This window comes from Camellia sinensis, chromosome 11 (genome assembly GCF_055761805.1).
Source record: "Camellia sinensis isolate YWXY chromosome 11, ASM5576180v1, whole genome shotgun sequence".
NCBI lineage: Eukaryota > Viridiplantae > Streptophyta > Magnoliopsida > Ericales > Theaceae > Camellia > Camellia sinensis.
Window position 1 is genome coordinate 90541953 of NC_138971.1, and position 72089 is coordinate 90614041.

At 39.6% G+C, this 72089-nt stretch overlaps 2 protein-coding genes and 1 pseudogene across 16 annotated transcripts; 2 read left to right on the forward strand and 1 right to left on the reverse strand.

Annotated features, from left to right (window-relative positions):
• Positions 1 to 12117: 12117 nt before the first annotated feature.
• On the forward strand, positions 12118 to 15073 carry LOC145802470 (uncharacterized). The gene is made up of 3 exons (XM_082895191.1): positions 12118 to 12287; positions 12612 to 12891; positions 15011 to 15073. Exons 1-3 carry the CDS (start codon positions 12118 to 12120, stop codon positions 15071 to 15073), a joined length of 513 nt encoding a protein of 170 aa, XP_082751317.1.
• A 14305-nt stretch (positions 15074 to 29378) lies between these two features.
• Positions 29379 to 36819, reverse strand: LOC145802471 (NAC domain-containing protein 30 pseudogene; annotated as a pseudogene).
• Positions 36820 to 41132: 4313 nt separating this feature from the next.
• On the forward strand, positions 41133 to 66232 carry LOC114283532 (AT-rich interactive domain-containing protein 2-like). Of its 15 annotated transcripts, none has more exons than XR_014344236.1 (7): positions 41198 to 41354; positions 42640 to 42766; positions 45537 to 45655; positions 46108 to 46178; positions 46283 to 46469; positions 48752 to 48899; positions 63617 to 63924. XR_014344236.1 is itself a non-coding variant. In XM_082894301.1 (7 exons), the coding sequence occupies exon 7, from the start codon at positions 64760 to 64762 to the stop codon at positions 65471 to 65473; it is 714 nt and encodes a 237-aa protein (XP_082750427.1). In that variant the 5' UTR covers positions 41198 to 41354; positions 42631 to 42766; positions 45537 to 45655; positions 46108 to 46178; positions 46283 to 46469; positions 48752 to 48899; positions 64487 to 64759; the 3' UTR covers positions 65474 to 66232. The 15 variants fall into 15 exon arrangements, 9 of the variants coding, with proteins under 9 accessions (XP_082750425.1, XP_082750427.1, XP_082750428.1 ...); XR_014344237.1 differs by having other exon boundaries at positions 42643 to 42766; XM_082894301.1 differs by lacking the exon at positions 63617 to 63924 and adding an exon at positions 64487 to 66232 and having other exon boundaries at positions 42631 to 42766.
• Positions 66233 to 72089: the final 5857 nt, after the last annotated feature.

Here is a 72089-nt window from a genome sequence, read left to right on the forward strand (position 1 = left end):
GTATGGTTATGTAAGATGGAGTCAATCTCACTTTTGATTGCTTCTTTCCACAAAACACTTTCAGGTGAAGTCACAACTTCATGGAAAGTTCGAGGTTCTCCCTCTAACATATAAGTCAAGAAGTCCGGACCAAAAGGCTTTGCAGTCCTAGCCCTCTTACTCCTTCTTGGCTCATCTACATCTTCAGCTTGATCATTAACTTGATAATCTGCTTGATTAGCTATGTGATCATTATCACATTGAACCTCTTCCATGGAACTCTGAATCCCTTCTTGGAGACGTCGCGGAAATACATTTTCAAAGAAAGACGCATTTCTTGATTCCATGATAGTATTCTTGTGTATATCTGGAATAACAGACCTATACACAAGAAATCGATATGCACTGCTATTATGTGCATATCCAATGAATACACAATCCACTGACTTTGGTCCTATTCGAACCCGCTTAGGTGTAGGCACCGCCACTTTTGCAAGACACCGTCATATTCGTAAGAATTTATAAGAAAGCTTGATGTCTTTCCATAACTCATACGGGATCTTATCCACCTTCTTCTAAGGCACTTTATTCAGAATGTAATTCGCAAAGAGAATTGCTTCCCCCCATATGTTCTGTGGCAATCTAGAACTTATTAACATTTCATTCATCATCTCCTTTAGCGTCCTATTCTTCCGCTTAGCAGTCCCATTTGACTGAGGAGAATAAGGTGTCGTGATTTGGTGGATAATCCTAGATTGAGCAAAAATCTCAATAAACGGTGATTCATATTCGCCACCACGATCACTTCTTAAAGCCTTAATCTTGAGGCCTAATTGATTCTCAACTTCATTCTTATAAAGAACAAACTGGTCAATAGCCTTATCTTTGCTTTTGAACAAATACACATAACAATACTTAGTGCAATCATCGACAAAAGTGATGAAGTACTTATTACCACCACGTGATTGTATAAACTTTAAGTCACATATATCACTATGCACTAAGTCTAACGGTTGTGAACTTCTTTCAAAAGAATGAAACGAAGATCTTGTCAACTTTGCTTCAACACAAGTTTTACACTTGTGTTTTGGATTAATCTTAAAAGATGGTATGTGATCTAACTTGATTAATCTACGTAAAGATTCAAAGTTTTGCATGTTCTAGTCTACCATGCCACAAATTGGAAGACTCAAGCATGTAAGCAGAAGAAGATGCATCTTTATTCATCTTTAGGCTAACAGTCATTACATTGAGTTTAAACATATCCCCCAACATATAACCCTTAACCACTTACACTCCACTCTTGGTCAGAATGACCTTGTCAGACTCTGTAGAGGGTCAGAAATTAAAGTCCAAATTAAGTATGGACCTAAGTGCGGAGGTCACCTCTGTTAGGTGACTAGGAATAATTAAAGGAGCATGGGCTAAAGCCTAAGGGAAGTGGGCCAACAGTGGGCTGAAGCAGGTCTGACCCGCCAAGGGTCCAAGCAGACTCCACAAAGAAAAATGCCTAAGTCAAGTTGCAGAGGCAACACCTGCGGCGGTAAAGTTGCGGAGGGAACATGTGCAGCGGAAAAGTTGCTGATGCACTTTGCCTCAGCGCCGCCATTCCTAATATCTTCAGTTCCGCCGCCATCCGAAGTTGCTGAGGGAAAGAGAAAGCTGAAGCAACTAAGATGCCGAGGCAACACTTACAGCGACCAAGTTGCAGGGGCCAAGTTGCGGAGGCACTTTGACTCAGCACCGCCATTCCTAATATCTTCGGTTCTGCCACCATCCGAAGTTGCTGAGGGAAAAAGAAAGCCGAAGTAACTAAGTTGCCGAGGCAACACTTACAGCGACCAAGTTGCGGAGGCACTTTGACTTAGCGCCGCCATTCCTAATATCTTCAGTTCCGCCGCCATTTAAAGTTGCTGAGGGAAAGAGAAAGCCGAAGCAACTAAGTTGCAGAGGCAACACTTGCACCGACCAAGTTGCGGAGGCACTTCGTCTCAACGCCGCCATTTCAAGTAATGTCGGTGTCGCCACCATTCCAAGTAATGTCGGTACCACAGCCTTCTAGAGTTGCTGAGGAAAGGAGAAAACTGAAGCAACTAAGTTGCCGAGGCAGTACTTGCAGTGACCAAGTTACGGAGGCATTATGTCGGCGCTGCCATCTCTAATATTGTCAGTTCTGCCGTCTGAACTTGCCATAAGAAATGGTTACCTCAGCAACTACGACCGCAGCAACTAAGTTGTAGAGGGAATACCCAGCCAAGGTGATAGCAACCTTTGAGAGAGGCTTCCCTCTACAAGTAGCGGCTAATGCTTGGCGCCGATAGCAAGGCCCAAGGCATTACTAGCCTAGGGCTGATAGCAAGCCCCACAGTTTATTAACTTGGCATTGATAGCAGGCCCCAAAACTTACTGGTTGGAGCTGATAGTAGGCCCAGAAATACCAGTTTACCGTGGCAACCCTGCGAAGATAGAAACAGGGTAGCCCGAACATAAGGGACTCCCTTTCCATTACCCAGGTCATGGACCTACCTTAGTTGCACAGGCAGGACTAAGGAAGCCCCCTTTGGCTTAGTACTAAGGTACAGCATGGCTGATAGCAGGCTTGGTTGTGGCCTTCGCCCTGGGAAGTTGGGGAGTTTATGGTTAGGTGGCTAGGGGTGGAGGTTTCACTGAGGAGAGCACGAACATAGTCGATAGCAGACTAATGGAGTCCTGAGAATGCATGTATTGGCCAAATAGATTTGAGAAGGCAAGTGCAGCAGCAAGGTTCACTGTTGCAAGTGCACTTGCTGAGGTTCAAGTTGAGAAGGCAAGTACAGAGGCAAACACTCCAGTTGCAACTGCACTTGCTGAGGCTCAAAAGAGAGTTACAGCGCCAAGCACTCCCGTCGCAACTACACTTGCCGAGGCTCAAAAAAGTAGTTACGGAGGCAAACAGATAGTACATAGTACATACAGAGGGACACGTGGCACCTTCAGCCTGGTGGCTCAAGACAAAATATTCCATGTGATCCCCTAGGACACATGTCTTCTCTCCATTTGGCCACTTGGTGTTCTCTTGGCACCAAGGAAAAGCCTATAAATATGACCTATTTCCCAAGGTTCAGAAGAGGAATTTTGGGGATTCGGGAGAAATGCTGCCCATTTTGGCACTACCATTGTCTTCTTCTTAAGCCACTTGTTTCACCCTCACCCAGTTACGTACTCTCCTACTCCCATACAGTTGCTACTGTTCATTCTCAAGCCACTCCCACCATCATTGGACCATTAGCATAGTTTTGCCTCTCTAATCACTCCGTTAATCTTGAAGCCCCCTACATTTCTGGCGACTCCACTAGGGCGGCTGCTTTGTTGATGGTTCATACCCGCAGTGGCTTACATACTTCACTAGAAAAGATGGCAGAGGAAAAAGTTGAACAACCCCTATGACAGCAAGGCTCTTCCAATGACGGAGCAGCACATGCGGAGGACCGTGACCACAGTGTCGTGGTTGAGGCAGTTCAATCACTCCAGGATATGCAGAGGGAGATCCTGGCAGCTTTGCAAACTCTCACTGAGGCTATTATGGACATGGCTTCTAAACCAGCTCTAGTGCAGGCACCCCCACCTATAGCAGTCCCAAACCTAGCGCCTAACTTGTTCTTTGAGGTTCGGGCTCTGATCCAAGTGCCTCTGGTGGTACCTCAGGCGAATGGTATAGCTGCCGATTCAGCTACCCAGTACCAGACTGGACCATTCCAACCCACTCACTTTGTTACTCTAGCCGATGTACAAACTATGCTCAAGCAAGAGCGCAGCAAGAAACAACTGTCATCTCTCCCAGACCTAGATATGAAGCCCCCATACTCTCAAGAGATATTGACCATGCCCTACCCAACTGGGTATACAGTGCCCAAGTTTGTTAAGTTTGATGGAAAACAAGGCAATGCCAGAGAACACGTGGTCAGGTTCATTGAAACTCTTGGTGTCCATGGCAGTGACCACTCTCTGTGCCTTCGGGAGTTCTCCAAATCACTTACTGAAAGAGCTTATAGTTGGTATGTGAACTTGGCTCCCAACTCGATCGAGAGTTAGGAAGAGATGGTAAACAAGTTCCACACGAAGTTCTTCCAAGTCCAGGAGAAAGTCACAACCCTCACACTTGGGCGAGACATCCAAAAAGAAGGCGAAGATATACTGGACTATGTTAAGTGGTTCCAAGACAAGGCGATTGACTGTCATGAACCAATGGATGAAGCTCACTTAGTCAGCATATGTGTGGAGGGTGCCATACGCGACTACAAGATTTTTTTGGTGAACCATAATCTACCTACCTTTTCGGCCTTGATTGAGGCAGCCAGAAATCTCAGTACCACTGGTCCTTTACACAGATCTCGTGACAGCCACCGCTACTCCCGCAGTAGTAGAGTTTCTACGGTAACCTCCACATGAGGGAGCCGCTCGCAAGCAGAGGCTTCGTCCTCTCGACAAAGGAAGAGTTATGAAGACAAGAATCCATATCCTTGCAACGTTGAGAATGTTAAGGCCTTGGTTAAAGAATGGGTCGCCGATGGTGAACTTACTTTACCTCCGGTTGATGTTACTCCAACCAAGAAGGACAAAGAAAACCCAGATTACTGTGTTTATCACAGAACCACCAGACACCCTACCAAGAACTGTTGGATGTTAAAAAATATCTTCAAAAAGAAAGTTGACGCAAATGAGCTGAAGTTCAAAGATGCTGGTAATCATGACATACGAAAGGACCCTTATCCTAATCACAAGGAGAAGGGGAAGAATGTACACATGATCAGCTACCATGGCCCTGTGCGCGATCAAGTGCACATGGTATCCTACTATGATGAGTTAGAAGAAATTACAACTGGCCAGCTCCCTGAAATAGCACCTGCAGAGACGAAATTCGCAGAGGATACTCATGCTTAAGCCTTGTAAAATTTTGTTAAGTTTCGCACCTTCTTTGACCAATTGGGGCTGAGCCAAGCCGCCAGGATGGAAGCAACAAAGGCTCTCATTAGCATCTCTGAAGTGCACCATGCTGAAGTTGCTGAGGCCAAGGAATATGTGCCTTGGCGCATCCAGGAAGATTATGGGGCCATTACCTTTTCTGAGGCAGACAGAGCATACACATTTCCCCATGACTGTCCTCTTTTTGTCACAGCTTATGTCAATGATGTGGAGTTCAAGCGTACTTTCCTCGATGGTGGGGCATCCATAAACATCATTACTGCTGACACCTTCGCAAAGGCTGGCATCCCGGAATCTAGAATGGTTCGCCAACCCATTGCTGTAACCGGTTTTGGTGGTGAGAAAAAGGTCACTAAGGGCCATGTCGTAGTGGACTTAGCAGTTGGCGAGATTCATTCTGTGACTAAATTCCATGTGATTAAAGTAGATACGAATTACCACATGATACTTGGCAGAGCTTGGATGCACCGATATGGGGCTATCCCGTCCAACTATCACTAATGTGTGAAGGAAAAGTTAGGAAAACGCACAGTTACCATAAATGCGTCTGAAAAACCATTCAGAGTGGAAGAGGCACATTATTCAGATGCGGTTTTCTTTACTAAGTTGTCAACGGATGAAACTCCAAGGACTGGTAAAATTGCAAGGGTAAAATTGTCGAAGTGGGAAAACATTCGAGATGCAGAGGTTGCTCCATAAAGTAGTGGACAAAAAATGAGCAGTGAATCTACAAGTCCTCCGCCTAAGATTGTCAAGGTGTGCGAGGGCGGCAAGACAGTTTACTACCTATGACGGTCTTGGGGGCTAGACTTCATACCTTGGGAGGAAGGCCCTTGTAGCACGCGCCCGGGAGGGGGCCCTCGCTACACGCTACAGTTCGGACTCGATTTTGTTTGTGGTTCTAAATCTGAACCAAAGAGTCCAAATCCGGCAAATCATTTTGAGAAACAGATTTTTTGAAAAGAAGTGCCAAACATGGACTGCTTTGCCAGATACAGAGTCGCCACCTAAATATTTTTTTTAAGGGGGAATTTAGGAAACCCTGACTCGGTGCCAAAGGCCACGTGTCCGTCATCACCAAAGTTGCCTTGGCTCGGGAACTTGGGTACGATCGGGGAAGGTCAGCTATGAGCACCCCCTCTCGCCCGATCCGAAGATCGGCCTTTACTAACCATGATATCCGTTTTTGAAAACGTTACGTGTTCTTATTCCGGTTATTAGCCTAGAATTACTATGTTATGCGCACAGCAAATAAGTATAGACCAAATCACCTAAATTGGAACAAAACATTTCATGTTTATTTTGAAAAATGGTTTGCTACTCGCAAGTAGGCTAAAATGCGGGTTTTGCCACCTTCGAGCGGGCTTTTAAAAAAACATGATTTTGCCACTATCTAGTGGGCTTAAAACTCACAGCTTTAATGCATTTTTCCAATTTAGGTAATTCAACCTCCATCCACAGGCATTCAAGTAGTTATATCACATAAGCAGCTAGCCTCATGGTAATCATGCTGTTATGGCAACACTCACACGCATGCGGTATGCTAAAGCATAAATACTTACCGAGTACTCCGAGCCAAAACAAAAACTAGTTAATAATCATATGCATGATCCTAGTTCATGTTAAGATGGCTAATGCAACACATGCAAGATGCAACTAAGATAGGCCCGGCTAATCTACAGTGACATGTGAAATGCTACAACTAACACGTATTCAATTTGGAATTGAAATACAAATGCAGTTAGAATGATGCGCCGAGCCCGGTGCATGCAAGGCAAATGTATGAATGCACGCATGCTAAGCATAGGGTATGCTAATTTAAATGTGCCCTAGTCTACCATCATAAGCGGGTAAATAAAAGGGAAGAAAGACGTGGGGTTGGAAGACATACACACACTCACGCACACTTATTACACAATTGCCCTCACTCGGAGGGTCCAAATAAATATTACAGTCCGAATAATAAACACATTAATTATTACAGAATTTCTAATTAATCAACAGAATGAATGCAAAAAGAAAGGTGGCCACAGCCCCTGCCTCGGGATGCGCGAATGATGCATGCTCGAACCCGTCTCGCCCGGAAAGTCTGTACCATACCACTGCCGCCTCGGTTTACATTGCCCTGCTTCTCTGAAAATTACCACAGTTCTGGGACAGGTCCTCTGAACACTGTGGAACACCATCGGCTGAAGGAAATGTCCACCGGCCATTGAAAATATCCATCGGCTGCTGATGAAGTAATTGGCCATTCACCAATGACCGGTCGGCACTCCATACTGCCAGTCGGCCAAAAATCCCTGCAGAATCTGGTTTTTGACAGCAACAAGGACAGACAGTGTATGGCATGGAATTTCAAGCAAGTGTATGCATGGCTATTCTCCCAATCATGTAACGGACTCAAGGGAGTATGGCCCTTGACCCTCGGGCTATCAATCGTGCATTTGAGGCATGATAGCCTAAGGAGCCAAGGTTGCAATTCAATGTAAAAATGCATGCAACATACAAATGAGGACCAAGATCCTATCATGCCAAAGTCAAGGGCCTCGGTGACCGAGGGTTGAGGTGTGTTTTTTCACTCGAAGTACAAACACCCCTCATCCCTCAAGTTTGGTTTGACACCCCAAACCAAACAATGTAATGCATGTATGCACTTGTGATTCAAGTTATGCAACATGAGGCCAAGTAAACAAACATGCCAAATGCACAGTGCTAGGCATGCAAGGTGTAATGCGATGCATTCAAACGTGTGACCTAAAACATGACATGCAACTTAGCCAATAATATGCAATCATGCAAATAAGATACCATAGGTAACATGAATCCTATGCACCATGATCATGCGATGGTGGATCCAAACCACAAGGGGGGGACCTCAGCCCACCCAAAACAGTGACCAAAAATGTCTAAAAAAGTGGACAAACACCCAATGCAAACAAGCATGCCAATAGGCCCAAGGACTAAGGCACAGAGTGGAGCACTTTGTTACCACTAACAAGGTCACTCATGGCATGAACTAAGCAACAAAAGAAAAGGTTTTTAACATGTGAAATGAGTCCCCGCGGCCCCATGATATGGCAGCCCAAATGCTTAAGCATGGTAGCATACACAATGACCACCCTTTAAGGCGCAAAACTACAACGCTTCAAGGCAATGAATGAGCCGCAAATGACAATGTAAGATCACATTATATGGACTGAAACATAATATTAAATGATGCCGAATGATGATAACAAGCTTATGCTAAGCATGTTGGTGACCCATACAACCAAGGCTTACAAGCCAAAATGCAAAGCAACTATATCAAGCATGCCAAACATGACAAAATCAGTGGCCAACAGACTTTAAGCATGACAAAACATGGCCAAATACTTCACAAGGTTAAGTCAAAACAAGAGGATAGGCTAGGCTAAACACATAGCACACTTCTAGGAAAGATGGAGAATTACAAAGCAAGTATAAAATGCATGCTAAGGGCCAATGAACCACCATTGGACAGAGATATAATATGACCCAAAACACCCAAAAAACTTCTGAAATGGGACCAAAAATAATCAAGCATGCATGTTACCCTTTTAAGCCAAAACAAAGGTAAAAGAAGGACAAAGGGGAGAGGGGTGTCCCTCCCCTACACAAGACTTCAAAATCACTCCATCACCACTGAAAATCCACTAGATTTCAGTGGTGAGAAGACCAACACAACAAAGTAAACAAAGCTTAAAGAAAAGGGCACCAAAATAGGCCAAAAGAGGCCTAAGGGGAGGAGTTCGACCCCCAATGCCAAAACACCCTTAATGAAAGATGTTAAGCACAAAAATACAAGACTTTTTCATGTTAAACACAAAGCCTAAATCAGCATGCAAGACAGGTAGAAAACTAGTGCAAGATTGGGGAAACTAAAGCAAGTGTCTCACCCTTGAAGAAGCCTTGAAGAACAGATGATCCAGCCACTCTCTACTGATCAAAATCAGTCCAAAACCTCAACAAACAACCTTCAATGCCTCTCAATCTCGGAGCAAGGTGTAATGGTGTGTGTTTTAGTGCAAAAATAAGGTCAAAATGCACTTTTAGGCTTCCAAACACACCCTAAGGATGAGAGAGAGGGAGATATAGAGAGAGAGGATAATATATCATATATATAGATATAAAAGCTCTGGTTTTTTGGTTCAAAAGCTCTAACCTTTAACAAAGGGAGAGGAGGAGTGCTTATATAGGCAAACGGCTAAGACTTAAGCTTCTCAAGGAAGCTAAATGAAAGGGGCAAAAGGTGCAAAGGAGTCTTGGCTTCTTGGAGAAGCTAAAATAGCTGGCCAAGCTTCCCCAAGAAGCTTGGCCAAAGGGTTCAAGCTTCTAGAAGAAAAGGGGGTTCAAAGGCTCACACCAGCCAAAAACTGCACGGGGAGGAGTGATGGTGCATTCCAGCTGGCATGCACTATGCCTCAAGGGTGCAAAGGAGTCACACCGGCCAGCAAAAGAGGTCACCGGCAAAATAAAGTGCCGGCCGGCCAAATATAGTGCCAACCGGCCATTGATTTTAAGAAACCATGGCCGGTGGCACCCCTAAACAGCCGGTGATGCTAAGGGAAGGCCGATGGAATGTGGGGATGGCCAACAAGCCATCCCCCTCCCTTCAAGGCAAAAACACAAGTGTTTGGTGCCAAAGCCAAACACGGAACAATCAGGTCGAGAGATCCTGAGGCAAGGTGCGCAGCCAAGACTTTCGGGAACTCAAGACGAAACACCAACAAGGAGGATCACCGAATGTTCCAACGGTGACGTCCAAGTCTTGAGGACGGTCAAAAAATGGGGTGTCTACAGCCCTGAGACAAATAAATGTGATAGTAATGAGTCTCGAGAGGGGTTGGTGGAAACGCCTGAGCCCGCCCCTAAATGCATACAAGATAGGCCTAAACCCCAGTAGGAAGAATTTGCTGAGGTCAACCTCAGTGACTCACCCGGGGCAGAGCAAGCCGGTGTTTGTCAGTAATACAATGGCTACAGCAGCTAAGACATAATTGATAACACTACTAAAGCAATACAATGATGTCTTTGCTTGGACATATGATGAGATGCCTGGTCTTGACCCATTCCTCGTCACTCATCGTCTAGACACTTTTCCCAACTCTAAACCGATCAAGCAGCACGCTCAAAAGTATCACCCTAATCTTGAAGCAAAGATTAAAGTAGAGGTAGAAAAGTTGCAGAGGGCCAAGTTCATTGAGCTTGTACAGTATCTAACTTTGCTAGCAAATATTGTCCCTGTGCAGAAGAAGAATGGTCAGATCAGGGTCTGCGTAGACTTTCGTGACCTGAATAAGGCTTGCCCGAAAGATGAGTTTCCATTACCCCATGTCGATACACTTGTTAATTCAGCTGCGGGCCATCAGATGTTCTCTTTCATGAATGGGTTCAGTGGTTATAACCAGATCAAAATGGCACCAGAAGATGCAAAAAAGACAGCTTTTAGAACGCCCTTTGGAATTTTTTTCTATACGGTGATGCCCTTCGGTTTGAAAAATGCGGGGGCAACCTACCAACGGGCTATGACTGCAGTGTTCCATGACCTGCTGCACCACGAAGTGGAAGTATATGTGGACGATCTGGTGGTCAAGTCTACTAAGGCAAACCGTCACCTTTGTGACTTGGAAAAGGTTTTTCAGTGTTGCCGCAAATTCTGCCTCAAGATAAACCCTCTCAAGTGTGCTTTTGGAGTTATCGTTGGCAAGTTCCTTGGCTTCCTTGTACACCAGCGAGGGATTGAAGTAGATGGGGATAAGATCAAGTCAATCATGGAGATGCCCCAGCCACATTCTCAAAAAGCTCTAAAAAAATTTCTAGGCAAAGTGTCATACCTCAGGAGGTTTATTCCAGCCCTTGCCGAGATAACCTTCCCCTTTAGGACACTGTTGAAAGGGAATCATAAGTTTGAATGGTTGCAAGAACATCAACAGGGGATTTGATATGGTGAAGCAAGCACTTACCTCATCATTTACAATGATTGCCCCATAGCCTGAAAAGCCCATGCTACTGTATCTGACCTCTACTCTGCGGTTTATTGGAGCCCTACTTGTCCAAGACATAGATAGCATTGAGAAGCCAGTCTATTACATTAGTCGCAAAGTCAATGGTGCCGAGTCGTGGTATACCCCAATTGAGAGGCGTTGCTTAGCCTTAATATTCACAGCATAGAAGTTGTGCCACTACTTTTTAGCACACCCGATCCAGGTTGTGACCCTGAGTGATCCCGTTCGCTACTTGCTGAGCAAGCTCGCTCTGACTGGGAGAATGGCAAGATGGCTCTTGGCTCTAGCAGAATATGATATCACTTGTGTTACTCCCAAGGCTATTAAGAGCCAAGCACTTGCAGACTTACTGGCCCAGTTCCCATCCGGTAAACATGAACTTGCAGAGGTGCCTCTACCAGGTGAGGTCCATGTCTCAGCAGCTGCAATTGAGACTTATTGGGACTTAAAGTTTGATGGAGCTTCCGAAGTTGGGAAAGGTGGAGCTGGTGTAACACTAACTAGTCAAGTAGGAGAGAAGTTTAATCTATCATATAAGCTTGAGTTTGAGTGTTCAAACAACGAGGCCGAATACGAAGCGTTGATACTGAACCTGATAGCTATCCAAAAGAAGGGCCTCCGCAAGTTGACAATCTGGGGCGACTCCAAGTTGGTTGTCACGTAAATGATGGGTGATTTTGCCTTGAAGGAGCCCCTGTTGGCCCCATATCGCACTGTAGTTCAAAGGTTGCTCACTCAGTTTGATGATGCCAAAATCCAACATATGCCTCGAACACATAACTGTTTCCTCAATACCTTGGCTACACTGAGGGCAAAGGTAGAGATACCAGATGATAGTATAGCCATCGTCATTGAGAAAAAAACACCAGCGGTGCTAGCCGAAGAACATGCAGAGCAAGATGCTGAGGGGTGAAAAGCAGATATAATCCAACAGTTGAAAACTGGCCAGCAAACAATCAGACCAGCAGAACTTGCATCATTTTTGCTCCTCAGAGAAAAGTTGTATTTTCACGGTCCTAACAACCTGCTGGCAAGCTGCGTCGGTAGACAAGAAATAACTTACAGACTTAAGCAGATCCATGCTAAGTCTTGTGGAGATGGAGATATTAGTCTATACCGATGAAGACAGAGGCAAGGGTACTACTGGCTAGAGATGGAAAAGGAAAGTATTGAGTTGCAGAGGCAATGTGCAAAGTGTCAATCCCATCCTAAGGAAGAGGAAGCCCATTTCTTAAGCAATGAAGAATGGAGGCAGCCATATATCGACTACCTTGGGAATGGCACACTACCTGAGAACAAAGCCGATGCAATCAGAGTCAAGAGGTGAGCCCTCCGCTTCTTCCTTGACCAAGGCAAGCTGTACCGAAGAAGCTTCGAGGGGGAACCTTTAGCGTGCTTATCGAAAGATGAGGCAAATGAGGTGCTGAGGGAAGCCCATAAGATAGAGCATCAATGAGGGCAGTGATTATATGGACACCTCATTCACCTCGGCTACTACTGGCCAATAATGGAAGAAGATGCTAAAAACTTTGTGAGGAGATGCTAATCCTGCCAAAAGTTTGGGAATTTGATACATGCACCGGCAGTTAAACTACACAACATCAAGACTCCTTATCCATTCCATACTTGGGCATTTGACTTGGTAAGTCCTATAGCGCAGCAATCCAAAGGCTACAGATGGATACTTGCAGCAACTCAAGTTAGCACCAAGTGGGTAGAGGCTATACCAATGAGGAAGGAAGATAGGGCAGGGGTAGCCAACTTCATCAGAGAGAACATAATCTATAGGTTTGGCATACCCAAAGTTATGGTGTCTAACAACGGAACTCCTTTTGTAAATCGCCATGTTGGAAGATTGTTGGATGCCTACCAGATCAAGCACCACAAGGCTAGTCCATACTACCCCCAAGAGAATGGACAAGATGAGGTGACCTGTCACGACCCAAACCCGCCCCTGTAGGTTTAGCATCGTAACCGGCCAGTAATCCGTGGATTACCAAAGGTCTCTTAACGGATAAGCATATAATAAGGGGCTGAGGAAGCAAATGTACAAAACATAAATGGTCCAATAAGCTGTGTCGATAAACATAGGACAGAATATTTCAAAACTTGTATATACATAAGCGTGTCGGTCAAAGGATATCATAATTACAAAACATTTACAAGAGTGTAATATCCAGGACCCAACTGAACAAAACAGACAGAGACTAACATAAGTACAAAAACAGCCATGCAACTAGACTTCAATCGGAACATCCTCGGGAGGCATAATGGTTGGCTGACAAAAACAAAAATGACAATGAAGGCCGTCAACTCTGGGCCTGATCATGCGTCGGCTCACCTACATACATAATATAAACTGTGAGCGAAAGCTCAGTGAACAATAACAGAGTAAAGGGGTTTCAATGAATGAGTCCGTACAGATTCAGAATTCACAATTCAGTTTCGTATCGAATTCATACTTTGTCCAGATCATATACAGAAATCGTGAGTCATGTATAAGTATATGTGATACATCCATAAGCACTAACAGAGCAGATACAGAACAGATACAGACACGTGAGGGTTACGAATAACCAATCCCATAAAGGAACCTCCGGATCTGGGTAACAGAGAATAAACACGCTGAGCCCCATAATGGAGCCTCTAGTACGGGTAACAGAGTGCAGACAGATCAAGTTCCATGATGGAACCTCCGATACCGGGTAACAGCCAACACATATCACATGATACTAAGGATGTCACGAATACATATCAGAAATTGGACAACCATTCATTGTACAGAACATAACATTTCAGAAAACAATTCTTATTTCATCGTACAGAAAATAAATAAGGTTGAACATAGCTTTACTATGTTATTACTCATAGTTGGCCTTGAGACAGATAGACGGAGCAGATTGGTCAAATAGTACACGGTACGTGACCTACATGACACATAACAGATACACACTTGAAACACACGATCGAATTGTACATAACTTATGTACTCAAAGTGCACGCTCGAGCTTGAAGTTCCCCGCTCGAGCGTGGATCAAATTTCTAGAAATTCCAGATTCGATCACCAAGCTCAAACTCAACTATCCAAAACTCATTTTCTGGGCCAAAACTTGAGGAAAACACTTAGAGACTCATGAAACAACATGTTTGAAGGATCATAACAAGAAATCATGGCCCAAAAGCTTGCCAATTGTGCAAAACCCAACTTTAAACTCAAGATTAAGTCATGAACATAACATGCATGTACATTTTTGAGTTAAGGCCCTCCAAAACATGATCAAATGCTACTAAATAACATGAAACCGATTGTGTTTCCAAAATTAAAGTGAACTCAACACATGCATGAGGAAATTCTTTGAAACCATGCTCAAATTGTGAAGAAATGCACATGCATGCATGGATTGATCTACCTCTATACTCCTTAAGCTTGATTCTCACGTCATATAACTCAATTTACATGAACTCATGCATGAACCAACACAACTTCAAGGCTAAAGGCTTGGTTCCATACCTTAGATGATCTATTGGGCTTTAGATGCTAGAATCTTGAACTAGATGAACAAAGCTTCCAATTTTCATCTTTTCTCCTAGCAATTCTCTTTATGTGAATTCAATTCTTGAACTAGGCCCCAAATCCCTCAATTCTCTCCCTCTCTCACGTTTTGCATCAAGTTGAGGAAGAGTGAATAAAGAAAACATAAGCTAGTGGAGTCAAAATGGCCTAGTAATAGTAAATGATCAAAAGTAAACAAATGATATTATTTTAATCAAATTTAATCGTTCCGAACCGAATTTTAATTAAACCTACCATAAATTTCTATAAATCCTTATTAACACATAAATCAAGTCAATTTCTGATTCAGACGCCAATAAGGCTTTCAATTCGCAAATCGAAGTTCAAACTAGAACAGATCTTTCTACACCAAACAAATAGAGACATAAAAATAACGCAATACATATGCAAATTATTTCCAAATCCCTCCTAAATTACTATTAGGCATAATTAAGTACGAATTAACATTAATCATGGGTCGGGGTTGTTACAGGTGACCAACCAAACCCTCATCCAAATACTGAGTAAAATGATGGATGAAGTAGGGGGCACATAGTCTGAACAACTCCCCATAGCACTCTGGACATATAGAACATCAAAGAGAAAGCCAACTCAGGCAACCCCATTTTCCCTAGTATATGGGTCTGAAGCTTTGTTACCAGTTGAGTTGGCAGTACCCTCAGCAAGAATGGCTATGTTAGCACATTTTGCTCTAGATAGCAAGAAGAATGACATAAAGGCAGCTAAAGAAAGAAGAGATCGGGCCTTGCGGACAATGAAAAAGTATCATCAATCCATAGCCCGTGCCCACAATCAATCTGTTCACAAAAAGTTCAAGGAAGGAGACTTAGTATGGAAAACAGTAGATGCAATCATGTAGGGGCAACCAATCCCCAAGTTCTCACCCAGATGGGAAGGGCCCTACAAAGTTGCTGGGGCAAGCAGCAGTGGGTACTACAAGTTGACGGTAGATGATGGGTTTAGAACTGGCCCTATCAACGCCAAGTATGTCAAAGAATATTTTCCTTAATTTCTTTTGTCCAGAAAAAGAGTTGTAAGTTTCTTTGTTAATATTTCCAAAGCAAAGTATAAAGAAAGTGTCATACACTTAGTAAACCTGTTACTCCTATAAACACTTAGTATAGGGAAAGTTTTCCATACTTAGTGAAATTTCGTCCATGTAAAAGCTTAGTCATGATGAAATTTTGCTCACTGTAAGAGCTTTGCTTATCTTTAGAAGCTATGTAAAAGAAATGTAAGGAGGGCGAAGAAATGAAACTCAAAAGTACTACCAAACATCCATACTTTTAATAAAAGTCAAACTTCTAGAACATGATTACAATGTTTGAATAGAAGTTGTGACAGAGAAAAGAAAAAGCGAAAAGAGAACTACATCATATCAAACCCTTCATCAAGGAGTCTGTCAAACCAACATCCTGAGGCAGCTGAGCAATAAGAGCATAATCTTTCTCCCTGAACCGAGCCAGGTTTTGTGGATGTTACTCTAAGGCGCTCTCTCAATCTCTAATAGTCTCCTCCAAAGAAGCATTCATGGCTAGCGTGCTCAAGGAACCCATCAACCACCTGGAGCCTTGCTTTCATCCAAGACAAGTTCAGGCCATTTCCCTCAAGCTCGCTGAGGTATGCCTCAACAACTTCCATAAGCAAGCCCAAAGTCTTTTTTAGCTCGACGCTGATAGCAAGCCCTGAAGCTCACTAGCTTGGCACTAATAGCAGGCCCCAAGGCTCACTGGTTGGAGTTAATAGCAGGCCTAAAGATACCAATATACTGCACAGAAGTTGCAAAGGCAATGGGATCAGAAGTTTCAACGGTCGCAGCAGCAGCCTCTAAGTTCATAGCCAACTCCACCAAGCTAGCCAAGCCTAGATTGGCAACACTAAACTCAGCTGCGATGTTTTCAACTTCTACAGCAATTTGGGTTCCAATAACCTCAGCATATGAAACTAGTGGAGACTGGGCAGGAGAAGAACCCATAGCAACCTCCACATTGAGCACTTCCAGTACAAGAGATATGTTCACCCTATGATCAGCTCTAGGGGTCCCAAGAACAAAGTCTCTACCACCACCTTCTACTACCTCTGCATCTTCATTAAGGAAGCTTCTTATAACCACTATTATGGCACCTTTAGTGCCAGAAATCATTATGCTTTGTGTTTTGGATGGACGAAACAGCAAGCCAAGGGGAACACCATCACCATCATTGAAGTCTGAAGAAAGTCCCTCAATATTGGATGAGCTACCTAAGCCTAAGGGAGTAATAGCAGAGACATTGTCCCTCTCTGAGATGAATAGACCCTAGACAAAGAAAGACACACTTATGCAACCAAAGTTAAAGGAGTACTAAGTGAAGAAACATTACTGGTGAGGTTCACTTAAAGCCTAACATTATGCACGCGCAGAAAAGCACATGTTCTCTACGCGCGCAGGGGGCTAATGTAGAGGGTCAGAAATTAAAGTCCAAATTAAGTATGGACCTAAGTGAGGAGGTCACCTCTATTAGGTGACTAGGAATGATTAAAAGAGCATGGGCTAAAGCCTAAGGGAAGTGGGCCAACAGTGGGCCGAAGCAGGTCTGACCCGCCAAGGGTCCAAGCAGACTCCACAAAGAAAAATGCCTAAGTCAAGTTGCAGAGGCAACACCTGCGGCGGTAAAGTTGCGGAGGGAACATGTGCAGTGGGAAAGTTGTTGAGGCACTTTACCTCAGCGCCGCCATTCCTAATATCTTCGGTTCCGCTGCCATCCGAAGTTGCTGAGGGAAAGAGAAAGCTGAAGCAACTAAGTTGCCAAGGCAACACTTACAGCGACCAAGTTGCAGAGGCCAAGTTATAGAGGCACTTTGACTTAGCGCCACCATTCCTAATATCTTCGGTTCTACCACCATCCAAAGTTGCTGAGGGAAAAAGAAAGCCGAAGCAACTAAGTTGCCAAGGCAACACTTATAGCGACCAAGTTGCGGAGGCCAATTTGCAAAGGCACTTTGATTCAGCGTCGCCATTCCTAATATCTTCGGTTCCGCCGCCATCCGAAGTTACTGAGGGAAAGAGAAAGTCGAAGCAACTAAGTTGCAGAGGCAACACTTGCACCGACCAAGTTGTGGAGGCACTTCGTCTCAGCGCCGCCATTTCAAGTAATGTCGATGTCACCACCATTCCAAGTAATGTCGGTACCACAGCCTTCTGGAGTTGCGGATGAAAGGAGAAAACCGAAGCAACTAAGTTGCCAGGAAGTATGTAACAACCCTCACTTCAACTTAGTCATACTTGCATACATTTATGTGTGATCTTGTCTTGTTATGTTACATTTGCAAATCTTGTCTTGTTTTGCTTGAAGTGTTGCCTATATGCTATGTTCTTGCCTGGTGTGTTGCCAAGGTCACCCTAAGCCTAGTCACCTTTGAACCTTTTACACTTAGAACTATCTTGGAACCACTTTGGTTGACCTCCACCATCACCTAGGCATATTGGCCGAGATGTCATCATCTAGGCCGAGATGTTATCATCTAGGCGTCCTAGATCCTTGATCCTTGCACTTAGTGATCTTGTTCCTGGAATGGTATGACCTAGACCGAGGTGTGGCATATCTAGGCCAAGGTGTGGCACAGCTTAGTCAAGTGCTGTCGTTCCAAGCCGATGTTGTTGCCACCCTACTTGCCGAAGCTTTACCCTTAGCCAAGATCATCACTTGCCGGAGTGCTCTTGCCGTCTAGCTTGTTGAATACACTTTGTCATGGTCTTGTCTTGTCAGTCAGTCACCTTTTTTAGTAAAGCCAATCAGCCGATGCCACGTGTCCCAGCAGAGGGTTAAGTCAGTGACTGTCGAGAAAACATATCATTTGGTATCAAATATTGTCCTTTAGAGGGAGAGACTCTAAGAAGAAGGAGGAGAAGCTTTTTGAGTGAGAGAGTGGACCTCCAAGCTTGACCGTGGGAGTTTGAACCGTTAGATTCAAGTTTTGAGGTTAGAATCTTAATCTACTCTTGTTGTTCTTATTAATCGTCCAGCTGCATTGCATGATCGAACCTGTTCTACATGCCTTGCATTGATTCAAAGCCGGTTTTAGTAAGAGAAAATGGTGTTCTTATGTTCTTGAAGAAAAGTCTTGTTTTGATCCGAAAGTTTGCATCAAGAACCATGTTTTTGTGTTTGTTCTCACAAGATCTTTGAGTATGGGTACCCAAGTCCATGTTTTCGAACTCATAGCACAAAATCTCAGACTTTGTAATAACAAGTTATGATTTTAGCATGCATTTTCTTCATCTTCTCCATCTTCATGATTTTCATGTTCTTCATGTTCCTTAAAGGGAAACCCAGATTTTCTCGACTTCGCTTTTGAATGTGGCTGTCGGAACCACACCTCGACGAGAAGGTGTGGGACCTCAGCCAAGACCTGGTTGGTGCCCAGCATGTTTTTCTCGAGATGAAAAACAGTGTTTTGTTTTGATTTAACTTAGTTTTGAAGAATGCCGAGATCAACCGTTTGCATGTGAATCTTGTTTGAAAGTACGTTCAATAGACTTTGCCATGTGTTTGTAGGACTTGGACTTTTGCCTTGACCTCGACGTTTGAAGAACTAAGTGAGTGGTATTTTTAATAAAGCTATGTTATCAATGTTTTGATGAGCTTTGCTTTGCTTGTTTTGAAAAGTGTTTGTCAAGCATGAATGATTGTCCCTATTTTGTATATCAAGTATTATATTTGTTTTGATGACATTCTCGGAAAGTCCTTAGTGCCAGGGGACTATAATGCAACTGCACCATCGTTTGAGATATCTCCCTTGTTTTTTCTTGTTTTGCCACTGACGGTTTACCGTGTGGGTTTGTTTGTCCAGAATGTCATCATTTGCAATATGTTGATGCTAGTAAGCATCCCTTGAGCTTTGAAGATTTGTTAGATGGACGAGGTCCATCCCTTGTTATATAAAGTTTTGATATGTATCGTTTGAAAAGACTTCAGCTATTATTCATGCAAACCCTTTATTATTTATATCATTCACTGAGTATCCAAGCTCACCCTCTCTCTCTCTCTATATATATATATATATATAGGTGATGAGCAAGAAGGCGGTGACGCCTAGATATGATTCGCGAGCTTGTTTGGATTTTTGTTATGTCGGAAATCTTGAAAATTATGCTTCTCAACTTGTAATACTTGCATTTTGCATACGTCGGCTTGAGAAGCCTTTTGATCAAGATGTAATATGTACTTTACTTCATTTGTAACTAAGTTGTAACCCATGTGAAGATGTATGCTGTTTCATTTGACTTACGCACAGCTCTTATGGACTAATTAGATTTGTATGTATTGCTTCCATACTTGTGAGCCCCATATATTTATACTCTGTTTGTGTATGAATTTTGAAAGTTGGCCTTTGGTAATCTCGAATTACTGGCCATCACGGCACCATCCTACTAAGGGCGGTTTGGGGTCGTGACAGAATGGTATCAGAGCACAAGTTCCTTAGTATACGTTATTCACACACTTTGAGTCCTAAAGAGCATAGGATTTCCCCTTAGAAGGATGTTAGGATTGCATCATATTGCTTGCTATTTGAACAAGGTGTGCATCGTCTCGGCATGCTTAATTGTTACTTGCCTACGTGTTTATTTGCTCATTTTGTTTAAAAGTCATACTTTGCATACTCATAGCATCATGAGGAGAGGTAGACCTCCCGTTGGCCGAGATCAATCCGAGAACAGATTAGACAGACTGGAAAGGTTAGTTGAAGGTTTGGCCCACGAGTTAAGGCAGACAAGACAGCAGTACGCTAGTGCTACTTCGACTTAGGCCGAGCAGACAAACGGCTGAAATGCATTTCCGCCTCCACCTCCACCTCCACCTCCACCTCCTCCAGTACCACAAGTGCTCCCGCAGCCAGCTTTATATGGGGACGGCACGATAGCTTTGATTAGAGAGTTCAAGAAAATGAAGCCACCGAGATTCCAGGGGGGTATAGAGTCGATGAAAGCCGAAGCGTGGGTTTTGGAAATGAAGAAGCTTTTCGAGATCTTTCCCAGCACCGACACCCAGAAGATGACATTAGCAGCCTTTACACTAGATGACGACGCTCGCAGGTGGTGGATGATGGTTCGAGAAGGCAATCCAGACTTGACCTGGACCCGATTTTTGGAGCTGTTTTACACCAAGCATTTTTCCCTAAGTGTTCGAGATCGTAAGACTACCGAATTTCAAACTTTGACGCAAGGCAGTAGAACAGTGGCTGAATATGACCGTGCCTTTACTGAGTTGGCGAGGTATGCACCCCACATGGTCAACGATGAATATATGAAGGCTAGAAAGTTTGAAAGTGGGCTTCGTGGACCGATACAAGACCGAGTTAACATGCTCAACATGCCGACTTACGCCGGAGTATTGGATAAAGCCATTTTGGCCGAAGCTAACTTGAACAGATACCAGAGTTCAGGAGAGAGCCAAAGGAAGAGACAGAATTATGACAATCGCCGAGCACAATTTGGTACCAAGAAGAAATCGAATGTTGGCAGTTCAAGCAACCCAAGGCAGGAAAGTGGTACTAAACCGACATGTTCAAGTTGTGGGAAGCCACATTTCGGGGTCTGTCGTCGGGCGTCTGGAGCTTGTTATGAATGTGGGGAAATAGGTCATTTTATGAGGGACTGTCCTAAAGCAAGGGCTGATGATAGTAAGAAAGATGAGAATACCTCGGGTTCCGTACAGAAAGGTAACGTTGGGAAAGGACAGATGAGGCAAGGCAGAGTTTTTGCACTAGTACCAGGAGACACTCAGAATGCTAAGACAGTGGTGTCAGGTATACTCCCAATTTGCTCTCAAAATGCATATATATTGATTGATTCGGGTTCTACGCATTCATTCGTTTCTGCTAAGTTTGCCGAGAAGATTAATAGGAAAATAGAACCCCTTGATTATGTGTTATCTGTATCTACTCCATCTGGGAGATCTATGACTGTTGCATCCATCTATCGAGCATGTGTTGTTGTGATTGGGAATGTTGAATTGTTAGCTGATTTAATGCCAGTGGACATAACTCATTTTGATGTTATATTGGGGATGGATTGGTTAGTGGCAAATCACGCATCCATAAATTGTGTTTCTAAAAGTGTCACGTTAAAACCCCCAAACCTAGCCGAGGTCACGTTTCAGGGTAAAGGAGTAGTATCCCCACCTTACTTAATCTCATCCATGAAAGCCTATAGGTTGATCCAAAAAGGGTGTCAAGGTTATTTGTGTAGTGTATTAAGTAATCTGAATGGAAGTGTTGAGTTAGCCGACGTCCCCGTTGTTAATGAATTCCCCGACGTCTTTCCAAATGATTTGCCAGGTCACTTAGTTGATAGAGAGGTAGAGTTTACTGTTGACGTCATGTCGGGAACCCAGCCTATCTCTAAGGCACCCTATAGGATGGCCCCCGCCGAGCTTAAGGAATTGAAACTCCAACTACAAGAGTTGCTAGATAAGGGTTTTGTTAAGCCGAGCACTTCACCTTGGGGAGCACCCGTCTTGTTTGTTAAGAAGAATGATGGTACACTTCGCTTTTGTATTGATTACCGGGAATTAAATAAGGTAACCATTAAGAATAAGTACCTGTTACCGAGGATAGATGATTTGTTTGATCAGTTGCAAGGAGCACGAGTCTTTTCCAAAATTGACCTTAGGTCGGGTTATCATCAGCTTAAGGTTAAAGCTGAGGATGTTGAGAAGACCGCTTTTCGGACGAGGTATGGCCACTACGAGTTTTTAGTAATGCCTTTTGGAGTGACCAATGCCCCTGCAGCATTTATGGATTTGATGAACAAAGTCTTTAAGCCATATCTAGATGAGTTTGTGGTTGTCTTCATTGATGATATATTGATCTACTCTAAGAGTAAAGCTGAACACGAGGATCATTTGACACTTACCTTACGGACCTTGAGGGATCGAAAATTGTATGGTAAGTTTAACAAGTGTCAGTTTTGGCTTTCCACTATTTCATTTTTGGGCCATGTAATTGATGAAAATGGTATTTCGATCGATCCTAGTAAAATTGAAGCCGTTGTGAATTGGCTGAGGCCGACTAATGTGTCCGAGGTTCGTAGTTTTCTGGGATTGGCAGGTTATTACAGAAAGTTCGTGAAGGATTTCTCAAGGATTGCGATTCTGTTGACACAACTGACTAAGAAGGGAGCGGCTTACGAATGAACTGAGGATAGGGAAGCAGTCTTCCAGGAGTTGAAGACGAGGTTAGTCGCAGCACCAGTTCTTATACTACCATCAGGTAATGAAGAGTTTCATGTTTATAGTGATGCTTTGCATAAGGGTCTGGGTTGTATATTAATGCAAGGGGGTAAGGTCATAGCATATGCCTCTCATCAATTGAAGCCACATGAAAAGAACTATCCCACCCACGATTTAGAACTAGCGGCAGTAGTGTTTGCTTTAAGATTTGGCGCCACTACTTGTATGGGGCTTCTTGTCAGGTTTTTACGGATCATAACAGTTTAAAGTACTTGTTCACTCAGAAAGAATTGAATATGAGACAGAGAAGATGGCTTGAGTTGTTGAAAGACTATGATATGCAAATTCAATATCACCCAGGTAAAGCTAACACAGTAGCCGACGCTTTGAGCAGAAAGGTGGTTGGGAATTTGGCATGCCTAACCATGATCTCAGTGGAGCCGACTATTGTTGAGGAAGTAAAGACAAGACAGATGGAGGATGAATTCTTCAAGAAGGTAGCCGATGAGGTTATCACAAAGCCGAGATCAGGGTACACCATAGAAAATCAAGTGCTCAAGTTTGAAGGGAGATTGTGTGTGCCTGATGTCCCAGAGTTGAAAAGAAAAATTTTACAGGAAGCTCATGGTTCCAAGTTTGCTGTTCATCCAAGGAACACCAAGATGTATCAGGATGTGAAGCAGACGTTTTGGTGGCCGAATATGAAAGGAGAAATAGCCGAGTTCGTGTCCCAGTGTTTGTATTGTCAACAAGTGAAAGCAGAACATCAAAGGCCAGCAGGACTTCTTTAACCATTGCCAATTCCTGAATGGAAATGGGAACACGTCTCCATGGACTTTGTGGTTGGGTTGCCGAAGACACAAAAGGGTATGGATTCGATTTGGGTTATCGTGGATAGACTAACTAAGTCAGCACACTTCTTGCTTGTTAAGACCACCTTCAACGCCGATAAACTTGCTTTGTTGTATATGAATGAGATTGTTAGACTTCATGGAGTGCCGATGTCAGTTGTGTCGGACCGAGATCCGAAGTTTGTTTCCAGATTTTGGCAGAGTCTACAAAGAGCTTTCGAAGCCGAGTTGAGGTTTAGCACAGCTTTTCATCCCCAGACTGATGGGCAAACAGAGAGAACGATTCAGACACTTGAAGATATGCTTAGGCTATGTGTATTGGACCTCCAAGGAAGTTGGGGAGTATATTTGCCATTGGTGGAATTTACCTACAACAACAGTTATCAAGCTAGCATTGGCATGGCGCCGTATGAAGCATTGTATGGAAGAAAGTGCAAGTCGCCGATATGTTGGACCGAGGTAGGAGACAAAGCTCTGCTTGGTCTCGAGTTGGTCCAAGTGACAACCGAGAAGATTAAGCTCATTCAGCAAAGAATCAAAACCGCTCAGAGTCGATAGAAGAGTTATGCCGACCAGAGAAGGAGAGAGTTAGAATTTGAAGTCGGAGATCATGTATTCCTAAAGATTTCGCCGATGAAAGGAGTTACAAGATTTGGGAAGAAGGGTAAGTTAGCACCCCGTTACATCGGGCCTTTTGAAGTTCTTGAGAAGGTTAACCTCGCTGCCTACAGACTTGCTTTGCTGCCAGAATTGAGCCAAGTCCATAATGTGTTTCATATTTCGATGTTGAGGAAGTATATTCGAGATCCACTACATGTGATCGACTATTTCGGAATTGTAGTTAATGAGGATTTAGGCTACGAAGAGAAGCCGATACGGATTATCGATAGGTAGGTGAAATAGTTGAGAAATAAGTCGATACCAATGGTGAAAGTTGAATGGAAGGAGCATTACGGTGAGGATGCTCCATGGGAAATGGAAGAGGAAATGAGAGTCCGACATCCAGAATTGTTTTTGGAACAAGGTAACTCAAGTTTGGGGACCAAACTTCTTTAAGGGGGGCAAGATGTAACAACCCTCACTTCAACCTAGTCATACTTGCATACATTTATGTGTGATCTTGTCTTGTTATGTTACATTTGCAAATCTTGTCTTGTTTTGCTTGAAGTGTTGCTTGCATGCTTTGTTCTTGCCTGGTGTGTTGCCAAGGTCACCTTAAGCCTAGTCACCTTTGAACCTTTTACACTTAGAACTATCTTAGAACCACTTTGGTTGACCTCCACCATCACCTAGGCATATTGGCCGAGGTGTGCGTCCCCTAGGCCGAGATGCGCATCATCTAGGCCGAGATGTTATCATCTAGGCATCCTAGATCCTTGATCCTTGCACTTAGTGATCTTGTTCCTGGACTGGTATGACCTAGACCGAGGTATGGCACATCTAGGCCAAGGTGTGGCACAGCTTAGTCAAGTGTTGTCCTTCGAAGCCGATGTTGTTGCCACCCTACTTGCCGAAGCTTTGCCCTTAGCCAAGATCATCACTTGCCGGAGTGCTCTTGCTGTCTAGCTTGTTGAATACACTTTGTCATGGTCTTGTCTTGTCAGTCAGTCACCTTTTTTAGTAAAGCCAATCAGCTGATGCCACGTGTCCCAGCAAAGGGTTAAGTCAGTGACTGTCGAGAAAACATATCATTTGGTATCAAATATTGTCCTTTAGAGATAGAGACTCTAAGAAGAAGGAGGAGAAGCTTTTTGAGTGAGAGAGTGGACCTCCAAGCTTGACCGTGGGAGTTTGAACCGTTAGATTCAAGTTTTGAGGTTAGAATCTTAATCTACTCTTGTTGTTCTTATTAATCGTCCAGCTGCATTGCATGATCGAACCTGTTCTGCATGCCTTGCATTGATTCAAAGTCGGTTTTAGTAAGAGAAAATAGTGTTTTTACGTTCTTGAAGAAAAGTCTTGTTTTGATCCGAAAGTTTGCATCAAGAACCATGTTTTTGTGTTTGTTCTCACAAGATTTTTGAGTATGGGTACCCAAGTCCATGTTTTCAAACTCATAGCACGAAATCTCAGACTTTGTAATAACAAGTTATGATTTTAGCATGAATGTTCTTCATCTTCTCCATCTTCATGATCTTCATGTTCTTCATGTTCCTCAAAGGGAAACCCAGATTTTCCCGACTTCGCTTTTGAATGTGGCCGTCGGAACCACACCTCAACGAGAAGGTGTGGGACCTCGGCCAAGACCTGGTTGGTGCCCAGCATGTTTTTCCCGAGATGAAAAATAGTGTTTTGTTTTGATTTAACTTAGTTTTGAAGAATGCTGAGATCAACCGTTTGCATGTGAATCTTGTTTGAAAGTACATTCAATAGACTTTGCCATGTGTTTGTAGGACTCAGACTTTTGCCTTGACCCCGACGTTTAAAGAACTAAGTGAGTGGCATTTTTAATAAAGCTATGTTATCAATGTTTTGATGAGCTTTGCTTTGCTTGTTTTGAAAAGTGTTTGTCAAGCATGAATGATTGTCCTTATTTTGTATATCAAGTATTATATTTGTTTTGATGACATTCTCGGAAAGTCCTTAGTGCCAGGGGACTATAATGCAACTACACCCTTGTTTGAAAGTCCTTAGTGCCAGGGGACTATAATGCAACTGCACCCTTGTTTGAAAGTCCTTAGTGCCAGGGGACTATAATGCAACTGCACCCTTGTTTTGAAAGTCCTTAGTGCCAGGGGACTATAATGCAACTGCACCATCGTTTGAGATATCTCCCTTGTTTTGTCTTGTTTTGCCACTGATGGTTTACCGCGTGGGTTTGTTTGTCCGAAATGTCATCATTTGCAATATGTTGATGCTAGTAAGCATCTCTTGAAGCTTTGAAGATTTGTTAGATGGACGAGGTCCATCCCTTATTATATAAAGTTTTGATATGTATCGTTTGAAAAGACTTCGGCTATTATTCATGCAAACCCTTTATTATTTATATTATTCACTGAGTATCCAAGCTCACCCTCTCTCTCTCTATATATATATATATATGTAGGTGATGAGCAAGAAGGCGGTGACGCCTAGATGTGATTCGCGAGCTTGTTTGGATTTTTGTTATGTCGGTAATCTTGAAAATTATGCTTCTCGACTTGTAATACTTGCATTTTGCATACGTCGGCTTGAAAAGCCTTTTGATCAAGATGTAATATGTACTTTATTTCATTTGTAACTAAGTTGTAACCCATGTGAAGATGTATGCCGTTTCATTTGACTTACGCACAGCTCTTATGGACTAATTAGATTTGTATGTATTGCTTCTGTACTTGTGAGCCCCATATATTTATACTTTGTTTGTGTGTGAATTTTGAAAGTTGGCCTTCGGTAATCTCGGATTACTGGCCATCACGGCACCATCCTACTAGGGGCGGTTTGGGGTCGTGACAAAGTACTTGCAGTGACCAAGTTGTGGAGGCATTATGTCGGCGCCGCCGTCTCTAATATTCTCGGTTCTGCTGCCTGAACTTGCCACAGAAAATGGTTACCTCAGCAACTATGACCGCAACAACTAAGTTGTAGAGGGAATACCCTGCCAAGGTGATAGCAGCCTTTGAGAAAGGCTTCCTTCTGTAAGTAGAGGCTAATGCTTGGCGCTGATAGCAGGTCCCAAGGCATTACTAGCCTAGGGCTAATAGCAGGCCCCACAGTTTATTAACTTGGCACTGATAGCAGGCCCCAAGACTTACTGGTTGGAGCTGATAGCAGGCCCAGAAATACCAGCTTACCGCGGCAACCCTGCGAAGATGAGAGCATGGTAGCTCGAACATAAGGGACTCCCTTTTCATTACCCAGGTCATGGACCTGCCTTAGTCGCACAGGCAGGATTAAAGAAGCCCCCTTAGGCTTGGTACTAAGGCACAACATGGCTGATAGCAGGCTTGGTTGTGACCTTCACCCTGGGAAGCTGGAGAGTTTGTGGTTAGGTGGCTAGGGGTGGAGGTTTCACTGAGGTGAGCACGAACATAGTCAATAGCAGACTAATGGAGTCCTAAGAATGCATGTACTGGCCAAATAAAACTGAGAAGGTAAGTGCAGCGGCAAGGTTCACCGCTGCAAGTGCACTTGCTGAGGTTCAAGCTGAGAAGGCAAGTGCAAAGGCAAACACTCTCGTTGCAAGTGCACTTGCTGAGGCTCAAAGGGAGTTGTAGCGCCAAACACTCCCGTCGCAACTACACTTGCCGAGGCTCAAAAAGGTAGTTGCGGAGGCAAACAGATAGTACATAGTACATGCAGAAGGACACGTGGCACCTTCAGCTTGGTGGCTCAAGGCAGAATATTTCATGTGATCCCCTAGGACACATGTCTTCTCTCTATTTGGCCACTTGGTGTTCTCTTGGCACCAGGGAAAAGCCTATAAATATGACCCATTTCCCAAGGTTCAGAAGAGGAATTTTGGGGATTTGGAAGAGATGCTGCCCATTTTGGCACTGTCATTGTCTTCTTCTTGAGCCACTTGTTTCACCCTCACCCAATTACGTACTCTCCAACTCCCATACAGTTGCTGTAGTTCATTCTCAAGCCACTCCCACTATCATTGGACCATTAGCATAGTTTTGCCTCTCTAATCACTCCTCTAATCTTGAACCCCCTACAGACTCAAAGACCATGCAAAAAATATGTTTGCTGAGAAGAGACCCCGAGACAAGATTCTTACAAATGTCCGGAACATACAGGACTTCGTTTAAGGTTAGCTCCTTTCCTGAGGTCAACTTCAGGACCACCTTTCCTTTCTCTTCAACAATTGAGGTTGCAGAATTTCCCATAAACAACTTCTCACCGTTTGTAACCGGCTCGAAAGTTGTAAACAACTTCTTCTCGGAGTAGATGTGGTGTGTAGCCATAGTATCAATCCACCATTCTCTTGGGTTTGACCCCACTAGATTCACCTCAGAGACAATGGCAGACAAGTGTATGTTATCTTCATCATGGGAGTGCTCTTGTATATCTGCCATGTGAGCACAAGGTTTGGTCTTGTATGGCTTTTTCTACTTGCGGTAGTCACTAGCCTAATGCCCCTCACTACTACAGTTGTAGCACTTCCCTAAGAACCGATAAATAGGTTCCTACGGCTTGTATGCCAGCTTCTTTACAACACCACCCTTTGGCCCTAGCTTGGAGCCCTTGTTCATAAGAGGCTTCTTCCTCACCCCAAAAGATTTTCCATGCTCAATGACATTGGCCTTCACAGAGGAGGTACTCCCTCCTTTCTTTCTATTATCCTCCTCAATTCGGAGTCGGACAACCAACTCTTCAACTGACATTTCCTTGTGCTTGTGCTTCAAGTAGTTCTTGAAGTCCTTCTAGCCATTGGAAAGTTTCTCAATGATCACAACAACTTGGAATGACTCATTCAACAACATCCCCTCAGCATGAATTTCAAGCAAGATCACTTGGAACTCCTAGACTTAGCTTATCACAGTTTTTGAATATACCATTTTAAAGTCCAAGAACCGGCCAATAACAAAATTCTTTACCCTGGCGTCCTCAGTCATGTATTTCTTGTCTAGAGATTCCCATAACTCCTTTGCTGAGCTCTTGGCACAAACACACTGTAGAATGAGTCTACCAAGCTGTTGAACACATAGTTCTGACAAAGATAGTCTGCCTGCTTCCATGTGTCAAGTGCCATGACTTTCTGCCTGTCTGGCTCATTCTTTGCCACGGCTAGAAGATCCTTACTCAAAACCTTTGCAAGGTTTAGTGTGGTCAAGTAGAACAGCATCTTTTGCTGCTATCTCTTGAAGTTCACCCCAGCAAATTTCTCTAGACGCTCATGGTGACTGAACAGTCCTCCCGGAACAGCCGGAGTAACACCAAGGTTGACCACAGAGGTCATAGTTGGGGCTGGCAAGTCAGTTGCCCCAGGGTTCAAATCCCCACCAACATTAGCAGTAGTAGCATCATTGGTGATAGTTGCCATTTCTAAAAATTACAACTGAATATCACTTTCTGTGTTTCTAGAATTTAAACTTAACACTAGAAAATCTCACAATTGGAAAGTTAATTCAAAACTAGCCTCACCAATAAATCTAGAATCGAACATGGTCAAGAATGTTCCCAGGAAGACTGGAGGGGTCACATCAATCCCACTTAAAGCCCAGTTAACCTTTTGACAAAACTTTCAAGAGCATGTTGACTCCCAATCCGTGATAAACAATTTTAACAATTAAATTTTCTAAGGGATGGACTAGGTTAAAACAAATCAGTTCCAAACTTACAAGCAATGTAAAAAGTGCTACAACAATACAAGCATATAAAATGCTTTAATATGCCAAGCAAACAACATTGCTTTAAAAAATTGGCAAATAACCACTACTAAACCTCAAGCAAAAAAAATGCTTAAATTATATAGTCCATAAATTTTGTTTGTACAACCCAAATCTATTCATTTGGTTTTGTTTTGTTTTTTTTTTCCCCATTCCCTTTCGCATAGGTATTTCTGTAAAAAATGCTAGCAGGAAACCACAACAAAATACAAACAAATAATCTAAGCCAAAAGTAAATATAATAAATTAATTGAAACCATCTAGCAAACTAATTAATAATAATATTAACTAATCAATTGACATGCTGGATGAGCTACCAAAACAAAATATAATTTGTAATTTCACAATTAATTTAAAACTTTAAAATAACATTTGTAACTCCAAAATTAAATTACAACTTTAAAATAAATAAATTAAAAAAAATTTAATAGTCATGAGTTATGAATGAAATTAATTTACAATAAACATTTAAACTTATAACTCCAAATAAATAAATTAAATTCAAAATTTAATTCACCCAATTAAATTACATAACATTCATGTACACAAATTTAGACAAGTTACAAACTTTTTATAAGTCTAAAACTTTAAATTAAAACTTAATAGGTTAGAGTTATATAGAATTTTAATTCACAATAATCATGCAAGTCATATTATACAACTAGAAGTATCGAAATCATGATAACGATCTAGAAATAAAACCATGAGGAATTTAATTTATTCACTTGAACAGTATATCATTCCTAATCACAAATAAACATGTAGTTTATATACTTAGACCAAGAAAAGAAACTAGAAGGAAGCAACATGAAAGAATGATTTAATACATTGAAGTGTAACAGTAGACCCCCCCCCCCCCCCCCCCCGGCGATTAGTCATGCGCCTTAATTATACTAACACAAATAAGTATGCAAATTTTACTTGACATCTAGAATAACAGTATTCTAATTAAACTAGGCAATTATAACATCACATCGCATATAATTTACAAATATGTATTTCCCGGAAAAAAAAAAAAAAAAAAAAACAGTGGACTTTATAAATATCAAATTGAATAGCTTATAGGCATGCACCAAAACTAGGAAATTTGAACATGCAAACTATATTATCAAAATATAGATTATGAGCATGCTAGTACACATATAATATACTGGAACAAATGAATACAAATATGTTAGTAATCAAAACAGCCTATAGAACTTTGCATAGATGAATCCATTTCCACAAAACATTAAATCTAATGATCAAAGCATAATCAAGACTTCTAGAAAACAAACAGTAGCTTATGCATAGATCTAATATATAAAACAATATTCTATATTCAATTATTGGTACCAAAAAAAAAAAAACTTGTCCAATTACATATGAATTCATTAGTTCAAATTTCATGAAAATATATAATCTGTTTTAAGTTTCTTGCACAATTCATGTGATAACACAAATCAAAAAATTCATATATTTAACAATCTGAATTTCAAAAAATAAAATTGCAGAAGAAAGCAAATCGAAGCCTGCACTTGACAGTGTCCTTAAAATAGATTCGCCTCCTCACCGGTTGGGTGCTTGAGGTTGTTCAACGTCTGTCTCTTAGGATACGACGGTTGGACTAGCTACGCAATGCACCGACTGAATAGTTTCGACAAACAAAATTTTGCAGCACTCTCTCACATGAAGAAAATAATAAAACTGGAAAACTTTTGAAGACTGGAATAACAACAATTTTCTAGTGTAGAAAGCTGAAGAAGAAGGCCTCATTTTATACACATAGAGGGAGAGAGGAAGAGGTTCCCCTGCAATAAATGTAGGAATTAATTCTACAAAATTGATGGGTTTAATTCCATCATCAATAGAGGAGACTAGGTTTTCCTGTAGCCCACACATCTAACTTGGCCCAAAAAGATTAAGATGGGTGAGCCAAGCCAACCCCCACACTTAATCCATTCCGACAAGCCCAAGCCCAAGTCCAAGATCCAAGATCCACGGATTACGGACCCGGACCCGGCCTAGTCCGATCTTGGTAGGCGAACGGCGCGCGCGTGTGGCAGTTTTTGGCATAACCAACTTGGACCATAGTCTTGGCCGAAGTCCATCCTTGAAGCATCCATAACTCCCTTTCTTCGGAAAATTTGAATGCCCCAAAGGGGCTTGCATCCTTATGCAAAAAATGGGTTTTAAATACCCATCAATGCTCTCCTCTACAATCAATGTGGGATAGAGGTTTTGCACCTTTCCCAACACCTCTTTCATGAGGCTAACTTAATGAGTCAATTTCTCATTCAAAACTTAATGGTTTTTGGTTATTTTTTTTTGTGGTGTAAAGATCTTACTACAAAGAATCTAAACTCACTTAACTCTACATCAATTGAGGATTGGCACCCACTTTAATATTGCATTAAAGTCACCAAAAAATCATTATTTTTCCAATAGAGACCACCAAGGTATCTTATTGTCTGTTCCGAGCAAGAAAGTATAAACTAAAAACTTCCCCACCATCAAAACAAGTTCCGCGTAAGTCAGAACTTGCACAACAGGAGAGCATTAAACCCATATAAAATGCTGTGATAACAACAATTTAAGACTTAATTTTCTAACTAAATGTACTACATATAAAAGATTAACTCAAAATTTTTTTAACTTAACACCTGGAGTCTTAAGCTTCGTTTGGCATTGGTTACGGTAGCTAACTTTTTTGTGTTAAGACTTTTTTCACTACAAGAAAATGAGCTATTTGAGTCCCATTATTTGTGACAGAAACATTTGCTGACTCAAAAATGTGTTATTAGCGTCGGCAAAGTAGGACCGTCTCAAAAAAAATTTACTTAGTGTTATTATTTGAGTCGGCAGGCTATGCCGTCACAAAAAATTTTTATTTGCGTTGGCCAAATTTTTACCGTCTCAAACAAAAATTATTTAATTTTTTTTTCCACTTTTTTGGCTCCAAAAATTGCATCGTGCGCCTTTTTTCGCGCCATTTTAGGTCACTTTTGCGTCTGTATTATGTGCCGTCACAAAATGTAGTTGAAAAAAATTAAAACGACATAGTTTTAGAACCTGATATATATACCCTTCCTCTTTATTTTTTTTTCTTTTCTCTTTTTGCCCTAAATTCAATCTTGGTTCATCACTAAAACCAAACTCTTCGTTGACACCACTGATTCTCCTCTCTACCGGTGTCACGACCCGAACCCGCCCCCGTGGGTTAAGGACGTAACCGGCCAGTAATCATGAGATTACCTACGGCCTCAAACTGTTGTAAACGTATTTTAACAGAGTTAATGGGGGCCAAACGGAAGCAAACCTAAAAACTTTGTCCATAGAGCCGTGCTTATATGCACATCAAACAAACCATACTCAGATACGTTAATAACTCACATCAAAAGTACGGTTTCACCAAATTCATTACAGACAGGATCGTCCAAAACGAGTCAGCCTATAACAGACTATGTACAGACATGCACTAGGTCCTTGCCAACAAGACAAAACATAGGTACATAGTAAAAGGGCAAGGATGGTCTCATGCGCGAGGCACAAGGCTGACTCTCCCAAAACTCCTGTTGTTTCTAGCAGACTTCACTGGGGCTGGGTTTGGACTTCTCTTGGCTCACCTACAAATACATGAATGAGCGTGAGCGATAGCCCAGTGAATAATATCAAATATAACAGTTACATAACAATATGTAAAACAACATGCTCCAAACGGCCTTGGGCCCAATTCATACTTCTGTTTAACAGCAAAATATATATATAACTATACAAAATGCAAGTCAAGTAACTGTAGTTCCAAACATTCTGGCCTTTGGCCCATCCGGGTTTCCATTCATGGCAAAACGGCCTTCGGCCCATTCATTCATGTCAAACGGCCTTTGGCCCATTTATTCATGTCAAACGGCCTTTGGCCCACTCATTCATTTCAAAACGGCCTTTGGCCCACTCATTCATGTCAAAACGGCCTTTGGCCCACTCATTCATGTCAAAACGGCCTTTGGCCCACTCATTCATTTCAAAACGGCCTTTGGCCCACTCATTCATGTCAAAACGGCCTTTGGCCCACTCATTCATTTCAAAACGGCCTTTGGCCCACTCATTCATGTCAAAACGGCCTTTGGCCCACTCATTCATGTCAAAACGGCCTTTGGCCCACTCATTCATTTCAAAACGGCCTTTGGCCCACTCATTCATTTATTCTTGTCAGACTTTTGTCCACAATCCCAATTAACAACTCATAATATTTATAGGGGAATAACAATTGGACATTGACGAGTTTTCAAATATTGATATTACTCACAGTGATCGGCTTGTGGATGCGCCCTGGAGCTTGACCCTACACATTTCATGAATACAAAAGGGTCACTAACAGTTCAATCCGTTCTTTAATTCACATATTCCTCTTTAGGCTTTGTTCTTATCTCATTAACTCATTTATAATGCTTAACATATGCCTAAGAGTGCTTACAAGTGAAAGGGAACGGAAAACGAATCACAGAATGCAATGAACAAAATTCCAGGAAACAGGGTCCCCGCTCGAGCGTAAACTTCTCCGCTCGAGCGGACCCTTGAGGCCTGCAGAAGTACTGGTTGCACGAAAGATGCGCTCGAGCGTGGAATAGAGCGCTCGAGCTGAAGGCCTGTCTACGAAAATCCACGCTCGAGCGTGGAGTGTCCCGCTCGAGCGGACATCCAACTCTGCAAAAATGCTGGGAGCACGATTTTCCCGCTCGAGCGGCCATTACCCCGCTCGAGCGGACCTCAAAAATCTGGGTTTCCCAGATCGTGTTCTTGAGCTCCAAACCGGTTTTCCATCTACATTTCTTGCATGCAATGGTTCAAATTACACCTTTACACATGCTAACATGCTACTAATGCAAGATTACAACATTAGGAAGCTCAATTACATGAATTATCTACACGCATGTCCCAAAATATCTCAAACCCATCATCAACATGCTCAAATTCAAACATTCAAGACTTATACTCCCATGATTTGTACATGCATGTGGGAGATGCTCATCATTCTCAACTTAGATGGTACAAATGGTGGTTACAACATGAGCTTTAACCAAAACTCTACATGAATCATGTGTTTCAAGCTCAAACATGCAGATTCAAAGTAATTTCTTACATGCATGAGTTCTAAGACTTCAAACTCAACAAAAATCAACTCATTACATGTTCTTGATCACAAACAACCTTTGAACTTACAAATTACAAGTAAGAGTCCAAGAATTCACTTACCTAAGAGCTTCAACACTCAAGCTCTAGCCAAATCTTGAGCTAGATCTTCAAATTCCCAAGTCTTGAGCCCAAATTACACAAATCTCTCCCTTTTTCTCTCCATGGCCGGCCTCTCTCTCACTCTCAATTGTCTAACTCAGATTTTGAGTTTTAAGAGAGCTAAAGGAGAGTGCAATACAAATATACAACAAGCCCCACTAACAAATATTTTAATATAAAATAATGGGGTACTTAATTTATCAATTTAATCAGTTTAAATTGACCAGAATCAAATTTCAATTAAATTTCACCGTAGGCCCTAAAAATTATGCCAACCACAATGGCGTAATCAATTTCGGGTTCCGTGGCCGATAAGGCCCTCCATTAAATTTCCAAAGCAGACTACTCAAACAGATATTCCTACGATGAACAGATAAAATTTCAAACCACATATTTTCACATAGTGGAACACAAAATCATATCAAAATACATAATCACATCATGTTAAGGACCAATTAACATACTACGGAACAGGGGTGTCACAACCGGCACCGCTGATTCTCCTCTCTACCGGCACCACTGATTCTCCTCTCTACCGGTACCACCGATTCTCCATCTCCACCGGCACCACCGACTCTCCTCCCCTCCACCAACACCGCCGACTATCCTCTTGCGGGTAAGTGCTCTCTCTCTCTCTCTATATATATATATGTATATATATATATATATATATATATATCAGTCTCTCTAAGAATTGAAATAGTAGATGATTTGAGTGTTCGATTTGTGTTCTTTCACCCCTCGTTAATTCTGAACTTTCCCTGGAATCAAACTGGGGAAAAATGGTGTATGCATTTGTAATCTTTCGGCCCTGTTCTTTCACCGAATGGGTTTGGCTTGATATGTACCCAAAAAATGTTCTCTGTTTTTGAGCTTTCTATATATGAGGGATTAATGGTGTATACTTTTGTAATCTATTAGCAGAATTTTAATTGGGTAATATTGTGTTGTCCTCACTAAGAAATTATAGAAGTTAGTTTTCCATTTATGTTCTTGACATTGTTTCCCATTTAGTTTAGAAGTAATTTTTATCAACAAAAAAAAAAAAAACTTGAAAACATTTGTTGTAGTTGCAAGTCATTGATTGAACTTGCCTGAGGAGGTGCATGTTCAGATGTTTGGAGTCGATATTCATGCATGATCCAATCAGATTTCCTTCCATTGGGTGCACGTCCCTTGTAGAACACTAGGGTCTTTCTCATCCCTATTATTTTGTTCTTTGAAAGCACAGCCTTGTCTCTCCCTGTTGCCTTCCAGAATCCAGCAGCAGTGGCTCTGTTAGTCCTCGTTCCCATTGGATACTTCTTGTCCTTGTGACTGAAGAAATACCACTCACTTTGTTCTTCATATCCCAATCTACACCTATCTGTATTTCACATCATCATAATTTAATCAAACCTAAGTACTACATGGTAATTTTGGTTGGTCAATTGGTCTAAGTAATAGGAAAAAATTTGAAAAGAAAGCCAATTTACCTTGGATGTCCCATGGTTCAATTCTGTAGAGATCAATGTCGACAATGACATCTAAATCAATTTTCAATGAGTTAATCTTTTGCTTGAGATAATATCCCACGAGTTCTTCCTCTGTTGGGTGAAATCTAAAGCCAGGAGGGACACATGATTCCATCTCCATTGATTTTTCTACTAAAATATAAAGACAAATATATTAGTGAGAGAGAGAGAGAGAGAGAGAATATATATATATATATATATATATATATATATGTTACACATACAGAAGAAAATATATATACATATGCAGTTAAATTTAAACTTGATCATTTTAAAATAAATGACTACTTTAATAATAAAACTATCACCATCATATATATGATATATCATTCTGGTGAAGAATTTATATAAAAAAATTGTAAGAACATAAGGTGAAGAATTTATATAAAAAAATTATAAAATGTGAATGCTTTACTTTTACAGAAGATTGCTAACCGTAATTCTAAAAATCGAGAGCTGCGTGGTCCAGTGCATAGGACTGGGAGAACACCCTTTGCCGATGTACGACATAAGGTAATGATTTGTATTAACAATTATATAAAAATTAACTAAATGCTAACTCTTATCTGTTTGGCAATTTTAGATGATGACTAATGGAGAGAGCACTAACAAAATGAGTGTCTTCATGAAGACACGCATGATAACTGATCTAGATGTGAAATTATTTTTGGTATGGGCCTTTGCATATTGGTTTAATATTTTTTTTAACTGTGCTATTTGTATACTAATATCTTTAAATTTTAGGATGAGTATAATGAGCAACTCTCAATGATAGACGAGCCCCTTAGGACAGAAGAGGTGCAAGATAAGATTTTCCATAACCTAGTAGGAAAGGCTGGACATGGATATTGCAAGACTTATGGGATAGGTGTGCCTCGAAGTGCAGTGTACAAAAAAGATGTCAGTCCATCACAAGTATCCTCGTCATCGACTGTTGAGGAGATCACTCAACAAGTACGCCAAACAGTTACTGAAGAGATCGAGCAAAGGCTGACGGTTGAGATTGAGCAAAGGGTCACTGAGAAGTTGAAGGTAGAGTTCGAGCAAGTTAGAGCTTGGATGGACTTCATAAGGTCCCAAGGTGGCCTAAGTGGTATACAGGTGGAGTAAAAATGACTAACTGAAAAACTTGGGCAATTTGTTTGTTTTTCTTTTCTTTTCTTTTCATTTCTTTTCTTTTATTTCTATGTATCATATTTAATAAAATGGTATTGGTGTTGGTTATATAGCTTCCAAATGCCTCTAGTGGACGTCAACAAGTTAGGAAGTCTGTAGGAGATCATGATAGTCAATATGATGAGTTGTTGGGTTCTCCCGTGCAGGTATCTCTATTACATAATGTAATATTCACAATCACACGCAATTGAGGTTAAGGGTTAGCCTACTGAAAACCCGATTTAGTGTTATTGTTGCTGTTGAACCTATTTTCCTGATGTTGAACCTAAAGTAAGACTGATTAGTGTTGAACCTATTTTGCATTTCTTAATAGTGTTGAACCTATTTTGCATTCCTTTTGAGCAGCCATCAACATTTAATTTCAGCTTTCCTACAGGTGGACAAAACCATTTGATTAGTCTAGGATGAGAGGGATTCGGGTGGAGGATAGATTGGAAGGCCTCATCAATCTCATGGACATAATTTCTCATCTTCTTAAGATTGATTTGAATAGGGGTAATTTGGCTTTCAAAAACAAATTTGTTTCAATCTTTTCATAATTGCCAAAGGATAACAATAAAAATAGTATATCATTTTTTACCAAAAAACTCAGTTTTATTTTTCAAATTCTCAGTAACCCATTCACAAAGTGGCTGATCACATCCATCCTCCCACCATTTAGTGTCCTTTATTTGAACCCAAATGTATTTAGAGGAGTTGCAATCTCTGAGGAGATGATTCATGTCTTTACTAGCTAATCCACATCTGGAGCACAAGTCAATTGAGGCCATATTCCTTATGAGTCTCATATGAGAAACCTTCCCTTAAGAATAAGCCAGATGAAATTCTAGATCCAATTCCAATCCCCACTGCTCATGTCCTGATTAGCAATTTATAGTTAGCAGCAGTGAACTTACAACTAGTGGAACCAACCTAAAAAGGAGCATTTGTAAAGGTCACAAATTTGGGCCTATTTTATTTTGAGAATTTCTAGTATGGTTCAAGAGCACACCTAGTTTTCCAGCACTTCAATGTCCCAATTGCCTTCACTGTCCAGCACTGAGCTAGGCAATTTGATTATATTCAGTGAGGCCTAATAGTACTAGCTAGGGAGTGTTCTGCTAAAATTGAGTTTATGACTTGGTGAAGCTATATATATATATATTATATAACCTAATATTTGATTTAATTTGTTTTTGTTTTGGTTTTTGTTTTCAGGTTTTGCATGAAGACTGATGGGTGAATTAATGGTGGCATGGAAGCTAATTTTATTTTTGGACATGTTATATTATGGTTTGAGATGTCAAGCTTTTTGTACTTAATATTTATAACATATTGCTACCATACTATTTGTATTGATGTAACAAATTTTTTGTTAATATTTTGATGTCAATGAAGCTAAGATGATGACTGAATTTGTATAAATATTTTTGGTTTTTGAATGAATGAATGAATGTCTATTGATTGAATGCATTTTTTTTTATTAGATTTCAACGAACATAATACAGGTATTAATTACAAAAAACAAATAATTTTGTATGAAAATATATATATATATATATATATATTTTTGGTGACGGCAACTAACAATCTCAAAAAACCCATGCAATGTACAGGTGAATTTTGTTAGAGTCGGCACATTGCAAATGCAAAAAAATCTATAGCGACGGTAATGTGCCGACATAAATAATAGTAGTGATTTTTTGGTCTTTTTTGCGACGGCAGGACACCGTCTCAATTAATACACTTTGCTGTCGCAAATATTCTGTGACGGCACAGTTGCCGACTCAAAAAGTTTTAGCAACCCCGTACTCTCGTCCCTCGCCTTGCCGTCGAAAGGCCGTCGCAAAAACTTTTTGCGACGGCAATTATGTTTTTTGCGACGGCAACCTGCCGACTCAAAAAGTATGTTCTCTTGTAGTGTTTAGTCTCATTTGGTTTTTGTTTTTGGATTTTGTTTTGACTTTTGTGAGAGAAAAAATGTAATGATTATAATTTGGATGTGATATTTTATCTTATTGGTTTATATAGCCTATTTTATCTTTTTGTATTTTTTTAACCCCAAAATGTTTCCAAACTTTACCAAGTGTGCTACTTGAGTTGCTCAAATGCCTTATGGTCTGCAACCCTCTTTTCTTCGTTTAAAAAAAAAAGAAAAAAAAAAGGTCGTTTTTTAAGAAAAATTTGGCTACGAACTCCTCTTACCTTCCTTTTATTATTAAAAGGGCCAAGAAAAAAATTATATTTTTAAAACTCCTTCATAATTATAAAGTCTTATATAAAGGACAAACTTTATTATTTAAATATTTTATCAGACTATTATACCCTTAACTAAATCTTCCCTAATCACCGTCTTAATCTCCCAAGTTTCGTTTGATACAACTATTGCTTATACATAGATGATGATGCCATGGCTAAGGTTTCAAAGGAGATTTAGTTGGAGTGACTAGATCTGGTAGCAAAACCAACTCCGACGACCTCGCAAGCCTCTCTACCACTGTGGCCGACGACTACGAGAGCAGCTGACCTTACCCACTGCCCTTGTGAAGAACCTATTCTCTCTCCTCCTCACCTCTGTTATTCGCCGTGGACCTAATGACATATTTTTTGAAGCTTCTCTTATATTCTTTTCCCACAGACAATGGACTCTCTCTCATACGACCACTCTCCCAAATAGAGAGAGAGAGAGACTGATTGTTGTTTCCAATTGGTTTTTTTTTTTTTTATTATTTGTTAATAGATCTAAGAGTAAAATTTAACTCTAGTTCATTTATTTAGTACATATTTTATTTTTTGTAACAATAAAATTTTATTCTAGTTAAAAACATGTTGATTTGCTTAACGATATAAAACTTTACTTTGATTCAGAGTAAACTTTACTCTGAAATACACTGTGATAATGACTTAATAGTAGAGCTGATAGATATGGGAGTAGTATAGTAAAAGAAATAAGTTTTAAAATATTAGGAAGTTTTAAAAATACCTATATAATTCTTGTGATTTTGAAAAATAAATTAGACAGTGAGGTCTCGTTTGGCAAGTGACTTTTTTAACTAAAAAGTCAAAAAATTACTAAAAAAGTCAAAAATTCAACAAACTATACTAAAAGGTTAAAAATTTTATTTTTTCTTTATTTTTTACACATCTTTTTATAAAAAATTATCTTAAATATAATAATTTTTTTATAATATATTTTAATTAAAAAATTAAAAATTATTAAAAAAATATGTTGTCAAACGAGGCATGAGTATCACCAAATCCCTTTTTTTAAAGCGTTGAGAAAATTCTGCGCCGTTTCGAAACGGTGCCGTCTTAATATAAAAGTGACCCCATTTTATATACTTGTCGCTCACAGCATTCTGCGCCATTTCTCTCCGTTCGAACACACGACGAACAGAGAACGAACGAGAAGCTCACGAACGAGAGATTTCGCTCAGATCCAGAAGATGTCGAACCGAAGTGGTTTTTGATGTCGTCTTGCTGGCTTCACTCGAGATCCAGGTTCGATTTCAATAGTTTTTCTTGGCATTCCATTTCGAAATTGATTGGATTTACATTTATTAGTTTCGGAATTCGTTCGGGTTTCAATTTTCATCGATTTAGGGTTCGTATCTTTAGCTGAGTTTGTTCTGGATTCGGATGACAAAAGCTGGATTCTATTTTAATCCTTTCTTCAGAAAAATTTGATTTGAAGTTTGTTGATTGAAATTTGTTTCTTGAGAAGCTCGAAGAAGGCAGTAATTCTCTGGCAAGATGTATTTTTTTAAAATTAATTTATTTTATGTTATTTTATTTTTGGGACTTTAGAAATAGGTAATGTGATAATTAACCGTATTTCATCAAACACTATTAAATAAAGGGGGTAAATTGCAAATACACTCCTGAGATTTATTTAAAATATAGATTCCCTCTATGATTTGGAAAATTACAAAGGGAAATGATTTGGAGCCCTAAAAACTTCCCCCCTAATCCCCCTAATTTCCAATTTTGGCAACTTTTTCCTTTTTTTTTTTTTTTTTTTACTTGATATGGAAATTAGGGGGATTAGGGGGGAAGTTTTTAGGGGGATGTAGCATGACCCAATTACAAATACCCCATTTTCAAAAAATTTTATTTAACAAAATTAATTCAAAAAAAATGAAATTCATAATTATTCTCATATACAATAATAAAATTACCTGAATTATTAATTGAAACATATTTCTAATATCATTAAAAATTGTTAATTGATTTCATGATTTATTAATAAAAAGGGCAATTTGTTATGAAATTAGAAACCTTAGGGTGGAATGTAAGTTTTAGAACCATATGGGTGATTTATATTTTAATCAAACCTCAGGTGTGTTTGTAATTTACTTTAAAAAAAGTTTTTAATTGTTAATTTTCAGCGACAGTTTAAAAAATTTATCACAAAAAACATCATTTAATTATAACTTTTAGCGGTAATTTAAAAAATTGTCAAAAAAAGTCCGTAATTTTCAACTTTTAACAACAATTTAAAAAATTCGTTGTATAAAAACGTTACTAACTGTATATTTTAGTGACGATTTATAATAATCATCACAAAAAAGTTACTAATTGTCAATTTTTAGTGACATACATAAAAAAACGTCACAAAAAATTATTTTTCGCAACGATTTTATTAGGATTAATTTTTAATAGGACTTAATGAGAATTAAATCCAACTTTTAGGACCGACCTATTAGTAGTTTATCTTTTTATTTATTTATTTATTTTTCCATGTATTTTATAGTTTCATATTCATATTTAATGACAGTCATTATAGCAGTGGCAGATGATTGAATGGAAGGAGAGGATGCCATTCTCCAAAGATTTAGAGGTTTAGAGGATCAGCTGTTAATGGACAGTTCAGCTTGACAAGATCAAGCAAGCCAAGCTGTTGGGTTCAAATGGTGAGAGATGTATTGCTCTCAAATTAAACAATTTTTATGTATTCAATTTCAATGTTAATTGTTGATTTTAGGCCTCGTTTGGGAACCCTCTATTTTAGTCAAAAAGTCAAAAAGTTACTAAATTAGTCAAAAAGCTAACAACCCATACAAAAAAGTCAAAGATTATTTTTTCTCTCTACTTTTTGCACATCTTTTCGTAAAAAGTCAAAAAGTCATCCCAAACATACTAGTTTTTTTTAGCTCATTTTACCTAAATAGCCAAAAAGTTACTAAATTAGCCTGTTCCCAAACGAGGCCTAGCATTTTGCCTAGAAAAACAAGCTACAAGAAAAAAGGGGTATTGTTGAATCTATAGCATAATTTAATGATACTAATGCATAAAGTTATCTTGATGGATAAGAACCTTTTCTTTTGGGTGATGTTCACTTGATTTAGGAATTTAAAAGGTTTTGGATGTGTGGAGTTGTGAATTTGGGTGTTTAATTGGTGGCTTAGGAAGTGTCACATTTCTAAGTAAATATTTAAATGTGTATATATACATTGTTTAGATGTAATAATGATGACTAAGAAAATGTCTTTTCTATTGATAGAGAGAAGCTTTTCATAGTTTGGTACTGTCTCATTGTAGTTTATTTTAGGGGGATTTGGTGATAGACCCCTCAATGTTTAACTTGTCCTTTAAAAGGACAAAAATTGTATAGATTCTTTTAAAACCCCCTAATATTTTAAAACTTATTTATTTTACTATAATATCCTCATATACATATGTGTGTGTGTATCAGATTGCAATCACTGTCTTTCATCTCAGTCTCTCTTCTCTCTGTCTCGCTTTTATCACTGTTGCTCTTCATCGGCGTCATCGCCCACGCTCTCTATTGGGCACTACCGACGTTCACTATGGAACTCTTTCTCTACCGTCTTCATCGCCACCATCACTTGTGCATCCATAACTTCAGATTTGAGATCATTCACAGTCGTCGTTGTCGGAAAATGACGATTTGCGACGGCTTGCAAACCTCAAATCTGAGATCCTTCACTCTCTCTCTCTCTCTCTGGTTCTAATGGTTCATGCTCTCTCTTTCTCTGTGTGTGTGTGTGTGTCATTCACCATTTATACTCTCTCTCTCCCTCCATTTTTCTATCTTTTCTTCTTCTTCTTCTTCTTTTTTTCTTGATCCTCTGTTTTCGAACTCTATCTCTCTATCTCTCCATCTCTCTTTCTTCTTCTCATGATTGTCTGTTCTTCCAACAGTAAAATTTTACTCTAATTTATAACACAACACTCTCCTATAAAGCCATCCTTGCAGCTTATTTCAGAGTAAAATTTTACTTTATGATAAAAAAAAAAGAACAAAATTTTACTCTGAATCAGAAAGTAAAGTTTTACTGTCGTTAAGCAGATCAACATGTTGTTAACTAGAGTAAAATTTTACAATTACAAAAATAGAGTAGTACATACTAAATGAACGAACTAGAGTCAAATTTTACATTTAGATTTATGAACAAACAAACGAAAACTCTTGATTTTTCATTGTAATATCTCGATTTCTCATTTTTCTTTCAAATCTAGGTTTTTTTTTAATATTTTATTTTATTTTATTTTTTTATTTTTATGTGAGATCTGAAGTTATTGATTTCAAATATGAGTTAGTAGATATCAAATCTGAGATGGTGGTGGTTTGACGGTAAAAAAAATGGTTGCCAGCTGACGGTGAGGATGAGCGACGCTGATAGACGATGAAGATGGTAGAGACGATGAACAACATCAAGTTGGTGAAGAGAGAGAGAGAGAGAGAGAGAGAGAGAGAGAGAGAGAGAGAGAGAGAGAGCTGTAAAAGAAAGAGAAGAAAGAGGGGTATAATGGTCAAATAAAATATTCAAATAACAAATTTTGCCCTTCATACAGGACTTTATAATTATGAGGGGGGTTTTGAGAAAGTACTAAATCTTTTTTTTGCCCTTTTAATAAGAAAAGGAAGCTAAGAGGGGTTTATGGCCAAATTTCCCTTTATTTTATGCTGCTGTTGTTATCAAAATTTTGGCAAAACCCAACCCCATTTTAAAAATTCTAATTCATGTGGAAAAAATAAAAAATTCTGCTTGAGAATGTTTCTTTGGCTTTCCCTTCTTTTCCTGTAGTTTCTTGGAAACGCTGCAAGAAAAGTTGCCTATTAGGAGTTTTAATATAGATGTTTCTAAAAAACGCCGTTATAGTTATCTAAAAAGTATTTATCAAAACGCCGTATCAGCCAAGGTGCTACGACACTGTTTTGATATAAAAACCTGCAATGAAAGTTGCGTGTCGGTTCAATGCCCCATATAGCAATAATAGTCTCTTGTTTCTAGATCAATGTTCGAATTTGGCTCATGATTGCGTCTTTGAGGCACCCGAATTGCTTTGAGATTGTTTACAATACTGGAGCTGTGTATCTTTTCACAGAGCCAATTCCTGCTGCTTGTTTGAACCATGAAATCACAATCTGCATTTGATGGTGGTATTGTCTGTACCTTTGCTCCATCTTCAAACCCAAAATTGAAACAAAAACATGATTGAAATTAGATGTTGATTATCGGACAATAGAATAAACTTTGGACAATTAAGCAGCCCTGTAAGAGTTCAATCATAAAGATGAGTTTTCATTTGAAGCAAATCATTTGAGAATTTTTTTAAAAAGATTACTACTTAAGCTTATGAATGAATGAATCTTCTGTCTCTATTGTTTCTAGATGAGATTTTGTTTATCAATTAATGAATGTCTCTTATTTGTAGAATATATTGCTTGTCACCTACCAACCTTCTTTGAATATTGAAGGAAGCAAATATACATTAAATTTTCTAATGAGATACTATGCTACTTGAGGCAGAGATGGTGGTTTTTATTGGCATAGGCAAGCATTTATTCTCTTGACCATTTTCTTTAATGTTTTCTTATATTTGTGCTCTGTTACTATCAAGTATTTAGCATCTCAATTCTACAAATATTTTCTCGAGATGAATTGGACTATCTGCTTTTTGGCTGTAGAGAGTTGTGGGAGGTAATTTTTCTACTGTGTGGTCACATAAAATTTGCATTTGCATGGTTGTAGGACCTGTATTTGTTTTTGCATTTGCGTGGTTAATGTTCAATTTTTTTCTTTCTCACTTATAGATCACATAAAATTTGATCATGGGATACTTATCAAAAAAAAAAAAAAAAAAATTTGATCATGGGATACACTGCCAAGATCCCTACAATTATGTAAAATTTCCCCCCATCCCAGTCTAGATTTAGGTCATTGTCATTGATAAAGTTTCATCCAGTTCACATGCTAATATATGGCTGTTGTGGTTATGTTTTTAGTTGCTTGAGATTATGGGAGAATACACTGCAACGAAACAGTGCTGGACCCAAAATTGACAATTGTGAGAAAGGTACGGAACTAGACAATTGCCATCTAGGACCTTCATGATTCTGCTTTGCTTTAATTTCATTCTAGCATCGTACATAGTGTTTACATTTGAATGTTTGGATACAGCATTCTTCAACTGCTGGTAATACAATATCCATTGGGACCGGGTTATCAGAAGCTGCAGATGATGAATTGCCAACTGATGGAATGCCAGAACTAAAAAGAAAATAATACACCAGCCATGAGAACAAAAACCAGCTAGCTAACACCTCTCTCTTTCTCTCTTACTTTGTTTCTATCACTCGATCAAAGGGTAATCATATGCATTTCATCTCCAATTGTTCTGTTATTAGCAATCTGATCAATTGATTGATTTCTTTTCTTTCCCTTTGATGTAATGGTGATTTCATTTCTATTATCTTCCAACCTATTCCTAAGTTTGCTATGGTTGGAGGTCCATAAAGAAGTGGAGATAAAACAAGTGTCAAGTTCTCTTGTTTTTTCTTTTGAATGTTTACATTTCTATTTATTTATTTATTTATTTATTTTTACTCTATAATTTATAATGGGCCAAATTTGTACTAATTTTTTCATATCCTTTTCTTTGTTAAAATGAGACTTGTGAGTTTTGGTCTAAGGGTTGTTTCGGCAATGACCTAAAATATCCAAAAAGTCAAAAAGTCACTATCAAAAAGTCAACTCCTCTCTCTACTTTTTTGCATATCTTTTCGTAACAAGTCAAAAAGCCAACTAAAATAGGCACTTCCCAAAACAATTCTAAATTTTAGTTTTGATATAAGTGGTTGAATAAAGTATTGGAAATTTTTTTGGTTATATACATTTTGGTTATGAGGAAAGGTAAAATATTAATGCAAGATAAGAAAAATATTATGGTCTTGAATGTGAATAATGTGAGACAAGGAAAAACAGAACAGGGAATAGCAGGCAACAAAAAATAGGGAAATAGAGTAGGAGCAGTGAAGGAGACAAGTAGTGGTGTTTTGAGAAAAACACCGCCAAAAGTCAGTATGATGTCATATGGCCGTTGGAGTTTTGCTCCGGCAAGGAAAAACTGGCGTTTTAATAATGCGTTGATAAAAAGTTTAAGTGGAGTTTATTAAATGGTGCTGACATAAGACGGCGACCATATCATTGGCGTGTTCATAAAAAAGTCACCATAGGGTTTCTCAACATTTTTGCGTGTCTTAGCGGCGTTTATAAAACGCCGGTAGAGAATGAATTTCTTGTAGTGGGTGGTCTTGTTACCAAACTCATTTTGCATGTATTTATAGCCCTCTTAATCATGTTTTACATATTTAGATCTTTTAAGTCCTTTCAAGGCTCATTTCCATATATATGAGTTTCTAATAAATGCTTTTGTTATTTTGGCCAAAATTTTTTTGGTCTTATTCATATAGAGGCTTAGTGTTTTTGAAACGTCAGACGTTTCTATTTCTACAATGCAATGGGTACTTGGGTTTGTTTTTATTTTTATATTTCTGTTGTATTTTTATTTTGAATTGGTGAGTGTGAAGTATAATCTTAATGCCACTAGAATTTTGCCTTATTTGTCCAAAGCTCTAATTTTTGCACTAAAAAGCAGTGATTCTTTTGCCATGATAATTTTTTTTAATCCAATTGTTCATTCTTGGAAAAAGAAAGAAGCAGATAGAGCAAAGGTCTCTTCTTACTGTCCACTCTTCCCAAAGTGAGCGACATGTAGAGATCCATTGTGAATTATAGTTTAATTGGTTGCAACATACTGCTCATAATGGTTATATTGTAGTTTCAAGCCCTACTAAGCCTACCACCCCCTGCTTTTCACCTGATACAAAGCAGTTGAAGTCCCCGCCACCCTGCAAAACTCAATTTTTTAATTGTCCGGCTATAAATTCTGCAAGAATATTAGGGTTTTCATAATGTTTTGTATTCTTGTGATAGCAATGTTGAGTTTTCGGTTTAGACAATTAAATTCTGTTTCCTTCTTTTAAGGCAAAATCTTTAGCATGTGGATGCTTCTTCCATCTTAAAATTTTTCATGTGGAACTATTGTGGAGGAGTATTTGACATTCGTTCTTTTTAACTTTATGAAAGTGGCTATAGCTATTAATATTTTTCTAAAAAGTACAACATTGACAAGAGTGCTTCACGATTTTGTCACGAAATTATTGATACTCAAACCTCGTTTGGGGACTAAGTATTTTAGTTAAAAATCTAAAAAGTCACTATAAGTTGTCACATCACTTTCTATTTTTCTACATATCTTTTCGTAAAAAGCCAAAAAGTTATTAAAATAGCCTGTTCCCAAACGTTATATATTATTGTTTGTGAATGTATGTTGCATGTTAGCATACTTAAAATATGGATATGATTTTTGATTTGGTATATTTTCAAACAAACATGTGAGGAGTTGTGTCCTTGTGTCTAGATTTTGGTTTGGCCATGTCAAACAGGAAACTCACATCTTTGGACACTAATGATAGAAAATACTTTGTATATGAGGCTAAAACACAGAAGTTTTGCTGGCTTTCTATGCTAGTATGTTTGTACTTTTCTCATTGGATTTGTTTTCACCCTTAATTGTTCATCATGCAGGTCAAGATGGGATTCAAACGGCCTTTTGATGAGGAGTTTCAGGAGTTTCCTCTTAGGCACCCAAAACAAGTTGATTGTGGCAATAAGCTAACCTCGTTCACTGAAATTTATTCTTGTTATGAACCTACTAAAAAAGCTGATATTCCAGGTAAGAGATTCAATCTTTTCTGTTTCAACATTTTGATGCTTGGACTTCTGTCTTCATAATTTCTTCAAACTCTTTGTTGTGGATGAGGTTTTTAGTTGTTCACATGTAATCCATATTCAACCTTATAACTGTAACTGAAATCATTATTTTGAATGAATGATATAGTTATTTTTTTCGAGTGTTCAATCCAGTTCCATGGAGTATAAAAGAAAAATTAAAACCTTAATTAATTATCAATAAATTATTTTTTTGGGAAATTCTCTAATAAAATAATTAGAATTTCTTACCACACAAAACAGGGAGAATGTTTTTTACGTTCTAATTATATGTAGTGGTTACTCAAGGACATACCTATGTCATCTTACATTTTTAAGTTCCATGAAGATTGTGCTTGGGATTGGATAATGACCATCACATTATTATAAACGTAACATTTTATATAGAAGAAGAGTTTATTATTTTATCATGTGCCATACTTAACTAGGAATTTCCAAGGGTGAATATGATAAGAAGTGCCCGCAAGTTTTTACACCACCTTTAATGCACAAGCTTCTATCTGTTCCCTGTTCCCTGACCAATGGGTTGTTGAGATTTTCTCTTCATTGTTTATGCAAGATCTCTGCGATTTAATCCTCAGTTTACCCCTTCTTGTTGTTGCTTTGTTGCTTAGACCACCATGGCTTATGGAGGTGTGGACCTTTCAAGACAAAGCTTAGTGAATCTCTTGGGAAAATAGGGGGAAAATATTTGGTAAAATAGGAAATCAAAGTTTGAAAACTGTAATCTATATCAAAATCAAAGAAACAATTGAAAATTGTGGTTTCTATGTGACACTTTTTGGCACACGAGGAAAGGAGGCTGCTCCTGATAATCTCATCTTAGCAGTTGCCCCTTTGTGTGAGGGATTGTGTGGTTGCATGGAAAGCACTGAAATTTTGGAGAATTCATATATAAAGTTTTTGTTTGTTCTTTTAATTTTAAATTTGTTGAAACAATTCTAGTATCAGGGCTCAACTCAAGCTATTCCCAAATCAGATAGATTCCTTGGTTGAGCTGGCTATTCACTAGCTTTTAACCCATTAATTAACTAAAGAATCAGACATTAGAAGTTTTTGTTCTAGCGAATAGATGCACACTTGTGTAAAAGTTTGAAATATCCTTAAAAGATGTATAATGCTATTATGCTGTCCTTTTTTCCAAAGATGTTACCCATAACTTTTTTGGTTGGATCAAAAAATATGAGATAATCAATAATTCTATTAAGTAATATGAAAATTGACTGAGATCTCAATTGTTAATAATTTGTTATTCGGTGTCAAATTTGGTATCTGATCCATTACAAAAATGAAACTTCCAAGAAATTTGTAAGAAGTTAGATGTTGTTCCCAGTCTATGAAGCACCGATACTTCAAATAAGGTGACGTATCTGTAACGGATAGATACTTCTTGGATACTTGTTGATATGTATCGGATACTTATTAAAAGTATCGGATGCTTCTTGATTAATTTTTCATTAATTTTGGGGGTATCAAATACTTAAGTTTGGAGTATCAGATATTACAAGTCACATATTACTTGTTTTACGAAATTAGAATTGTATCATTTCTTGCATAGTATTATAATATAATATAATGTAGAAATTTAATGTATAAAGAGAAATAGAGAATTGTATTATTGATTGATTTATATTGATTGATATGTCTATTACAAATGGTTCCTTATATAGATGTAGGTGTAGTGGATGGTGGTAGTGGTGTAGTGGGTTAGGTTTAGTGGAGTAGGTGAGGTGGTAGTGGTGTAGTGGGTTAGGTTTAGTGGAGTAGGTGAGGTGGTAGTGGTGTAGTGGGTTAGGTTTAGTGGAGTAGGTGAGGTAAATTCTAACAGCCCCCCGCAAACTCAAGGAGGATAGAAACTAACCAACTTGAGTTTGAAGAGAGGAACAAAACAAGAAAATACATAAAAATAAAAAAGGATAGGAGACACTGTATGGTCGTGTCAGACCATTGGTGAAGACACTGTATGGTGGTGTCATAACGGGGTAGAGGACACTGTATGGGGGTGTCATAACCATGTAGAGGACAGTTTAGGGGGTCATGTCGGACCGTTGTAGCAGACACTATTGTGACAGTTGTGGTGACAGTTTACGGAGTCTTGCTGGACCCTTGTAGAAACTAACCGGAATCAATGTCGGGACAGTTTACAGAGTCTTGTCGGACCCGTGTAGAAACTAACCGGAATCTATGTCGGGACAGTTTACAGAGTCTTGTCGGACCCTTGTAGAAACTAACCGGAATCTATGTCGGGACAGTTTACAGAGTCTTGTCGGACCCTTGAAGGAGCTAACCGGAATCAATGTCGGGACAGTTTATAGAGTCTTGTCGGACCCTTAAAAAGTCGCACCCTCAAAAGGTGTGCCCAATCTTTCAAAAGGCGTGCCATCAAAAGGCGTGCCCAATTCATAAAAAGGCGTGCCATCAAAAGGCGTGCACAATCCATCAAAAGGCGTGCCATCAAAAGGCGTGCCCAATTCATCAAAAGGTGTGCCGGACATGATGGCGAGGCACGTGGGCGCCTTGGCTTGCGTGCCCGTTTGTCGGCTGGTGGCAAGAGGCGCGCGATGCGCGTGGCTGCCTCGGCTATAAGACAGAGGCTGAGGCTGAGGCAAAAAACCTGCGAGAGAAATTCTGAGAGAGATTTTGGAGAGAGATTCTGTAACACTCTGTTTTCTGAGAGAGAGTTCTGAGAGAGATACTGTGTAACACTCTGGTGCTTAGAAAATGGCTTCATCGTCTTCCCGCGGGCTGCTCACCCTCTTTCCCGACCTCAACGAGTCAACGAGAGAGAGAACTGGTGCGGTGGCACTGGAAACTCAACCAAGCGCCCCGGAGTTTGCTCCGTTGAACTTTCCGATGCGGGCTGTGGAGCAAAGAATGGCAGGGCAGTCAGATGTGGAGGCCAACCAGTATACTTTGAAGGCATGCGTGGAAAGCATGACGGCGGTCACAAATTTGTCGAACCGGCTGCAGAGTAGGACAAATGAGGTGCAGCATTTAAACTCCCAGCTGGCTCTGCTCCAACGCATGTATAAGGATGCGCGAGCAGAGATAAGCGTGCTAAGGGCGGAAAACAAGGAGCTGAAGCGGAAGGCCACCGTGATGTTCCGATTTGGAGGACCACCAGATGCGGGAGTGGAGGAGCAGGGAGGAGGCAACTGGCTTGGTGGTCGAGGAAGCACGGAGGCAGTACCGTCAAGGGCCGCCCAGGACGGAGGCAAAAAGAAGAGACCGGCGGCCGAGTAGAGAAGAAAAATCCCGCCTGTGGATGTGGGTTTTTTTTTTTTTTTTTTTTTTTTTTTTTTTTTTTTGTGGGATGTAAAAGTGTGATCGGGGTTGATCCCCTGATATGAATAAAATGACAAGATTGTGAAAAGTGGTTGGTGTTATTTTGTGGTGTTGTTTTGTTTAATAAGAAAAATAAAATAAAAGAAAACAATGGATAAAGAAAATAGAGAAAAATAGTTGTGGATGGGGGATAAGAAAAACAGCAGTGTGATTTTATTTTATTGTATTTGTTTTTTTTTTATTTTTATTTTTATTTTTATTTTTATTTATTTATTTTTATTTTTTTTTTAAAGATATATATATATATATATATTAAAATAAAGTGTGATAACGTGGGTGGTTGTGTTGTGTTTTTGTTTGATGATTATGTTTTCAAAAAGAAGATTATGATTCATTATTTTAAGAGATATATATATATATTAAAATAAAAGTGTGATAAATAAATAAGAAAAGAGAGGGACAGGGCAATTAAGTGTCATAGTAAACAAAAGAAAATTTTTGGGCGGTGGATGGGTATGATAATATTTTATAAGAGCATGGAAAGCTGTGTGGTCTGCTTCTTCTCGTGGTGGGCCTTCTTAAAGAACTCAAATGAAGTGGGGAATGTGTGCTTGTCTACAAGATGTTGCTGCCGACTTGCGCAACTTTTGCTTGAAAGAAAGAATCGTGTGCTTCAGACACATGTATGCTGAGAAGGCGAGGTTGCCGCCCGCCGGTGAAGCGAGAAATACTAAGGTTTTAACCTTGCTCTGATACCATGTAGAAATTTAATGTATAAAGAGAAATAGAGAATTGTATTATTGATTGATTTATATTGATTGATATGTCTATTACAAATGGTTCCTTATATAGATGTAGGTGTAGTGGATGGTGGTAGTGGTGTAGTGGGTTAGGTTTAGTGGAGTAGGTGAGGTGGTAGTGGTGTAGTGGGTTAGGTTTAGTGGAGTAGGTGAGGTGGTAGTGGTGTAGTGGGTTAGGTTTAGTGGAGTAGGTGAGGTAAATTCTAACATATAATTACAAGGATAAATATAAAAATATTTTTCTAGTACTTTGTTTAGTTCTTTGATAAGAATATAGTGAGTTAAATAATAGAATTTGTCAAATTAATGTATCCTAATTGTTTCATGTATGTCTTCTATACTACATAGAAAGTATGGATTAATAAGAGAATGTAACAATAGTAAAATTATATATCAATAAATAAAAAACCAATAACACTTGAATACAACATTTCACAGAGACAAGTTGTGGATTGTTCTCTTATTGTACTATAAACATAAATGAAATGTTTGCAAGACCTATTGAAAATTTAAAAGGTAAACAAGATACTAGCTTAAATTAATTTCTTATTTTTAAAGGTTAGTATTTTGCATTATAAATTACATTGTGGTTTCTCAATATTCTTTAGTGTGACGATCGGGTCTTTGTTTCCTCTTTTTTTTCCTTCTCCTTCACTCCGTTCTTTTGCTCTCGTTGAGTTTGAAAACGTCGGAAAATTCGTTTCAAATAAAGTTCTTATTCTTGTCTTCATTCGGTGTTGAAGTTTCCCTCTTCCGAGAAGTGCAGGGTCAGGTTCGGGGTGTCGGCGAAGCAGGAATTTTTCTAGGCTGCTACGCTAGGGCTGCACGTGCGGGGTTGGGCCGCATGTGCGGGAAGAGGGGAGTTTGGGTGAGTGCATTCTGCTTAAATTGCAGGTACGGAGCAAGGTGCGCGTGTGGAGGGTTGCACGTGCGGGGATGAGAGCCGCACGTGTGGGAGTGAGGCTCTGCACGTGCGGGACGGCTAGGCAGTCCGAGGCTCTGTTTTTCTTTCTCTTTTAGGGCTGTTTGTGTCACATTTTTACACACTTCTCTCTCTCTAAAAACACATTTTTCTCCTCCTCTCTAGAAAACATCCCCAAACATTAAAACTCCTCGATCCTTGCAATCCATTGGGTTTAGATCATCACTCTCACTCTCTAATCTTGAAGATCATGCGGCTTCCCTTGGTATAGAAGAGGTTGAAGATTCCTCCATCTCAAGGCTAGGGTTTTCATCTCTTTCATCATCAAAACATTGAGGTAGGGAAACCTCCTTGAGTTATATATATATATTTATGTTAAATTTGGTTGATTTAAAGGTTCCATTAATGGCTTTGAAGTGTTTGGTCTTGTCTCATAAATGCTAGGGTTTCAAAAGTGGGTTTGACTTCCCTCTCCTCCTAAACTATTTTCTTGAGGATTTTAAACTCACATAATAGGGGGTGTGTTATCTTGATAGAAAACTCTTTCAAATGAGGGGAGAGGTGTTTGTTTTGATTTTGACATAAAACCCTAGAAATTTTTGGGGATTTTTGAAAGATGTAGGCATGTTTAAAGGCATCTTGTTGTTTTATAATTAGAAAGTGAGCTCTCATCATATGTTCAGCAAAATGACAATTTACTTGATATACGGGAAATGAGTTTCTACTTTAACATTGTATTGAGCATTTCAAAGTGCATTGTGGTGAGATAACAAATGGTTGTGCACCTTGAATAGTGAAATTAATTAACTTTGGAGTTGATGTTTGAAAGGCATCACTTGTATCCTTGAAGGGACTAATTTGTTGTGAATTGGGCATGATGAGAAATTGTTATTTGCCTTAAATTGAAGGTAGGATCATTGGATAATAATATTGAGAAGAAGAAATGAATAAGGTAGTAAAATTGATATTGTTGTAGAGATGTTTGAAATGAAGAAATGTTACGGGATATTGTGTATTGTATCATGTTCTCATTTAATTTTATTATCTGTATTGCACATCTTGAAATGAATTGGAAAACATTTACTTTGAGAAAATTATAATAAAATGAGAACTATGGAAGTGTGCAAGGATTAAATACGTGGTAAGTCCAGATAGGGGGTGTAGTTGAACTTGACAAGTTGGCCTGAGTGTCCATGGTGAAAGACCAAAAAATCGCGCGGATAGGTGTCGAGCCTTCCGGTTGATACCGGTAAAAATGACATTTTGGGTAGTACTTGTATAGTCTACTTGGAGACACCAGCCTAGGGATTGCCAGTGTCGTATTTACCGGCCCTTTGATTAATAGAATTGGAATTTTGAAATTGATGAGATTGAAAAATGTTAATGCAAAGCATGGTGATTCTTTTAAGAAAGGCATGATATGAGATTATTTTGAAAAAGGCATTGCATCGCATTTTGCACTTGCATTTAATATTAGATGTCTTACATAAATGTATATACTTTGTTGGGAATTTTTCTACTGGGCTTTATGCTCACCTCTATGGGAATTTGGTGCAAGTAAGGACATGATAATCCCGCCGAGCTGAAGGCGCGGATATTTTTAGTGAAGAGTATATTGCTCTTTTTTTTTTGTTGTAAATTTTTGTAAGCCAAGGGCTAATTTGTTTGGGTCCGAGAGGCCATTTTGTGTAGCCGGGCTATTGCCTTGGAAGATGTAAGCCCTTCAGGGCATTTTATTGTTTTGAGACTAAGTGCTTCGCATGCTATAGATTCATGTGTCTTTATCATTGAATGTATATCCGCATGTGAAACTTTTGTATAAACTCTCTCCTATTAACTATGTAAAGATGGAAGGTTTATTGCCATGGTTTAGTATATGTTAATTAATGTGGGTAGTACATGTCAAATTATTTCAGGGCGTTACAACTTGGTATTAAAGCTACCGGGTTTGAATACTTTGGTCTCGCGGGAAGTGGTTGTCATACCACAATGGCTTCATTCCGCATGATTAGGAAAAATGTTTTGCTTATCTGTGATTGTGTGATAACATACTTATGTGACTATATGGGTATGTGATTGGACTTTTGGGATGTTATTTGCGCCTATTAGATTTCTTGGAGTCTTATTAGAAGGGTACTTGATCAATACGCCTTCTACTAAGAATTCTTGGTTTCTCATGGGACGAATCTCATCACTAAAAGATAATTCGTTTGTGTTTATGTGACTAAGTGCTTATGTGGAATGAATTAGATTGTTTATGTGATAGAATATGTGTAATAGTTAAAGTTTAATGTGTGAGGCAAGTTGCGAGCACATTTGGAATTATGTGCTAAGTTTGTTTATTTTGTTTCTCAATTAGGATGTCTGAAAGGATTCGAACTCGTGGTGGTAGAGATGGAAGGCGTGGTAGGGGTCACCGGGGTATAGATGAGGTACCGATCCAAGGGGTTCCGGTGCAAGAAGAGGGGTTTGGCGAAGCTAATGTGGCTGAACAAGTGGGGCAAGCGGAGGTGCCGGGGCAAGCCGGCCAAGCCGCAATTGGGGCTCTAGCCCGGGAGATGGCGGGGGCATTGAGGGAGTTCATGAACATACTTAGGGCGGAGACCCAAGCTAGGGAGAATGTTGCTGAGACAAGGGCGAGCTTCCTCACGAGGTAGTTCTTGCGGGCCAAGCCGGATGAGTTCCATGGCGGCCCCGAGCCAAAGAGAGCGGATGAATGGCTAGAACAAACCGTGAAGACTTCTGAAATGCTTCATATAAAAGATAGTGAGTTAAGGGTGACTCTTGCGAGTTACTACCTCAAAGGGGATGCAGGGCAATGGTGGAAGTACGCCAATGGTCGAATATCACCAACATGGGAGGCATTTGTGGTGGCCTTCCAAGACAAACATCTACCTCCTACTGCTAGGGAGAGGCTGAGACAGGAATTCAATGACCTTAAGCAACTAAACATGTCCGTGGCCAAGTTTGAAGCGGCATTTTCTAGTTTGTCTCGGTTTGCACCGGAATTAGTAGCAACGGAGGAACGTCGTTGCATTGAGTTCGAGCAGAGGTTGAGGACGAAGATTTTGTTCAAGGTTTCCGGGAACATGATCCGAAATTATGATCGCCTTGTGGAGGCAGCCGCATATGTGGAAATTATTATGGAGGCTGAGGAGGAGAGACTTCGGAATTCAAGGTCTAGGGGCCAAGGGTCACAGGGGGACTTTAGGCCCAACAAGAAGAGTAAGAGCACCTTTTCATCCAAGTCCCAACCGCAGCAGTCTAGGTCTACTTTCCCCTTGCCTAGTGCGGGCCTGGGAAAGAGTGCACCGGGTGGGTTTTCTTGCTTCAAGTGTGGCCAACCGGGTCACAAGGCCTTTGCATGTCTGTAGAAGGGAGGAGGACAGCAGGCGTTGCCACCACCACCATCTAACCGATCTCAAAGTCAGTCTCAGAGTAGGGGTCAGGGGCCTACTTGCTACCAGTGTGGTCAGTCAGGGCACATGAAGAGAGCTTGCCCTCAGTTGGGAGGCGCGTTTGGCGCTTCAGGGTCTAGGCAAGACACAGAACCACTAGTAGGCTCACTCAGCTTAGACTTCACGAGTTCATCAGGGAGCCGCTTCGGCTCAGTCAGTACAGTAGGCCTATGCTCCAAGGGATGAGCAGGTTGAGCAGAGGCCCCAGGGGCATGTGTATGCAGTTACCGCGCCAGAGCAGTTGCCAGGATCCTCGGTAGTGAGGTATTTTTATGGTGTGTAATTCTTTGGCTAGCGCGTTGATAGATATGGGTGTGTCTCATTCATTCATATCTGCTGCATTCGCATCTGCATTGGGGCTAGAGGTGACACAGGTAGCGTCTCCGCTCAGAGTAGAGTCTCCAATTGGGGGTACAGTTGACCTAGATCGGGGTTGTCATGGTTGTGAGATAGAGGTTGCCGGGCGTAAACTCCCGTGTGGTTTTGTGTTACTAGACATGTCCAGTTTTAATGTTATTCTAGGCATGGATTGGTTGGTTTCATATCGGGCTGTGATTGATTGTTTTCGTCGGAGGGTCACAGTGTGCACCTCGAGTGGAGACTGTTTTTATTTTTTGGGAGACAAGGTTGATCGGGTCCTATCGCCGGTGTTTGATCCTCGTAGTACGAATGAGCTTAGTGGTCTTCTTGCTACTCTTCTGGATAATGAGAGTGGCGGAACTCGGGTTGAGTTGCCAAGGGTAGTGTGTGAATATCCGGACGTGTTTCCCGAGGACCTTACTAGTTTGCCACCCTATCGGGAGATTGAGTTCACCATTGACTTAGTGCCTGGAACGGCACCAATTTCTATGGTGCTGTATAGATTTGCACCCGCGGAGTTGCATGAGTTGAAGATTCAACTCCAAGAGCTTCTAGACAAGGGCTTCATTCGCCCTAGTACGTCACCTTGGGGAGCGCCGGCTCTCTTTGCGAAAAAGAAGGATGGGTCGTTGCGGTTGTGTACCGCAAGCTGAACTGAGTTACTGTTAAGAACAAATACCCCTTACCCAGAATAGATGATTTGTTTGATCAACTTAGAGGGTTATGTTGCTTCTCCAAGATAGATTTGAGGTTGGGGTATCATCAGTTGAGGGACCGGGAAGTGGACATCCAGAAAACGGCCTTTCGTACGCGTAATGGCTACTATGAGTTCCTTGTAATGCCATTTGGGTTGACTAATGCACCGGCTTCTTTCATGGATTTGATGAACCGAATTTTTAGGGGTACTTGGATCATTTTGTGGTTGTCTTTGTAGACGACATTCGAATCTATTCAACTTTCGAGGAGGAACACGAGGCTCACTTGAGAGTAGTGCTTGATTTGCTTAGAAAACATCAATTATATGCCAAGTTTGAGAAGGGCGAGTTTTGGCTCACCGAGGTGAAATTTTTGGGCCATGTAGTATCAAGCGAAGGGGTAACTGTAGACTCTTCAAAGATAGATTCTGTGCAGGATTGGGAGCAACCGAAAAATGGTTTTGAGATCCGGAGTTTCTTGGGGTTGGCGGGGTATTATCGGTGTTTTGTGAGGGACTTCTCTAGATTAGCCGCACCTTTGACTAGGTTGACTAGGAAGGGGGTTAAGTTTGTATGGAGTGAGGATTGTGAGAAGTCTTTCTAAGAACTCAAAACTAGGTTGACTACGGTACCGGTGTTGATCATTCCGGAGAGAGGCTTGGGTTACACCGTTTGTTGTGATGCGTCTCGGGATGGGCTTGGTTGTGTTTTGATGCAAGGGGGAATGGTCATAGCCTACGGTTCACGGCAATTGAAAACCCACGAGAAGAATTATCCTACCCACGACTTAAAGCTAGCTGCAGTAGTGTTTGCCTTGAAAATTTGGAGGCATTACTTGTATGGTGAAAAGTTTGAAGTTTTCTCCGACCATAAGAGCTTGAAGTATTTGTTCTCCCAGAAGGACTTGAACTTACGCTGATGGAGGTGGATGGAATTTTTAGAAGACTATGATTTCGAGTTACACTATCACCCGGGAAAGGCCAATGTAGTGGCCGACGCCTTAAGCTGAAAAACCGTGAGTAGTTTGGCGAGTGTAGCCATTCGGGAGTGGATTATGTTGGGTGAAGTCGGCAAGTTTAAATTGCATTTGGGTGAGTCCGAAGGGGGTGTAACATTGTTTACTTTGAGTGCTCAACCCACCTTGATTAGCAGGGTTGTAAAGGCACAACGAGGGGACCGCATAGTAGAGTTAGTTCGTGATAGAATCTCCAATGGGAAGGAAGAGAAGGGTTTGAACATTCACACGGATTAGAGTGTACGTTACCTAGATCACCTGTTTGTGCCTGAATCTTGTAGGAGGAATTGCTTCGGGATTTCCATCACTCACGCCTTGCGGTACATCCGGGAAGCACCAAAATGTATCGAGACCTTAGCCGTCAGTTTTGGTGGAGGGATATGAAGCGGGATGTCGCATCCTTCGTGTCGAAGTGTCTTATTTGTCAGCAAGTCAAGGCTGAGCACCAGAGACCAGCGGGTTTGCTACAACCCTTACCGATAGCCGAGTGGAAATAGGAACACGTGATCATGGACTTCGTAGTTGGGCTTCCTAGAACGTAGCGGGGCAATGATGCCATTTGGGTAATTGTTGATAGGTTGACTAAGTCCACACACTTCATTCCAATGCGTACTAGCGACTTAGTTGAGCACTTGACGGAGTTGTATGTAAGAGAGATAGTTTGACTTCATGGGATTCCAGTAACCATTGTGTCGGATAGGGATCTTCGTTTTACCGCTCGGTTGTGGCAAAGCCTTCAAGAGGCGTTGGGAACCAAGTTAATTTTTAGCATTGCCTATTACTCTCAAACCGATGGGCAGTCGAAACGCACCATCCAGATTTTCGAGGACATGCGTAGAGCTTGTGTCCTAGATTTCAAGGGGTCTTGGGAGAGGCATTTACCGTTGATTGAATTCGCCTACAACAATAGTTATCAGGTTAGCATTGAGATGGCACCGTTTGAGGCCTTGTATGGCCGACCTTGTAGGTCACCAGTCTGTTGGGCCGAGGTGGGGGATGCACCGTTGTTGGGTCCGGAGATCATTAGGGAGACAACTGAGAAAGTTGCTCTCATTCGGAAGAGATTAGCCACGGCTCAAAGCCGATAGAAAAGTTACGCCGATAAGAGGAGACGACCCTTATCTTTCGAAGTGGGTGATCATGTGTTCTTTAAAATCTCACCTAGGCGGGGTTTAATAAGGTTTGGCAAGAGTGGAAAGTTGTCTCCAAGGTTCATTGGGCCTTTTGAGATATTGGAGAGGATTGGGGAAGTGGCATATCGGTTAGCTTTATAGCCACAACTTTCGGGAGTTCATAACGTGTTCCATGTGTCCATGCTTAGGAAGTACGAACCCGATCTCACGTGCTAGATTGGGTTGATTTGGAGGTAGATGAAGATGCCTCTTACGAGGAGCGACCGGTTCAAATCTTAGATACTCGAGAACAAGTGTTACGAGGCAAAACCATACCGTTAGTGAAGGTGTTGTGGCGACACCATGGGATTGAGGAAGCAACTTGGGAACGGGAGGCGGAGGTCCGCTCAAAGTATCCGGATTTATTTGAGCATGTTTAGTTGTTTTGGTTTTAAAATTTGTAATGTTCCCTTGTGTTGAAGGGAAAGAGTGTTGCGGTGTTGCGGTGTGGGTCACATGTTGTTTATATGTATTGTTAACTTGAGCTTGAAGTTGTGAAGGAATGATGTTTTGCTATAGATATTTTATTTCATATGTCTGGTATAAACAAATGTCGTTTTGACGAAATGATGATGAAAGGAATGGTAAACGTTGGTTGAACATAGATGTTGTAACTTGAGAATGTTGTTAAAATGATTGTAGTTGCTAGAACACTTTGGGTTGATGGTTTGTTTAAATTTCGGGGATGAAATTTCTTAAGGTGGGGAGGTTGTGACGATTTGGTCTTTGTTTCCTCTTTCTTTTCCTTCTCTTTCACTCCGTTCTTTTGCTCTCTCGTTGAGTTTGAAAACGTCGGAAAATTCTTTTCAAATAAAGTTCTTATTCTTGTCTTCATTTGGTGTTGAAGTTTCCCTCTTTCGAGAAGTGCGGGGTCAGGTCCATGGTGCCGGGAGCGAAGCGGGAATTTTTCTGGGCTGCTAGGCTAGGGCCGTACGTGCGGGGGCCCAGGGCCGCACGTGCGGGATGCCAAGCCGCATGTGCGGGAAGAGGGGAGTTTGGGTGAGTGCATTCTACTTAAATTGCAGGTGCGGAGCAAGGTGCGTGTGTGGAGGGCCGCATGTGCGGGGATGAGAGTCGCACGTGCAGGAGTGAGGCTCCGCACGTGCGGGACGGCTGGGCAGTCCGAGGCTCTCTTTTTCTCTCTTTTAGGGCTGTTTGTCTCACATTTTTACACACCTCTCTCTCTAAAAACACATTTTTCTCCTCCTCTCTAGAAAACATCCCCAAACATTAAAACTCCTCGATCCTTGCAATCCATTGGGTTTAGATCATCACCCTCACTCTCTAATCTTGAAGATCAAGCTAGGGCTTCCCTTGGTATAGAAGAGGTTGAAGATTCCTCCATCTCAAGGCTAGGGTTTTCATCTCTTTCATCATCAAAACATTGAGGTAGGGAAATCTCCTTGAGTTATATATATATATATATATATATATTTATGTTAGATTTGGTTGATTTAAAGGTTCCATTAATGGCTTTGAAGTGTTTGGTCTTGTCTCATAAATGCTAGGGTTTCAAAAGTGGGTTTGACTTCCCTCTCCTCCTAAACTATTTTCTTGAGGATTTTAAACTCACATAATAGGGGGTGTGTTATCTTGATAGAAAACTCTTTCAAAAGAGGGGAGAGGTGTTTGTTTTGATTTTGACATAAAACCCTAGAAATTTTTGGGGATTTTTGAAAGATGTAGGCATGTTTAAAGGCATCTTGTTGTTTTATAATTAGAAAGTGAGCTCTCATCATATGTTTAGCAAAATGACAATTTACTTGATATACGGGAAATGAGTTTCTACTTTAACATTGTATTGAACATTTGAAAGTGCATTGTGGTGAGATAACAAATGGTTGTGCACCTTGAATAGTGAAATTAATTAACATTGGAGTTGATGTTTGAAAGACATCACTTGTATACTTGAAGGGACTAATTTGTTGTGAATTGGGCATGATGAGAAATTGTTATTTGCCTTAAATTGAAGGTAGGGTCATTGTATAATAATATTGAGAAGAAGAAATGAATAAGGTAGTGAAATTGATATTGTTGTAGAGATGTTTGAAATGAAGAAATGTTATGGGATATTGTGGGTATGTTTGGTTTGGTTTTGGGAGAGTAGTTTTTAAAAATTGTTTTGGGGAGAGAATTTGAATTTTTTTTTTGGTTTGTTTGGTTATGTATTTTGAAAGTAGTTTTAGAGTTTGGGAGTTTGGAATGATTTGATATTTTGTTATAATTTAGTAGATGTGTGTGAGAGAAAAAGTGATTGAGAAGGAGAGAGGAGAGAGAAAAAGTGATTGATTGATAGGTAAGAGAGAGAGAGTGATTTTGGAATTTGTTTTGGAAAATTTACAAACCAAACAAATTTTTTAAATAAAATTTCCCAAAATCACTCTACAAAACCAACCAAACCTACCCTGTGTATTGTATCATGTTCTCATTTAATTTTATTATCCGTATTGCACATCTTGAAATGAATTGGAAAACATTTACTTTGAGAAAATTTTGATGAAATGAGAACTATGGAAGTGTGCAAGGGGTAAATACGTGGGAAGTCCGGATAAGGGGTGTAGTTGAACTTGATAAGTTGGCCTGAGTGTACATGGTGAAAGACCAGAAAACCGCACGGATAGGTGTCAAGCCTTCCGGTTGATACCGGTAAAAAGGACATTTTGGGTAGTACTTGTATAGTCTACTTGCAGATACCAGCCTTGGGATTACTAGTGTCGTATTTACCGGCCCTTTGATTAATAGAATTGGAAGTTTGAAATTGATGAGATTGAAAAATGTTAATGCAAAGCATGGTGATTCTTTTCAGAAAGGCATGATATGAGATTATTTTGAAAAAGGCATTCCATCGCATTTTGCACTTGCATTTAATATTAGATGTCTTACATAAATGTATATACTTTGTTGGGAATTTCTCTACTGGGTTTTATGCTCACCCCTATGGGAATTTGGTGCAGGTAAGGAGGTGATAATCCTGCCGAGCTGAAGGCGCGAATATTTTTAGTGAAGAGTATATTGCTCTTTTGTTTTTGTTGTAAATTTTTGTAAGCCAAGGGCTAATTTGTTTGGGTCCGAGAGGCCATTTTGTGTAGCCGGGCTATTGCCTTGGAAGATGTAAGCCCTTAAGGGCATTTTATTGTTTTGAGACTAAGTGCTTCACATGCTATAGATTCATGTGTCTTTATCATTGAATATATATCCGCATGTGAAACTTTTGTATAAACTCTCTCTTATTAACTATGTAAAGATGGAAGGTTTATTGCCATGGTTTAGTATATGTTAATTAATGTGGGTAGTACATGTCAAATTATTTCGGGGCGTTACATTTAGCTTCTCTGTAACTCACTACTAATAATTTTAAAATATATATTTTTCACAAACATATCCTAGGCGTACCTGTATCCTATTTTTTAAAGTTTTGACGTATCGCCGTATCCGTATCGTATCCATATCTCGTATCTCGTATCCCTATCCATGCTTCCTAGTTCCCAGTTGAGACTAAGCCCTAGACAATTGTTTTATGGGAAAACATGTCTTGTTCTGTATTTGTAATTAATAGATTCCTTTTACCACTATTATTAACACAAAGAAATTTAGGCTTATAAATGGTTTAAATAAAAAAAATATAAAAATTTGTTTCATATGACGGTTGAGAAGCATCCTTGTGAAAATAGTGGGCACGAGTTTAGGCCTTCTAAGCATTTTAGTTTTTAGCGATTTCACTTTTGTCGTGTGGCGATGGCATTCTAAGAACCTGACTGAACTGTAGTCTATATTTACTTTCTCATTAGACTGTTTTACTGATGATATTGTTTTGTATGAGTTAGGTGAAGGCGAGGGCAATTTTTATAAAGTTCAATCGGGTGGTGGACTCTTACATGACAACAGAAATGTGATCTCTGATTTGGTTGACAAGGAATATGTTGGACATGGTGTCACTGTTTGCTCTATTTCTTCAGAATATTTTGGACTCTACTATCCAAGGAGATCAGTAGTTCCATTTGAGGATACATATTCATCAATGTTGGATAGTTCTCCTAGAGGACAAGTTTCCATTGGACCAAATCATCAAGCTGAGGTTCCAGTATGGGGACCCACAAATGGTGGGGAACTATTATTCAGGCTCTGATGGTGTTGTTAATGCTTATGGGGGGAAACTGATGGGGGCTTGTATCCTTCCAATGCCTGATCCAGAATTGTCTGCTCACAGTGATGTGGCTGGAGATGGTAGAAAAGACTGTCTTTGCCTCGATCAGGGTTCTGTTAGATGTGTGCGACAGCATGTCAGGAAAGCACGGGAATGGGTGAGAGAAACTCTTGGGCATGAGAAATTTGTGCAGTTAGGGTTTTGTGAAATGGGAGAGGAGGTATCACAAAAATGGACTGAAGAAGAAGAACATGCCTTTCATGAGGTTGTTTACTCTAATCCTGAGTCACATGGTAAGAATTTTTGGGAGCATCTGTCCATGGTGTTCCCATCTCGAACAAAAAAGGAAATTGCCAGCTATTTTTTTAGTGTCTTTATTCTTCGTAGGCGAGCCTTTCAGAACAGATCTCACTTCCTGGACATCGACAGTGATGATGATGATGATGACTGGCAGGGAGGCAATGGGAGCCCATTTGGAGTTGCACAGGACGATGAAGACTCTGCAATTGAGTCTCTTGTTGCTGAAGATGATTTCCCTGATGGTAATGGTGATGTTGAAAATGGAGGAAATAGCACTGAGAATGATGGTGGAAGAAGTCTTTTGTCAAATACACAAATTGGTACATCGCTTGAGGGCTTCGGGTCTGAGTTTGTAGTTAGAGGGTGACGGAGAGAAATTTGATGCTCAAAATGTCTTGCGCGTTGGTTTTGAGTATCAAGCCAAACCAGTTGACTCATTTGGTTCAGCCAATACAAGGGCAGCTGTGCATCAAGAGAGGTGTTAAGGGTAACCGTAAGGAGGGTTTGCATGTCAATGATGATGGCTTGGGCTCTGGTTATTTGTTGGAACCATGCGATACTAAAGTCTGGGATGCAAAGTATCCAATGAGTCCATTGAAAGGTGTTGTTGATCTTCCACCGACAGGGAACATGATTGAAGAGATCTTGGCCTGGGCACTTAGAACAACAGCAAGTCAAGTGATGAGAAAAGCATTATCTAGTGGAAGGATCTCCTTAATTTATTTTTCTGTTCACAGTATTAAGTTTGAACATGCTGCCTTGCTGTGAGGGCCAAGAATGCAAGTTGCCTAAGAAAATAAATTTCTCCTAAAACAAACATAAGAGCCTCCAATTTTCCTAGGTAAAACTATTTTATGGAAAATTTTATTCTAGTGTTGGGCTAATTCCTAATCCTATGGGAATCTTACCATTGCCTGTGCAGTGCACAAATCTACAAGGGGCCAAACTTAAATTTTGTTTCTCTTCTTAGCAATTGTTTTTGTTTTGTTGGAATAGGATGTGTTCTATGAATGATTTTCAACTTCTTGTATAGCTTTTTGCTTAGATAATTTTGTGTTGCTGATAGATGAATATATATAAATATAAAAAAAAGGGGAAGAATTTCCCCATACATACATGTTATTAAGAGCTTGTTCTATGTATTCTGCACTCTTGTCAGCAGCTTGGGAAAGCTTGGATTCTGCTTATATTTTGTATTCATTATATTCTGTTGTTGCGAGCTCGAGTTCGGAAAACTAACCAATTCATGGTTCTTAAATCTAGCTTAGATAAAATTGCAGTGATTGGTTAACGTCTTAGCCAATTCATGGTGGTGTGTGGGTTTTTTTTGTTTTTTTTTTTCATGTGAGGAAATCACTAGCTCATATAGTCATGCTCATCTACCCACACACACACACATTAATCTGGGGTCTTTGATATAGTCTTGTTATGAGGTACACCACCAATTGTTACGAGTCAGCTATGCATTTTTGGAATAAGGTAGACATTGGTTGATGCTTGCATAATCAATGTGACTTTGATCTTTGTCCGCATAGTCTCTTTCTGGTTCAAAGAAAATAGAATAAACTTTGGGGTAGGGACATTTTGTGAGTCAACAAAAGAAAGGTATGATTATTCAAATTTTGTTTGGGTTATAGGTTGGTCAGGTCAGGTCAGCTGGACCATATCCAACCCAATCAAGAAGGAACTCCATACATTGGTCACAAGTAGCCCTCATAATTTCCATTTTATGTTGTGGTGGCGACCAAAAGGATTGACTTAGTGAATGGGTGGTGCTCCCTTGATTAAAACAAAAATGGAGCCCACCTTGTGACACATTAGAGGGTCTACCTTTTACAAAGGTGGAGTTCCTTTATTAGATTATATTAAATCAATATGTTGATAATATAGCAGCATATGATATCTAAATTCATTCATCATACTATCATTGGTTGTTTAGCCCTGCTAGTACTTTGTGGTCAATACAGGACTAAAAAACAGTTTGGGAAAATTACAAATAAAATTTTAGAGTTTGGCCCTTATAACAAACCAAATTATGAGTTTTTAATTTTGTCAATTTAAACCTTATTCTTTTGATTTGTTTTCGATCTAAACTATCTGCATATTTTTGTTAAATAAAACTAACGAAAAAAAGTATTTTAGTCATTAAATTCAATGTAAGTTTGCACAAAATATCTAAAATATCACTTTCATTGAGTTTAATGATTAAAATATCATTTTTTTCATCAGTTTTACTTAACAAAAATAAATAGATAGTTTAAATTGAAAACAAATCAAAATATTATAGTTTAAATTGAAAAACTCAACAATTTATTTTATTATAACGATATCTAGAGAATTAGTTGTGCTTAGAATGAGAGGTACTAGTATCTTCTAGCTAGCACCTGAAGAACTTGGCAGAGATACTATTACCTTCCAATTAGTGCCCGGAGAATTGTCTACACTTAGAATGAAAAGTATCAGTACTTTCCAACTAGCGCTTGGAGAACTTGACAGAGGTACCATACCTTCCAGCCGGTGTTTGGTAAATTGGTAGAGGTACCATTACCATCCAACTTTTGTTTGGTAAATTGGCATTTCATTATGGAAAGGTGTATCCTTGGCTTACCATGCTTGAGGCAGGTAGAGCATTGTTTCGTTTCTCATTTTGTCTCAATGTATCCATGTATATCATGCATGGTAATGATTATGGTTAGATGAGGTCGTGTTGTCTTATGTGATAGTGTAGTGGTCATTGCACATGTATTGTTTTTCGTATTTATGTCGAGATGTCTATGTATGTACATAGGCATATTGGACAAGTTGTTAAAAGTGTTTCTTCACCATAGGCTTAAGGCCAGGGAATGTTATACACGTATTAGAAATGAAAAAAAGTCATGTATTGGGGCGTAAGTAATGAGAAGTAAATCGGGTTTCTGTGAACATGTTTTAAACAAAACAGTTGTTATGTGATATTTATGAAATGAGAAATGAGAAAGAAAAGTGGATCTTTTGTGTGTTGAATAAACTGAATGATTTTGGGAAAAAGTACTTACTTAAGTATACTTTGGTTATAAACCATCACATTATTTATATAGTATGATATGAAACATTCATGATCATAACTATCTATATATTGTTATTGTTTAGGATCATGTTGGAATCTCTATTAGATTTTATGTTTATCTCACGTTACTTACCCCTTTTCAGGTGTATGTTGAGAAGTGGCTTAAGATCAAGAATCTTCTTTAGCTGTTAGCCACAGGGCCTTTATTTGTTGGTAGAACGCCATTGTTGTAAAAGGGTTTGAACCCTTTCTCTTTGATATAATAGTGTTAGCCTACGAGCAATTTATTTAGTTGTAATTCATGTTGCATTTCAATATGTATATATGATTGAGATTACTTTTATGTATTTATGGATGTTTGTGGACTTGTCTCCATATTGTATCAATAAAAATGGACAATAATAATGGATTTGGTAAATATTAACCATGTAATAAAAGGTGGGGCGTGACAGCCTAACCTGACAGAATGCAAAATATTTAATATAGTGGGGCCTGAAGTAGAAGCAAACGAACACTAAAGAGTCTATTGAGCAATGCATAAATGAAATATAATTAAAACCCACACAAACTTTCATAACATCACTTGCGATATTTACATTAGGTACAACATTAGTACATAATTACACTCACAAGTTCATAAACATAACTTGACAAAAACTTAACAAAGCAAAAACAAAAGACAAAAGTCTCTACACAGAGGCATTTCTTCGAAGTCTTCACAAAAGGGGTGAACCTTGAAGCAAACTCTATATGCCTAAAGATGCTCAAAAACAAATAAGAAAGAAAAATATGAACAAAATGATGCATTGCCCACTTGAGCAATGAATGCAAGGTCTTAGTATTTTTGTAACAACCCGAAAATTTAAGTTGTCCCTTAAATTTTATATTATTATTCGAAATTATTTTTTGAGTATTATGGTATTTTTATTATATTTTTCTCTATATTTTTCTAGACCAAAATATACTGAAATGCAACATTTTCCGTACAACAACTTGTGTGCCCCGCAAGTGTCTTGCCGCCTACGCTTTCTTCACTATATATATGTATATATAGATGTGCTGATCCGTGTGATCATCATCATTTTTATTCCCAAACTCTCTCTCTCTCTCTCTCTCTCTCTCACATACACACACAGATGTTTGGTTTAGATAAATAAAACTTTGAGTTTAGTTTGGAATATTCAGTGGATCACAGTGAACAAAAGGTAAAAGTTGAAATTAACATTAAGGTGAGTTATATTATACCTTGAGTTACCATAATATATTTTATGTATGTGTTGAGTTACCATAATTTATTTTACGCAATTTGTGTTTTATAAATAAGATTAATATTTTGATTACGTTGCTTATTTTCTGAACTCTATTTGCTTAAATTGAAACCCATGGATATGTCTGTTTAAATTTTAGAAATTATTTGATACTGATTTTATAAGTTATTATTTTCTGTAAGTACCACCAGGAGGTCCCATGCCTTGGGAGACTTAAATAACCATTGGCCCTCTGATTAATCACTTTGTGACCCTCTGTCTATCATGGATCCACTGACACTCTGATTTTTGGTGTGGAACAAAGTGTTGTACAAAGCTAAGTGCTGTACGAAGCTAACTGCTACACTATTGTGGGAGCCATCTCTAGAGTTCGTACGGGCCACCTCTTGAGTCCATACATCTGTTCTATTCTATACTGTGGTTATGATTTCTGGTGTGGAGCAAAGTGCTGTACGGAGCTAAGTGCTACACTATGGTAGGAGCCACCTCTAGAGTTTGTACGAGCCACCTCTTGAGTCCATACATCTGTTCTATTCTGTTCTGTACCATGGTTATGATTATTTTGTTTATATGATTTCTGTATTATATGTCAAATGATTTATGTATTATATATTTTGTTTAGCCCCATAAGTATCCATGGTGAATTTTATGCCCTTATGCTCTTAGTATAATATTTCTTACTCTGCTATATGCTTATAGTTGTTTACCACTTTCAGGTGACATGTCAAGGCCAACACATGAAGTAGGCACAAAGCACTTTGTAGACATAGTTCAGCTCTGGCAATTTAATTAAATAGAATCTCCAATGATTATTTTGATACCCTCACTTAAATATTATTTCCACTTGCGTTTATTTATTTGTTTAAGAATTGGTCGGAGGTAACTTCAGTTACTGGCCATCACGATGCTTAACCTTTGGGTACAGGGAGCGGGTCGTGACAATTTTTGTCAGCAAAACAATTTTCTAGTTGCCACAAAAGTTCGTTCGAGCGATAACAAGACCACTCGAGCGGTCTGCGAAAACTCTAGTTTCCAAATTCTATTTCAAAAGACTTCCAAACGAAATTTCAAAGCTAAGGCTGATGCATGGCTTGTCCAAAATCATGAAAATACTTTAGACAACTTATAAACATGATCAATTTCCAAACAATTACTCTAAACTTCCTTCAATTTGTCAAAACATTAGCCAAAACTCCATGCATGCTATGTTTTCAAACTCTTTTTCTTTTGATGTTCAAAACATGAAATTAAAAGCATAACCTCATGATTTTTTGAAAATTTACAGGTTAAAAACTTCCATGCATGTGGACATGAGTTCAATTTCATGCAAGACAACAAGAATTCAAAGTGAAAATGAATAGACTCCTAAATTAACTCTATAATTCATGATCTTAGCTCAAATTCATCATCTTCATCTTAAATTCATACAAATTATAAGCAATCAACTCCAATTCTTATTTAATTCAAGATATATGAAGCATAACTACGAGTTTTTAGTTCAATTCCTTACTTAAAGTCTTGAATTCTTGAGCTACTTGATGAAATTAAGTCTATCTTCTTTCTCTTCTCTATTTCTTCTTCAATTCTTGAGCTCTTCTTCTCAAACTCTCAATGCCAGCACATAACTCGATTTCTCCATCTCTCAACTCTAAATTCTCAGCACAAGGTTGTACAAAAATGAACTCAACTCACATTTAGTAAGTTATATATTGAATAGGATTAGTTTAATGCCCTAATCTTGCATCAACTTAATTAACTACTCCTTAATCTTGCTTAATTATGATAGCACTTAAATTAATTAATCCAAATAACCATAATATAATCTTAATTAATACTAATCTCACTCAAATTTTTAATTGAATTCCTATTAGGCTTTACACATTAAGCTGATTCAAATCACAACCTCCTAACAAATAATTCACATATAACCACATACACATCAAATGCAAATAAAATCAAAATCCCTACAATTAAATGAAAGCAAAATGATATGCAAAGTGTGGTTGTCACAAAATCACCTACTTTGGAATATTCTAATCTCTCGCTATGTTTGTAGAAAAGAGGGTTAGAAGGGCAGGAATCTCATGAAAAAATTGAGACTTTCACCTTGCAAAGAGATCAGAGCCATTCCAACTTAGACAATGAGAGCTCCATACAACGAGCAATTAGAGAGATATAATAAATAAGTGCATAGCCTCATGGTAACATGCTATACATAATAAGAAGTGTAGACACCCCATTTTTGACTGACCTCAAGACTTTGATGTCATCATTTGTGCACTCGGTTATTGTGCATGTTTGTACTCGTTATGAGTTTCTGGGACTTTCGGCTGAGCGCCTTGTCTTGGGGCCTCTTAACTCTTTTCTTTTGGTTTTCTTTTGGACCGAACCTTGGTGCCTTTGCCTGGAGGGAGAGAGAGGCCTGTTGGCCACTTTTTGTAGCTGTAGGCTACTTTTCCCTCTTGTAGGCCACTTGCAGTGGCCGGTAGGCTAGTTTCCGGGGCTTTCGGCTGAGCGTCTTGTCTCGGGGCCTCTTGGATCCCTTCATTTTGGTTTGTTTTTGGACCATACCTTGTTACCCCTTGCCTAGAGGGAGGGGAGGGCCTGTCGGTCACTTTTTGTAGCTGTAGGCTACTTTTCCCTCTTGTAGGCCACTTGAAGTAGCCTAT

Excerpts from the sequence above, each read along its gene's own strand:
- LOC145802470 (XM_082895191.1), top strand. The coding sequence starts at position 12,118 with ATGGAAAAGGAAAGTATTGAGTTGCAGAGGCAATGTGCAAAGTGTCAA. Across the intron at positions 12,288-12,611 it reads GATGCAATCAGAGTCAAGAG|TCCTATAGCGCAGCAATCCA; the intron begins GTGAGCCCTCCG and ends TGACTTGGTAAG. Across the intron at positions 12,892-15,010 it reads AAGAGAATGGACAAGATGAG|GTGACCAACCAAACCCTCAT; the intron begins GTGACCTGTCAC and ends GGGTTGTTACAG.
- LOC114283532 (XM_082894299.1), top strand. The coding sequence starts at position 64,760 with ATGGTGGGGAACTATTATTCAGGCTCTGATGGTGTTGTTAATGCTTAT.